General features: G+C 39.4%; 2 long non-coding RNA genes across 3 annotated transcripts; one reads left to right on the forward strand and one right to left on the reverse strand.

Annotated features, from left to right (window-relative positions):
* Positions 1–24,032: 24,032 nt before the first annotated feature.
* LOC130155222 (uncharacterized) lies at positions 24,033–36,338 on the reverse strand. 2 transcript variants are annotated; one of them, XR_008823953.1, is made up of 3 exons: positions 36,108–36,338; positions 33,739–34,102; positions 24,033–26,948 (listed from the first exon to the last, which is right to left on the reverse strand). It is a non-coding gene; the product is annotated as an uncharacterized LOC130155222 (long non-coding RNA). The 2 variants fall into 2 exon arrangements; XR_008823952.1 differs by having other exon boundaries at positions 24,033–26,951.
* A 7,920-nt stretch (positions 36,339–44,258) lies between these two features.
* Positions 44,259–60,745, forward strand: LOC130154694 (uncharacterized). The gene is made up of 3 exons (XR_008823823.1): positions 44,259–44,449; positions 51,242–51,298; positions 60,636–60,745. It is a non-coding gene; the product is annotated as an uncharacterized LOC130154694 (long non-coding RNA).
* The last annotated feature ends 9,532 nt before the right edge of the window (positions 60,746–70,277 follow it).

Genomic DNA, 70,277 nt, shown 5'->3' on the forward strand with positions numbered 1-70,277 from the left:
TACCTCATGAGAATAATGTACACAAAACAGATAAGTACCTTTGGTGGTACCTCCCTCCACATGACGTGAGGACAGAGGAAAGAAAGTAACAGTTGTAGGAAAGAAGCTATAAAAGAATTTACTTTTCTGCCTCGTTTCTTACTCTTCTGTCTCAAGTGTACATACTATCAGGTATATAATAATGTGTAACTTGCCATATGCGAACCTAAAACTCTTCCAAAAAATACACATAAATAAATAAAATGAACCAGAGATGGTATGATGTGAGAAGTGATAACATGAAGGAAGAAAGGGAAATCACTTGGGGTCTCCTCAAGGCCACTTTCATAGAAAATGAAAAGATTACCTTTGCTGGAAGATACAATAATGGTTTAAGACATCAGAGTGCCAAATCAAGCATCTTTGAGCAAGAACTGTGGGAGCCATGGTTACTGAGTTGAGCTTATGCCAGTCTGCTTCCAGGGTTGTACCTCCTCTTTTATCATCTCTTAGCCACACACTAAAACGGAAGAAACTCTTCCTTTGGGAAAGCACAAAGGAATGATTATCTGCGTGTTCTTGTGAAAAGATAGAGCCATTTGAAGTGCAGTGTATATCACCTTTCTTTGTTTCAAATAACCTTCTGAATGAAGATACCGCTTAACAGATTGAATAACGGGTACAGGGGAGGCAAAGCAATGTGGTAATCCAGCATATCCCTCTAACAAATTCAATAAATTGTCTAGGTGACATTTCTGTGAGATGGAGACATAAGAATTGGTTTAAATCCTGTACCTAGTAAAACCTTCCAGATGTTCTAGCATCTCTGCTTTTTTTTTCTTCTTTAAAACAAACAAAAAAAAAGTTAATAAAATTGTGAGGAGAGTATAGGAAATAATTTGAGAGATGAATGAGAAATCTTGCATTCAGACAGTCAATAGGAGCAGTCTATTTAGCTCATGAAATGTACAATGCAGAGGTACCTTGTTTACAATAAGCAAACAATCTTGTGAGAAGAAAATACCAGATAATAAAAAGCTCGTTGCTTTGGTGGAGAACAACTAATAGCTGAAAACATGTTCAGTGAGAATAAAGGTCTAAATATCTTACACTGATGATGGTAATATACTGGAATAAATATAAAAGAACCAGGAGGATTTCCATTTCTAGATGTGGTTGCTGCTGCCAGAGACTGTCACACACAAGTTCTGGTAGCATGGGTGAGATGTGTTAAGACTGCTGTGGTCTTACTAGATGAGCTAATGGTCCCCCCGGCTTCAGAGTCTATCAACCTATTAATTAGCAGCAAATTAGCAGATGGTAGCAATAATAGGATATTATCTTGTAGCCAGTAAAAGAACAAGTAATATGCACATTGGCACATTGTATGACTAAGTAATACTGATTTTTAACAGCCTTACTTCTGCTATTTAAAATGAAGTGACATAAATTCTCTGACATGTCAGATGAACAGATTTAGCCACATAGTAGAGTGAGCTTAACCTTAGGGGACCTCTCCCACCCCTGTTTTGTCCTTAATTTAAAACACAGACATGAAAGAAAAAAAAAGCCATACATAGTCTTTCTATTAGAAAGTTTTGGGGTTCTTTTTTGAAAGATGAATGCAAAGTCTGATTTAGTACTTTAAAATTAATAATAATCATAAGAGGATATGAACCGTGCAAAATCTACATTTGAGAAAACATTTTAATGTTATCATGTTATTTTTGGCAACCTAAAATTCTTTAAGGTTTTTTGTAACCTAAAAAACTAGGTTAAAGTTTTGAGTTCCCAAGTTTTCCTTGGAAACATTAGCAAAAACACTTTCTTCAGTTTTTGCAAAGTTCTTTGGAGGAAGAACACCATATTGTTCACCCACGTCTGATAACACTTTCTTTCTGTTTGCTTTCCTTAATTAAAGTTAGCTTCTGGATACACCCTGTCAATTGTCATCCTGGAAATCTAGGAACAGAGCCAGGCAATGAAATCTTATCTTAGGTTACTCACAGAATCTCTCCTATACACTTTCCTTTGTCAAAAGGAAGATAGAAACTCCCTAAAAGAGTCATCCTGGAAACCAGTCCTAGGTTATGCTCTGGGCAATAAAACAGATAAATACTATCCTTGTGAGAGCAGCCTTTGTTAATGCCTACATCGACAGTCACTTTTCTCATCTATGGGAAGCAGCAATAATACTTTCCTTACTGGTAAGAGTAACTCCTTACTCATTACAAAGTTTAAGGCAATTGTCCTCCAGAAGCATCAAACTAAATCCACAGTACTAACTTACATTCTTTAGTATACAGATTTTTTTTCTGCATTCTGCATTTTTGGTCTAAATATTCCTACCGGAAAAGCTGGGATTTGTACACACAATAGCTCTGAATTTTGTGTGTGGACCAAGCCAGACAGAGTGATGCAGCTTCCTCATCTATTCTATCCCTTAATGGTTTTCTGTATGAAAAGGGAAAGAAACAATGAAGAGATAAGAAACAGAAGCCATTTGTGCTGGGTCCTGGCCTATTGCTTTCTTATAGATATCACAGATAATATACCTTTGCAATCCTCCTGTTAGTATGGAAGGGAAGAGTAAAAAAAACAACAAAACAAAACAAAATCCATTACAGAGGCCACACAGAGACTTATAATGGGATTAAAAAACAATAGGAAATGTCCTGAGCAAAAGGAGGGTTGCTTCAGGTCATACAAGGTCTCTGACCTACAGCATTAGTAGTGACAAGCTGGTAAGAAAAACTCTTTGGTTGGAAGTGCTCTTGGTCTCTAATATTAGTTACCTGGAAGACGTGGCAGAAGTCTGCTGTTTTGTCCTATGTAATTTTAAATACTTCAGACAATATAAAAGAATCAGCAGACAGTTATACTTCACTGAGTGAATATTCTGCATCATTAATGTGATTTTCCTCAGAATATTTCTCTCCTCTAACTTCAAATTTGCAAGTTTACGGAGGCTTCGTCACCTCTGTGGTTAGACAAAATGCGTTTAGACATTCTAGTAATTTCTTGGCTGCTTGTGCAGTTTCCTCAACTCCTTCCAGGTTCATTAGACAGCAAAGAGAGCAGGTAGCTGCTTTACTTGTGTGATCTGTCTGTCAGGTGTTTTACTGGATTTGTCTGACTGACATACCCATAATGAAGACTTTGATTTCTTTTTTGTTGTCTGTAAAGAAGAAAAAAACAAAAACAAAACCCAAACAACCAAAACTTGCAATGCATAGTCTTTCATTAATCCACATTCTGGTTACATGTGGAAGAAAGATTCTATTTAAAGGCTCCGGGCAGTCCTGTCTCTCTCTGTATTTAGGCTCCTACCAAGCCTGACATTTTACATTTTATTGGTAGAGAGTAAAGGTGAGTTGTGGGAGGAAAAAAGGGAGGGTAGAATGAAGTGGTTTATTTCTTTTAGGTAAGGACTGAATAAAGGAGAAGATAATATTTCAAAAACAGAAGAGATGGAAGAAATGAAGAGAGACATGGAAAAATAAGGAAGTGACAGGAAAGAAGCAAAAATATTATTATTGCATGTCCATTTTTGGTATGTGTAGCTACCATCATCGTTGTGATTTAAAGAAGATGAAAGCCAGATTTCCAGCTTTGGCTAAGAAAGATTATCTTGCACTACTTTTAATACCAACAGAGTTCAGTTTCAATTGTGCTGAAAAATGGTGTGAAAGGAATATAAAGAATGAAATTCTGAAAAAAACCAACATACATTACAGCCTCCGAAAATTAATTGCTGCACAGCATGAAAATATTAGGCTAGAATACCCAGTAGATAGACTGGCGAGATACCAGATTTGTGAACACTATTACTTCAGGGTGAAAATGTCAAAGCCTATTGTACTAAAATAAAAATTCCATTGGTTATGGCAAATAATCACCAATTGAATCAGAAATATTCTGTCTATTATCCTATTGTATAAACATCACATTCTTTCCATCACTCGAATATATAATCACTGCCCTTGTTTACATAGCTTGTGTCAGGCAGAATGTGATTTTTTTTTTATAATTTTTTTTGCCAAAATATAAAGCACTACAGGCTTATTAAATCCTAGCTATAAACTCTTTCTTGAGGAATAAAAACAAGCTGCTTTGAAAGGCTAAAATGGCTGTTGGCTCACCCGAAGTGATTTGTAGGGAACAAGGGAACATGCACAGAATGTGGTATTGCACAGAGAGCAACACCTGCTTTTGCAGCTAAGCCAGGGTAGGGTGGATGATAGCTGTAGATCACACCATAGTGAGGCCTGAGCAGGACCAGGCAGATTCTCTTGCTTCCTCAGAAAATTTCAGGGTAGATTCAGTGGTGAGCTTTACCAGAGGAATAGCCTTGACGCCTGTTCATGAGTCACTATCTCCCTGAAAGTCTGAAGAGCCATTTCTATTTGTGCAAGACTTCATTCACCCTAGAAAATGCATCATTTTGGATATTTATGGTTGCAGAAGTGGTGGGTGGCTGGGAACTGAGGATGCTGCTGTTTCAAACCAGGCAACACAAACTTATACAATGAGAGAGAAGGTCTGTGCTATTTCTGCCCCTTTCCAGCTACTCAAGACAGCATACACTTTGGGTGGTATGACAGGGAATAGGCTGTTTTCTGCCTTTCAATCATATTATGATTTCATCTGGTTCTGATTAACTTTTTTTTTTTTTTTAAATGAAAAATGTAGGAAAGGAAACAAGTGCCATTCCCAAGGTCAAACTATAAATCCATGGCAAACTTTGGAATAGCAAGTAGCCTCCAGCCTGTTGGTTTGTGCTTATAAAGCAAGACTGTGCAGGACATTTATACTTCCCTTTCATCATGAGCTTCCTAGAATATTCACTTTCCTACCCATGCAGTGTTGTATATCATAATGAAGAGACCTTCTGTGGTTACTGTCAATTTTGTCAAGCATCAACAGCTGTCTAAGCACACATGGATTACCATGATTGAGTAATCCCCGTCAGGAGTGTGGTTGACGTTATGTCTCTGGCACTGAGCTACAAGCATGTTCTTTTCCCCCCAACTATGCCTTTCTGTAGATTTTGCAGTTTAAAACTTGAAATATGGAGCATGGAAAAGCAGATAATTTATCCAATTATCTTACATTCTAAAGTCTTATCATTATGTACAATATAAATAGAAACTGTTAATATAATTTAATATTCAATTGCTTTGGCCTTCAGAATATCATATATTTCCTTTGATCATGGAAAACTATGCACCTTTCACACAAACATTTGCATTAAAATAAATCACATAGTGTTATGCAAAAGCTATGTAAAATATAGATCACCACATCGAGAGGCTTTGGCAAAGCCATGTTTCCTTGTGGTTACTACTGAAGAATGGGAGGCGAGATACCCCCATTCCTAGTCCTGGCCATTCATTTATCTGCAGATGAAGTGCAGTTGCACTAAGACTTGGTGCTGTTATCTCTAAGAGGGGATAATAATGCTGGTGGATAAGGAGACTTAATGAACCTTAAAGTCCTTCAGAGCTTCTTGGATGAGAAGGACCATATAAATTCAAAGTATTATTACAAAATCCCCTAGCACCTGCTCCACTGGGAAGATGATCTGAAAAGTCTTTTTTCCCCTCCTAATCTGTTGTAAAATAAGTGACTGAGCAAGAGCCTTCAAAGGGTGGAGTCAGCAGGTGAAAGAACTAGAGAAGGCTTTTGCAGTCAGAGTGAAGAAAGGAAAGTGCCCTACTAGCTCAGCAGCCTTTGCAACCTCTTCAAAGAAGGACAGGGGTCATCTCAGGCACATGGATATGTCTCCTATCTGCCTGACTGGTGTGGTATCAAGAAAGTGGTACAAAATGATGAGCCAGGGCCTTTGGAAGAGGCAAACAGGAGCAGTAAGTCAGGACTAGAGACTGGTGGGGAAGGCAGAGTTGTTATGAAAGGGTTTGTAACACTGTCAGCCACGGCCTCTTTTTCTTCCCTAATGGGGTGTCAGAGAAAACCAAGAGGCAACCCCATCTCCCAGAATTCATGGACACCCTGCTCTAAGCCTTTCAGTCAGACTGAGGTGACCTGTCTCACTGTTTTCTTCCAGTGGGCTGATCACATTGAGTTGGTTGTGCACTTTTTCCTGGACTGAGCACAGCAATAAACTCCTGAGGAAACCTTTGCCTGGCAAGGCACAAACATTTCCTTTTCCTCCAAAGAAGCAGTGGGGGAAATGGGTCTTTCACCCTGCATACAAGAAACAACTCATTTCCCATTGGGTGGTGAAGGCAGACAGGTCACTGCTCTGGGGAATTCCTCTCTTTTAAAGCTTCAAAGTACATGTTAGACTTAAGAGCTGGTTTATGCTGTATTTGCCCTCATCATTTATTATGCTGTGGTATGCTCTTTTTAGTTACTCAACAGCTTTATTAAGAGATTCCTTGGGTCAGATAACCCTTAAATATTGTAAAATTTGACTAATTCACATGAAAGCAATGACCATAAAGCATTCATTTTGTAGCAAATTAGCTGCAATTAGAATCAGGGCTTTTCTGTTTGTTTGTTTTCTGAAGGATAGTTAAAACCGTGTGATCAGAGATAAACATTTATAACGTACCAAGAATGTGTTCCTTCCCACTTGCTCCCTGCTCCCCAGAATGCTAATGCTTTGAACCCACAGGAATCAAGCAATCTCCAACAGCGTAGTATTGCAGTCTAAAAGTAGACAGATCTTTAGGTAAAACTGCAGGGGACATTTTAGACTGACAAAGGACTTGTACTTTAATGTGCCTAGGGCCCTGGTAGTAGCACAGGCTCTTTACTGATCAGTGAGGCAAAGGGACTTACATTTTGCTCCTCTCACCTCCAGCAGCAGAGTTGTTTCTAATGATAGGTTACAGACCCAGACTAGGGCTTTCAGAAGTCTCTTTGGGTCATATTCACAAAGGAGCTTAGATTTCACAGTCCTGAGCTACCTTTTGTCACTTACTGTGAATTGCTCTGGGCTGTCTGTAATGTAAATAATGGCCTGATTAAAACCTTCACATGTGGAGGTTGTCACATATTCAGCAAAAGGCTGTGGCTTTCTTTTAATAATAGGGAAAACAGAAGCTAGAGTTGTTCTGTGTGTGCAAACCCTCCTAACAGAAAATACTCTTCACACCTCTCTCTTTCACACCCCAATGATGGAGAATTGTCTATGAGAAGGTAACTAACACTGTAGACAAGGGGAGACTCGTGAATATAGTTCATCTCAACTTGCTTCCCTGTAGCCAAACTGGGGAAATAGGGGCTGGATGGGTGGACTACAAAGTGGGTGCAAAACTGGCTGGACCGTTCAAACAACTTAACAGTCTGAAGCCTAAATGATGCCCAGCTAAGAGTGATATTGTTCCTCAGGTGTCGTGGACCAATACTGTTTAACATCTTCACTGACAACTTGCTTGTACAGAAGAGAGCACACCCTCAGACAAGTCACAAGTGACATCTCATAAGGCAGGGGAGAGGGAGCTGTTGGTAGCTTGGAGGGTAGGGTTGTTGTTCAGAGAGACCTTGGCAAGCTGGGAAAGTTTGGAAAGTTCCCATTCCAAATGGGAATTTCAGGAAGTTAAAAAATTTCAAATGCAAGTCCTGCACCCAGGAGAGAATAAGTCCATGCAACAGCATAAGCAGGGCACTGACTGCACAGGGAACAAGTTCTGCAGAAAAGCACACACAGATGCTGGTGCACAACAAATTGAACGTGTGTCAGCAGAGCATCCTTATAGCAATGAAGGCTGAGTACTGGTCTGTGTTAAAGAGAGCATAAATAGCAGATCTAAGGAATTAATTAATCCTACTACTTGGCACTTGGTTAAGTTGGCCTCTGGAGTAGTATCTGGTTTTGGGCCACCCATGCAAGTGAGACATGAACATACTGATGCAAGTCCAGGAGAGAGAAAGGGGTCTGTCAAACCTGCGCCAGGGAAGACTAACAGGAGAGCTAGCTGTTGCTTTCAGCATGAATTGGACAGTCATTCCTTTCAGCAGAAGCAGAAGCCAGACTTCAGAGTGCAGGGGAAGAACAAGAGAGAGCAGCCACAAGTTGCAGCAAAGGGAATTTCACAGAGGGAAACAGAAAATCTACCATGGCAGTAGCCCTGGACCAGACTGCCCAAGAGGCTCTGGACTATCCATTCAGGTGGGTTTTTGGAATTTAGCTAAACAATGCCCCAAGCAAGCTTTTCTAACTTTGAGTGGGAGCTTAGAACCGAGACTTCCAAAGGTCTCTTCCAAGGCAAATTATTCAGCAACTCTAAAAAAACATTGACATCTTTCCCCCCTTTTCATCCTGTTTTTTAGCTTGACCAATTAAAATCTTTCAGGGAAAAATGCTGTCATTAACAGAGACAACTGTTAAGAACTAACTGGATAATCAGAACACAAGCTCTATTTCTAAATCAAAAGATAATTAAAGCAGGTAACTACTCACGCGTATGATTGCTGGAGGAAGGACATGGAACAGGAAGTCACTTATGTGATACCATCTTGCTCAGTCCAGCATGAAGACTTCCCTATTATGCACAGAACATTAAAAGTTAAGTGTAAATATACATGGGTTCCTGATAAGCTTTACACTTACTGCTTCACGTAAGTTGGTATAAAATCCCCACTGGGACAAGGCAAGGCTTCTGAAATTTGAGAATAATGTTGCCTGTCTCTGATTTAAGCAACATTAATTTTGAACACAATGACTCATATTCTACTCCAGAGTAGTTCCAATTTTTTTGGTATTATTGTACTAGTATGAAAATTGTTTCTTCTCAAAACAAGAAATAGTTTGACAACACAGGTTTACCACAACATACGAAGTCTTACATCAATAAAAGCAATCATCTATTCTAGAGCAATTGTAAGGTGAAGAACCCCTGTAGGCTGACCTATCCTAAAATAAATGTCTAAGTTGAGAGGAACTTATTCCCATTCATTGAAAAGCGAACCTTGATAGTTAGCCCATGTTTTACACTTAAGATCTGGGTAGCTATGCAAAAGTGTTACAAAAATACATTTCACTGCAGTAGTAGTGAAGTGGTTGATGAAAAAGTGAGGTAACCTACAAATCTGTTGCTCCTAAACAAGCAATGAGAAGCTCTATCTCCTCTATGTATTGCTAAAATTAAACATGGGCAAGCTGCATTCTTCTGCATTTACCCTTGATTACACCATTGATTTGATGCTGGTTGCCAGTGAAGCTTAATAATGAACTCAAGTATTTATCACCAGAATTGAGTGAAATAAGTTCACTAGCTTTGTTCCAAACCTGGTTCATAACACAGAGGTTCTCCTCATTGTAATTTACATTATTTGCATTATTGGCAGTTCTCCCAACAATACTGTATTAGGCTGAGAATTGCAAGTCAAGCATATATTTGTTTTAGTATCACTTAGGCAATTATTCATTGCAAAGAAGGATTTGCTTTCTCAGTTTAGATATCACTGTGGTTTACAGACCCTTTCAAAAAAAAACATCTATTTCAAATTGAACTGCTAAATTTACTACTAGGCAGAAGTTCAGAGCCAGAAGCTATGGGGCTGATTCATGAATGTAAGCCAAAAATGGATGCCCTTATATTGAGCCTGTCAAATGTATTGATGCTTGTTAACACCATATAAATCTTAGTTAAAAGGTTTTCTAATTCTTGGGGGTTTGTGGGTTTTTTTGTTTGTTTGTTTTGTTTTTTATTTAATCCTACATCAGAATCTGAAGGCACCACCTATAAGGAGACAGCAAAGAAAAGAAATAAAAGTAAATCTAGGAGCTGAGAAATTAACATAAATAGAACTGTTCTTTCACTTACTTTACATGGCCTCAGCATTCAAGATGGGTTTGGATTGACAGTTTTTCATCTGGAGTCAAAAAGCAAATTCCCAGGTTAAAACAAGCATCTTCTAGAAAAATTCTAACAAGTCCATTCATCTTTGCTACAGTAAAGAAGGAACGTCCATTTGTTTCCCCACCATTGTAAGTTTTAGAGACTTAATTGTTTCCTAAGATTCAAGATTTGAAGAACATATTCTGAAGGATGTGGGAGAACTAAGGGGTGCTGTTCACAGGTGTCACCTTCTCCCACGTTAAGCCTAACTGTGGCTTCCAGCTGTCTTAGGGCCTCTGGAATGACTGGCAAGAGTTCTGTCCCACATCCAGGGCTTGATTTGGAAAACTGCCTGAAGCTGTGCACTGACAAACAATTAAAGATTCTAATTAGCTAAATCAGTAATCCTAATATTCCTGTTTGTTTCCTTTTTATTCCCCCCCTGCACCCTCCTTTCTGTGTAAAAACAATATTACTTAATCAGGAACTGGTTTACCTTGGTTCTCTTTGTGCAATAGATCAGCATTACTGAACAAAGCAGAGGTAACAGATGAGTATACTAATTGGGGATGTCAGAGCATTGGGGATTTCATTAATGACTGAGAAACATCAAACGCTTCCTCATGCCCCATCATGCTCCTTACCTGTGGAAAATGAAAAGCTGGTTAAGCCCTTTTGTAATTTAGTGGCGCTTAAAAGTTGATACCAAAGGAGGCATCTTGTCAGATCAAGTGACATGAACACTGAGTTTTATTTTGTCAAACAGACTATTAGAACAGAACCAAACCAATCTGTGAGAGTGCTTTATTCTAAGACTGAATTTTACTCAGCCAAAAATAACCAAAATCTCTCCAGAGAAAAAATTGGTCGACAGGCTCTCTATGCAAGAATATATTCTAATGCTTTACAAACCTTTCAAAAGTCTCTTGGCCACTCACACAATAGAGGAACGGAGAGAACAATATAGGGTTTCGTACAACTCTACTGATGCAACAAACTAGGAGGCAGGACTCCTGGTTTGGTCTGTGAGCTCCACTGCTGTCTGTTGGCAAGACTTCTTTCTGTTCCTAACCCACCACTCCTCCACTTCTAATAACAAAACATCGATTCCCCAATGTACTTTTTATAAAATGTTTTGATATTTGAACAGAAGCAGCATTGCACAGGCTGGATTCTGCAAACCTTCAGTGTATAAATCAGATTCTCTACAATGTGTGCTTTATTGGGAAAAAAATTTGATTCACTGAAACTGATTGCTTTTGTTGAAATGTAACAATTGGACAAAAGTTCCCTCAAGTCAGGTGGTATTTCAGACAAGTGAGAACAAAAGAGATTTTATTCACTGTTTTTCACTGCCAGAGCTGCCCCTCTTCATCTGAATAACCGACTGCAGGAGGCTGACCTGACAATCAGCTGGCTGAGACCATCAGGTGGGTGCCCAGAATAAATTTCTCCTCAATAAGGACAGAAAGGGATTAGGTCCTGCATCTCCACATTGCTAGCTGTGCACATTAACCTGAGTGTCTTGACATGGTTTGCTCTCACAGTGTTCCCAGCCTTGGGCAGGAGATAAGCTTTCACTAATATTTGTTTCAGCTGCACAGTGAAAGGTATGGTTGAGTGTATTTCTGCGTCGAGTGATCTGAAGGATCAACTGCTCATTGTGGCGATTTACTTCTCTGTCCTTTTTAACAGGATATGTATTTCTACTCTGGTACATCTAGGAGGTTCTGAGAAGAAACAATACCCTTTTCTAGTCAGCAGAAGTACTGAATGAATGTCTGCAAAGTTAGAATTTATTGCAAAATTTAGCTCTATAATGGAGCATCTATAAAGTTATTGGATAGTTTAGTTACAGACAGCTCTAGACAGCATTTCATTATTGTTGACATTTCTGTGGCATCAGTATGAGCCTAGACTATTAATTCACTATAAAACACATTGGAAAATAAGAATTTCTTTTCATAGAGGTCTGCCAAGTTCAGAGGAAGTTTAGTAATCAGGATTCAATCTTCTGATGTTCTGTTTTGATCAGATCTGGTTGAAATTACTTGTTGGATGCTCTTTTAACACAGGGCGATGTTATGAAGAACTTAGTTGCAGTGACTCAACCAGCAGATAAATTTGCTTCTAACTGTAGAATAAAATTAGATCTATTCTTGGTAAGTGACCATTCAAAAATCCTGGTCCCTGCTAAGAGCAGTATTGTTAACTTTTTAAGTATCAGTCTGCTCTCCAGAGCACTATTAAATCTTTAACTTACAAACCCTTTCCCTTCTGAGGCAACAGAATGGATTTTGTCCCAGAACTTTGCACAGATAACCCTCACAGCCCTTCATTTTTACAAAAGGAAAGTCCAGAGATTAACTAGCAATTATTTTCTCCTGTTAAATAATAAACATTTTAAAAAGAAAATGCTTTTTGACTAAAAGTAAATTTCTCTGGGGAAAACTGTTAATTTCTAACCTGAGATTTTCAGTGAAAATAAGGAAATTGCAGTAATTTTTTTACTTCCAAAATTTGTTTTTAAATCCATCTTTTAAAAAAATACCATTTTTTCTTGCTTTTTTTTTTTTTTTTTTAACTGTTTGCTGTCTAATTTAATGAGAAAAACAATATTTTTCCACTGAGGCTTTGTTACAGAGTTAATTAAGCCATATTTTCAAAACTAGCTAAAATTCCCCCAGATCTAAACTGGTACTGTGGAATCCTGTCATCAGTGAATAATACTGTTCCTTATAGTCAATTTTTTCCCCTAGAATTTTTTCTTCCTTACTTTTATTACTTTCTACTTACTTACTTTCCAACTTTTACAGTTAGTTAATAATAAGTATGTTAAGATTTACTGGAAAGATTAATAGTTATTTTGATGAGTCTTCCTCTATGAATATATTTTTCTCCTAATAATAACTGAAGTGTGTAAAATATCCAACTGGGATAAAAAGAGAAGGAAAAAAAAGGCCACACATCATCAAACAGTTTATCACCATGGAAAATATCACAAAATAGCCCATAATTATGGAAAATCAAATATAAGTGAGCCCATAAAGCAAACTTCTTTCTTTCAACATGCAGTCAGGGGAAGAAGAAAAAAAAAACCCAAACCAACCCAAAACTACATGAGCTGAAATATGCATTAATGTTGTAATTCAACAAAGCTAAACTTTGTAAAGCACACGATTAAAACTTTTTGGGAGTCTAAACAAAGCTATATTTTTTACCATACTGAATATAAGTATGTAATAAAAACTTCATAAAATAAGAAAACCGTAGTTTTCATACACTGGTGAGCACATGAGTGTATGTTCCTTTATTAACAATTCAGACTTCTTTTAGTAGCTGAACACTACATTATGGTTTCAGATGGAAATCATGATGCAAAGGCAAAACATCACTGTAGGCTACAAAATCAACAATTTCTAACACAGGTGAGGGAATAATTTTGCTTTGCACCCCTCTACACCTATACTTTTCAGGGTTAATGGTTTTGGGGACCATCTTTTCAGTATGCAGATTCAGTCAGGCCAAATATGGGATTTTGATACAAAAACACTGCCCTCCCAAATGTAGGATTTATCTGCATAGTATCAAGTGTTAAAGCACTGGGTTCTTTCCATTTTTGTCTTTTATGATGCAGATGTAAACCACAGTAAAAGGGGAGAAAGCTCTCCATTCCTCCACACACTTCAGAAAGAACTTCATTTTAACTGTGAACTTTTATTGTCTCCTGTCAAAAGGGGCTTTCTGCAGAAAAGGTGTCCCCAGCCATCTGTTCACAAGGGATGTTGTTAGTTGGCAAATTTGGTTGGGTTTTGTTGCTCTAATTCATTTTTCAAAAACCTCAGACTTCCCAAATCTGGCAGCAGATGCAGAGTAACAAATTTGTGTCTGTCAGCCCGATATTCCCCAATGTGATGCCTGTGAGCATGCTGATTATACATATGCAACTAATTAGGACCATGGCTGGGATAGGTTAATGGATTGATTTACCTCCATACCCAGTTAAGTGGCAACCTCATGAGCACACAGAGTAGCAGCCACTGTCCCATGATTTCCAGCTGCCTGAGTCTGGCCGCCCAACCTGGAGAGGCTGGTCTGCCCATGTCCTCAGTCACAGATCACCTCCTGGGAGCTGTGAGAGGGCAAAGATGCTTCAGTGAGGCAGGGGGTGGGGGATAAACAGGTAATCCTGTAAACCCCATTTTGCTGCTTTGTTTCCTTTTCACGAGGCACTAAAGGCCTCTGGCACTGTTTTAATGGCCTGTCTGGTTGAACATAAGCAACGAAGTTTTGGCAGAGTGTGGAAGCCAAGTCTGCCTTTATAAAGCCCCTTGCCTCTGTGGTGCCAAGTATCCTTCACACGTAGTCCTCCTTACTTCAGCCTAATGAGGCTGAGGTCCCCACACCGGGTAGGCAGAGGCTTGGCCAAGCTCAAGCACAGCAGCCACGTTTTCGTGAGGCAGCAAAGTTAGGATGGAGGAAATGGGATCACCAAGGAGAAAGTGTCTAGAGCTCCTGGCATTTGTTGTTAAAAGTCCAAAGTGGTACTTGCCAAACCGGAACAAGAGAAATGTTCCCTGTGTAGGACAGCAGTGCACATGAAAAACACTCTTTTATTTCTGCTGTGTTGCTTCTGTGTACTCCTCTCAGGGTTGAAATGCAGCTTCCCTGGGCTGAGATTCAACAGTTTGCAAGGGCAGTGCTTATGCGTGGGGACTTGTACACATCACCCTTGGTGGGACCCACATCAGTGCTTCAGGGGGGAAATTCCTCTTGGACTAAAGGAAATGCTAATGCAGGTAAGACCCACCCAATGCAAAGCATGTCTATTTCTCTACATTGATTGGGTTCTAGAGGGACCTTCATGGTCCCTCTGCAGCTACAGACCCCCAGGCTTCCTCCCCTCAGCTCTATGCCACAGAACCAAAGTCCCACAGATGAGGGACCACTACAAGAGTTAATTCAGGGAAATAATTTTACTGAACTCCAGATGCCTGGCAGCCAGACCCTCAAGTGTTCCCAATAAGTTTATCATGAAGAATGAATATTCTTCCTATATGGCCAAGAGCAGAAAATCCAGCTATGATATCTTCCACATGTACTCAGCCTTTCTCTCAACATACCGTTCTAGTAGGGAATTGAAGAATCAAATTTATTTTTGTACATATTGCACCACATGTACACACACACACGCACACATGTACACACATATTGCAGGGTCGTATCTTGCTTTTCCATTTCTCACCAATAACTTTCTAATACGCTGACCAACTCCATCAAATTTGACAGAAGGAAAGGGATCTCACTTGCCAATTCACAAGTAGCAAAGAAAATGTAGAAAAGCATCTCTCAGGTCTCTGTTCATACAATAAGTTAGTAAGTCAAGCGGTACAAATTTGTGGGGACACAGTCTTTCTTCTGCTTGCCATGAAAATGTTTGTTTCTCATGATCTGGCATTGCTCACTGTTTGAGAGCAGATTCAATGACCAGAGAGCCAATGGCTTTGTCTGATTTGGTATCCAGTATGGGCTTCTCAAACATTATCTCATGTAAGCTCAGTTCTCAGTTTCTCATGCTCTGAGTGGGGAAAAGCAGTGTTTGCAAATGATCCGTAGTGCTGTGCTTTCACAAATCATGTTTGGTTTGTAATGAGCAAGCGCTTTCTGCAAATGAATGAAATCTTTATCATACTGTGCAGGCCATAGAACCACATCTGCCTTTTTGCCCCCCCAGACACTGACAGTTTCCAATCAATGTTTCATCTGAGCAATGTGATGGGCAAGGCTTGTCAAGGAGCAGTATTCTGGGTCATTCAAAGCTGAGTGCTTCTGCGTGATACATTTATAAAGCTACAGCATGAGAATAGAAACACAATCTCAGAAGGTGTGGTGCACATTAAAGGCTTCAATAAATGTCTACTGAAAGAATAAACTTGCCATTTCCATCTTTACTATAGAATAGTGCTTATGTATATATTTAGCGGACACATTGTCCCACACTGCCCTACATTATCTTTTCTACTAGGGATGGAGTTGTACATGTGGTAACAATCACGTCAACGTTTAAGTATTGCACTGGAATTTCATATATTAGCAACATATTTTAAAGGATTTAAAGTACTAGAAGGACTGCAAGGTGATTAGTAGACCAGTTTGCAGAATTATTTGGAGAAGTACCTTTATCACAGAACTTCTCAACTGCAGACCTGATATACATTCTTAACGGCTTTATTCAACCAGGTCTTCCACAGACGTACTTGCCTATCTCAAAGTGTATGAGACCCAACACAGATTTAATTGAATTATTTGTAGGCTTCACATTAAATTTGCTAAAGGACATTGCTGAATCAGGGATTTAATGTGCAAACAGTTAAACAAAGGAATCGTGTGCATGGCTTGAGCCAGGAAGCAGGAGGCAAGAATCCAGAGCTTTTTTCCACAGCTTTGCCTTTGGGAAAGTGAGATTAATCTTTATACTTGTAATAGATTTTGAGCTTTCCTTATATACTATTGCACCTCAGGCATCTCAGTTATAATTAGAAATAGTAATCAAATGTCAGGCTCATGCTTATTGTACTTAGCAATTGTGAGATTTAGTTAATTAGTATGTTTCATGTGGTTTGGGGTCCTTGGACAATGAAGGTTATGTAGCTACTTAGAGAGATGTTTAGAAAAATGTAGGACATTATTATTCAAATGTACTTGAAGCCTTGTCAGTCAGTTATAGAGATATGAGGAGAACTGAGGCTGTGATAACCACTCCAGGTGTTAGCGTGGCTGCCAGTTCTTAGAGAAGATGGACTCAACCTTTCCACTGTCAAAATTACAATTAAAAAAAATATAAAAAAAGGAAAACAATTACTCAAAAGTTCTTTTTCAAAGTTAGGACAAGCTGTGCTGAAGACAGTGCAGGGAAGACAGCCAAATTGCTTGTGACGGGTCCTGGACACAGATTCTTTGATGCCTTGAGAGTGCAGACAAAAGCTTTTCCTACCATGTGGGACATACATTTGGGTTTATCTTCTCTGTTATCTCTCTAGCTTCTAAAACATGCAGGCCAACATTCCTGCCGTTAGCAGAGTGGGATACTGTGGAATAATCTGTTTCACATTTACATGGCCACTTTCTCCTTGTGACTTTTCAGTCAGATGTAGTTAATATCAATCAACATATTCAGTCCTGATGGTAAGGGGAGAGATGGGAACTGGCAGACAGACACACTGTAGAGACCTCCTTTCCCTCAAAGAAAGCAGTGAAAGAAATCTATTAACCTTTCTTGTCTTTATCCATCAGTATTTCAGATCTCTTCGTCTTTTGAGTGACTATTTAGCTTTATAAAAAATAGCATATACAGTTTTACAGACATAACATATACAGATTTTATGTCAAAGCCAACAGCAAAAATGACCAAAAAGCTAGGGAGGGGCTTGCAGGGGGACAGAAAGATTTTTAACATTTGCTTTCCCAGCTAGTAAGCAACACTGGTTGCAAAGTCAAATACTGGAACAACTCAGCAGAAAAAAATGTAGCCAGTCAGCACCATTTTCTCCTCCAGGACTAATATGTATAATGATAATCAAATGTGTGCAGGAGTTCATATTGGTCCAATCTTAATTTTGGTGAAAAAGGCAAAGATTGCAAGATGCAAAATGGATGAAAGAATGAAATATCGATGGGAAGGCAGCAGCAAATACAATTATTTGAATATTTTCTATTTTTTGCTACTTTCAGCCTTGGTCCGGAAAAGGCTTATACGTATCAGTATTCTACATAAGCTCATCAATTCCTAGATTTTAGGATTGGAATGGCCCATTATTATCACCCAGTGTGACCTGCAGAACACAAGCCAGTGAATTCCAGCCGATAATTTCTGCAGTTCAATAAGCTGCTTATTGACTTGATCCTCCAAAATGCTGAGCTTTCTGGCCTCAGTCGAGCCAAGCATTTGAAAGTGATCCACTTTAAGAGAGAGACAGGTTGACTACCCACAGCTTAAAATTACCCACAAACATGTCTTACTTGAAAGGAGTCCAAAGTAGTTTCTTAATAAAGGACTTAGTCCTTCATGGCAGTAAGAGGGTGATTTAGGCTTGCAGTGCTGGACCCACAGCCAAGGCAGTTGGGAGATTGTCCCGGTTTTGGCTGAGATAGAGTTAATTTTCTTCTTACTGGCTGGTGCAGGGCTGTGGTTTGGATTTGGTGTGAGAACCATGTTGATAACACACTGATGGTCTGGGTTGTTGCTGGGTGGTGTTTGTGCTAAGTCAAGGACCTTTCAGTTTCTCAGGCCCTGCCAGTGAGGGGACTGGATGGGCACAAGAAATTGGGAGGGGACACAGCTGGGACAGCTGACCTGACCTAGCCAAAGAGGTGTCCCATACCATGGTACATCATGCTCGGAATATAAACTAGGAGGGGGGGGTTGGCCAGGGCCTGCCGATCACTGCCGGGGGGCTGGCTGGGCATCGGTGAGCCGGTGGTGAGCAGTTGTGTTGGGCATCACTTGTGTTCTTTCCTCCCTGCCCTTTGGATTTCATTCCTCTCCCCCTTCTTTTCATTATAACCGTTATTGTTATTATTATTATTGGTTTTGTTTTATTTTATTTCAATTTTTAAATTGGTCTTATCTCAACCCTTGAGTTCTACATTCCTTTCAGATTCTTCTCCCTCGGCAGGGGGATGGAGGGGCACACACAAATCAAACCAGGTTTTGAAAATGTGTTGCTCAATGTCACTGTTGACAGAAACATTCCAAGGATTTGTAGAAGACAGCTTGGATGATTCCAAGGACCTTGAAGCTCACTAAACCCCCAACCTTCTTATTTTGGAAAGAGGAATTTTAAGAAAATTCTATTTCATTACTTTGAATTTCATTCTAATGCAGAAATAAAACCAAGGTGAAATCTCTCAAGTCATTTTAGAAGGGAACCACCAGACTCCTGAGTAAGCAGATTCCTTGTTTTCTTTGTTCTCTGCCCTTTTAAATGGGTTGTTGTACTCACTTACTGCTCTCTGGGACTGTGCCTCTTGCTTTCTTTGAGCACTTTTACAATAACAAGAAAGGAAAGAATTACTTGTTGTTCTTTAATCCTTGACTTCAACAGACAATTTGGGATTCCAGTCTGAAATGTCAAACTGCTTACGTCCACCTGCAGAACAAAGTTGAATTTCCAAATCTTTTATTTATTTATCTGTTTGTCTGGGTTAAAAGTTATCCTAGCACCTGTCATATTTCTTGTTAAAGCCCTTTGGTGAAAGGACTTTGAAGCACTGTTCTTAAATCTCATTCTTAAATAGTATTCCTTTGAGGTAAAAAGACACAAAGCTCTTTATTTCTCAGTGCTCATTAGAGTTTTCATATCTGGAATGAGCATGGGGCTTGAAAAGGAACAAAAGGAAAGTTTCAACTCCAATTGCCTGCAATATCTGAAGCATTGTCCCTACGTATGCAGTCAGTTCCCATTCTAACACACCACACTTGTGTTCAGTGCAAAAGAACACAGATAATCTCTATGAATCAGTTGTGAGTGTTGTCCGTCAGAAGTGTCATAGTGTACATATGTAATGGCCTGAATTCAGCTCCTTCCAAAGGCTAGTAGCCTCCTTTAGGAAGTCATTTGGGGTCCCTGTATAACTAAGTGTCTCCAATTTGTTTGACTTATAAAATGGGGCGTATCACCCCTTAAATATCTGGTCTTTGGACTCCAGAGGAAAGTCAAAGCCACACTCAGGACATAAATGCTCCAGAGAACTGAGGGTAGTGACTTAACTCCTGCTTCCTGTGAGAAACCTCACCATTGTGTTCAGTTTCAGTTGAAGAAAACAACAGCAAAACCCACCAAAATCTGCAATTAACCATTTCCCTTTTTCTTCATTATTTTTAGAAACAGCTGCTCACTTGATGTGAAACCCAGGTTCGGTTTATTTCTGAACATGAAATATCTCCTATAATAAAATCTGAAGAAACACTCCTATTTCAAATAATGCAAAGAAGTTTAATTTTTAAAAGGTAAAAACATTTATGTAATCTTCATACTGTAGTCACAAATTTATCTTACTAGAGTATGTAAATATTATTTAATTCTTTAAAAACGATACATTAACATTTAATTTCAACATGTAAGGGTTGAAAATTTAAAAAAAAAATGTTTAGGAAAAAAAAAAAGCAAGCCACATTTCAGTTTTTCATTTTGAACAGAATAGTAGAAATTGTTGAAAAAATACGTTTTCCAGACCAGACTGTATATGTTGTGTGTAGCACTGCTTAGATTTCAGACACCAGCATAAAAATTGATTCCTGTCATGTTAGCATCTGTGCATTTAGCAAGCATCTTTTTATTTAGACTTATAACAAGCCAGGGACAGGCTTACTCGCACAGTGGTCTGAGCATACAGCTACATTAACAGAAGCAGTTGTTAACAGTGCCATAGCATAACAAGTTATGGCTCATCAGTGAGTGTCAATAACTGTGTGTAGTCTGTGTGTCTGTATCTGTTCATAGCTCTTTGCAATCAGGATAAAAGCCTGCTTAGCAGATGGAAACCTGTCAGTTCCTTTTTTCTAAACTGCTTTCTCGTATCATTAATCCTTAAAGGCATTCCTTTTTTAAAAAATCCAACCGCTTCAATAAAATCACAGGGTGAGTCAGATAGGAACCATTTTTCAAAGTATTTGTTTGCTCCTAATGTAAATGTCAATTGTTCCTGAGAGGATGGCCTCCTGGTCAGGAGCCCGGCATCTCCTAACATCCTGCTTAACTTGAATGCCAAGAACGGAGACGAAGAAGTGATAAGTCCAGCCCTTGAGACTCCAGACCAGTGGGAGTTTAACATAGTGAGTTTTATAGTGTATTTATTTACCTGGTTGCCGTAATGGTCAGTGGGCTTGTGTAACTGTGAAAGGAAAAAAAAATCCCAGGATAAAAGGTCCCTCAGTTCTCCTCAGTTTTCAGGGCTGGTTCAGCTTTCCTCAGTCAGAGCAGGCTCTGTATTTACTGCTGCGCAGCTGAGCCAAGGAAGGCAAAGATGGAGATGGCAAGAAGCTGAAGGGAACCAGCCAGTAATGTTGTCTCCGATGTGTTTTCTGCATTAGTTAAAGTATAAAGTAACCTTCTCCACATGTCCACATTGCAGAAGGAAGACACATCAAAGATGGTTTTAAAGCAAAACTGACAGGAAAACCAAGGACCACCTGAATGCTCCCTGAGTGCCAATGTAAATGCTAAGGCAATTGCTGAGCTCTGTCCTTTTATAGCTATGCCACTAACACTACGCTCAACTAGACGGGTTAAAATTAGTTGAAATACTTCTGACTTAAACAGCAATTTCAGAAACAATTGGTTATTTGCAATATATTGCAACAGCTGCACCACAGCTGAACCCAGCTCTTGCTCTGTCACTTTACCCTCCCTCCTCACTGAAGCTTTTTTTCCTGTGACTGCTCCCTTCCACCACAGGCCCTTTCATTACTCTTGAGCCTAAGTTACCCTCTGGCATATGGAAAGCAGAAGTCCTTAAATGCTCACAATGCAGGTCTTGGTTCAGAGTTCATTTGGGATGGAGTTCTTTCCCTTTTCTATGTATCAGCCTCAGTGCTCTGGTAAGTATCATGCTTGGAAAGGTGGGGATGCATCTCAGGGTGATCCAAAGAGGGGGAACAATGAGTATAAAGTGAGACTCTTCTCTTGACCTTTTTGGATGGATAAAAAAGGGTTCCTTCATTTGGCATCCCAGGAGCAAAAATGTGAAGAAAAGGTTCAGGAAAGGTAAATACCAACAGGATAAGCTATTAGACACCACTAAGGAGTCACTTCCTCTGGTGTATTAGGAATAATAGCAGCAGACCCACCACATGCCCACCAGGCATTATCCGGATGAGTTCATTCTGCTGTATCTTTCTTATTACAGCAGTAATAACAACAGTGCTGCTCTGATGGATTCCTGGAGTTAATTTCTTGATGAGACAGAGAAGGCAGTTCTTGTGTCAGACTCTCTACAGAGCCTGGCAGACCTCTGTATACTTTGTATCTGTGGATTATGTTTCAAGAGTTTTTTTTGTTTTCCTGAAGAAGTAGTATGCATTTCTTTTTATAAACAAGTCTCACAGAATTTTACTTATTAAGAAAAAAACCAAAAAAATTCAGTGTTTTAAAAATGTAGAAAGTGAGTTACAAGACATGTCCCACATCACTGGACATGCATCAGAACAGAAAAAGGAGCGTTCCTCCTCAGCCAAGTGCTTGCCCTCTGCAGATGCCTGACCAAATCTGGGATTTTGTCATGTAATCAGTGCTCTGACTCCAGGAAATAAATCATGAATGCATAATGCCTGCAACTTTATGGAACTTTGTTGCCAAAGTTTGGTTTCATCTCAAGGCATGTTTCCAGAACATCTTCAAATCCAGCACAGTGCAGGCTGACATCAGAGGAGGTGGTTCCCCCTTGCAGCTGCTTATTCATTCCTTGTGTTGGCCACAAGTGGTACACAGCACTCCAGCTCGGGCCACTGCCACAGCACAGGTGGGAGGTGAAAAAGCTTGGACAATAGCTCTGACAGCAGCTGCTTTTGGTCTCAGGATGAACTTCATCCAAAACCACCAGTTGGGCCTTTACCACATTTAAGCCCTTTGGTCCAAAAACAGTAAAAAAAACCTCAACAAAAACACACAGAGACCTAATTCAAGTGAAGCTTTGTTAGTGGCAATGCCTTACAGGCATCCACCATAACCATGGATGTCACTGAACCATTCACAGAAAAAATGCTTTTGCACGTGCAGTAAGACTGCATAAAACTGACTGGCTGTTCCTTTCTGAGAGAGTGCACTTATCTTCACCTTGCAAAAAACCCACCCCAAACCAAAAAAACTTATACCACTGACCAGCATGGGTAATAAATCCTGTGTCCAACAGGCTTGTCATCTGGTGGTGAGTCACTACGCACCTTATAATGTATATCATTAATTTGATTTTGAAGGAACAGCACTTGCATGTTATGTCTCACGGGGTTATAAACAATAGATCTGATACATGCTGCACAGACAGCTCACGTGGGCAAATAAAGCAGATTTTATTCATGAAGGAAATCCTCAAGGGAGCTGGGAATTGGTTCTAATGCCATTTAATCTCAGGGTTTAGGAGCTAGAAAAGAACAAGGGGAAATAGTTTAAGAACCTGTACCAGCTGGTGGTAGCGTCTGTGCTTTAGGAGGATGCAAACAAACCCACCCACCCACCCACCCCCTGCCCACGCACAGACACCCCCTCCACCCCAAGGGCTGCAGGAATGCTGTACAACAGCAATTCCTATGAAGCTGGGGGAACATCTGTCCACCTGACATTCCACCAGTCAGGCCCACTGTTGGGCACAGCATGGGCACATCTGACACTTTCTCTTGTTCTACCCTCATTGCCTTCTCCATTTGGGAGCTCTCTCTCCTTCCTACTTTCCCCAGATTACAGGTGTCATTGCAGAGAAGTGGTTTGTCCTAGTCCCCTTCTTGTGGGCAAGAACAGCTAAGGCATCTTTCACTCCCTGATGTCTTTCCTGTTCTGCCTTGGCTAAGATTGTGAGTATAAGGGTTCAGTGCACATGTGTATCCATGTCTGTTACGTGACATGGTTAAACGTGTTAAGACACTGATCTCTGTCTAGGTCTACTCCTCTTGCAAATGCAAAATCAGGATGGGAAACTTTGCATCCGTGTGAGTGTGGAAAAGGACAGGTAGCTGAGGTCTCTCAAAAAAACCAAGCTATTTGTGTCTCATTGTAAAGTAGCCATTGACATACAGATGCATACACACACGTACAGAGAGCAAGCTCTTATTTTTTCTTCCTTTTTTTTTTTTTAAAAAAAATCATCTCACACTATGTCTTTGAGTTAAAAACAAACAGGAGAATGAGCACAAAGAGAGTAATTTAAAATTGAAATTTTTTTTACTGCCTATCCATCACTTCTGTTCCAAGTAGCTGTTGAACATTACCTTGTCAACTCTTCAAGTATTTAACTACAAAATAATCTTCATAAATAATGTAGGCAGATTAACTAAATGGTACATAATTACTGCAAATTTAGAGTCCCGTTGCAGAATATATTTTATCAATGATTACAGTGCTTACAGACTTTCCAAACACTCTCTTGTATATTTGACAGTAAGCCATAGGAAAATTTCAGCTGCCTATAACTGCTTTTCAGAATCTATAATAACTTAGATTAACATGTTATTAAAGGCTTTGATTTAGGAAACAACGAATACATTTTTCTATTTTTTTTCTCCTTTCACTTGAAGTTCAAAAAAGAAAAAAGCACAAGATTGGACTTGTAAAGTGGAAGTTTTCAAAGTTGATTGCAGGTTCACAACTGTGTAACAAGGTACTTTCACTACGGCAGAGACTCAAAGGAGACAATTAACAGGAGCAATGAAGCAATTCAAAGGGAGGGTTGTGGGACTTTTTAATTGGTGCTTCAGAAAGGCAAAGTTCCCTCTATACAGAAAAGACAGGAGCCAGGGAGTAATTGCCTAGCCATTTCTGTAAAAAGGGCTTGAGATCTCAGTTAAATAAGATCTTGATCTTAGCACAGGAAGGTCATGATTCTCTGGAATTGTAAAGATGTTCCTCCCTGCAGTGGTGCATTAGTGATTTGAAAGATTTTACACCGGTCATTATGAGGTGCTGAATGAAAGACAAAATAAAAGCTAAAATGTAGAGTCACTACAGTTCCTGTTGTGGAACAAGGGAAAAATCTCTACTGACTGCAAGAGCAGCTGCGCCTGTCTCTATTGGTAATGAAATAGTCATCTTATATCCGAGCACTTACAGTCTTCACTGTGTTGATGCTCACAGTACAAATGTGATTGTGGGTAAGGACAATATATCTGCTTCTGATAGTCTGAACAGAGGCTGAGTTACTGGTCCCAGAGCAGCAGATGCTTTTCAGGCTAAGAACCTAAGATTAAGTTTCCAGAGTCCTGGGCTGGCAACAGAAGCACCATTATATGACTAGGGTCCAATGCAGTATTCTGTCCTCAAAAATGTACGGGCAATTCAGTTTTGTTCTCATTTCCCAGGCCAGCTCACTTCAGCATTCACTCTGTGTGTTTTCTCCATTCTCCCCACACCTCTTGAGAAAGCAAAGGCAGCAACAGGCAGATTGCCTTTAAAATCAGCAAAGCCTTGAATGCCCGTTGCTATCTGGTGCCTTCAGTGTCCAAGTTAGCTCTGTGTGGTACTGTCCTGTCTTGTTCCCATCCTAGTTCTGTTGCTCATTAGCAACTCTGCTTATGCCTCAAGTTGACCCACCTTCTTCAGAAAAAGTTCCTGGCTTGAGTAAGGTGTAAGCCTGCTCTAAGTGACTTACAGAGCATCTCCATTTGCTCTTGAATTCAGGGGGAATTTGGTTTTCAAACTTCCTTTCTCAACTGCACATTGACCTCAGTGTTGTGCTTCACTGCCTTGCGTGTATCAACACTCATGAACTCATGAGCTATTCCTTTGGCACTGAAGATTGCAAGAGTGAAGGAGCTCAACGTCTCATAGTATTAGTCAGCATGCCATCAAGTCAATAGAGCTGTGATCAATCCTTTTGAGAACAAAACCCCCATCTCATTTTTTATTAACCTTGAGATTCTTATAACTATAACAAAAGTAATAGAAAGACCAGCTTCTGAGTATATTAGATGAACATGAGGAAAGAAACTGGGCCGTTTCTGTGAAATAAATGATTTCTAGGCAACACATCTCTTAGGAAACATCTAGGTCTCAAAGAGATTAATTTGCATTGTGGTGGAAAAAATGCTCACACCATTCCCAGGGCAATCTCTGTCATGTATAGTAGAGTAAGGAATTCAGGAATGCCATAGGAAAAAAGCTGGTCTGAAATGGAATTTCATCCTCAGTTGTTGCAACAAATAATGATAAATTTGGGGCTGTCTTATCCACAGGTAATTACCCTTGTCATCATATGTATAGATTTGGGATGTGGAACCCATACCTTGAAATTCTGTGCAAATTAATTCTAGACAGGCAAGCCTTACTTTACACAATGACAGAATTTAGTGGCATGTGGTAATTTGAAAGCCCATTCACTGTTGCCATGCAGTACGGGTAAAATTAGGTATTTAAGCTGGTGTTTAGGTAATCTGCCCCCTGAGGGCTGCTTTTCACATGTAATCTTGGAAAGTCATCTGTTCTCTCTGTGCTTTATTTTTTTTATCTGTAAAATATAGGTACTATGATTATCTTCATGTAAACCCTGTCTAGATCACAACTAGATTGGAATGAAGAGCAGATTTTTTATTCAGTGGTTGACTTACAAAATCAGGGGGAAAATGCTGTATATTAAATAAAAATGGAGATATCTTCTTTGTCTTAATTTTTCATAAAAGCCATCTGCAGGTATTGTGTTCAGTCCCAAGCAAAGTGATTCATTTCATCCAGGCTTTGACCAATTTTTTCTTCTTTTTTAAAAATACATTTCATACTACCAAGTTTACATTTTACAAAATCTCACTCGATGTTTTCTTTGAAAATTCTCAAAATGCAATACTTTTAGCATCCAGAATACTTTTTTTTCCCCCATTTTGACAGTAGTGAAGCGTTACAGTTTTAATTTTTAAACCTTTTTTTTTTGTCTTCAGTGCAGGGGAGAGCTGTTGATAGTATCTGCCAAATTTGAAACAATTTCACAAATAACTGTCTTACTTCAAGTTTTCACCTTCTATTTTTGTTTGGTTCTTTTACTTTAGACCAGCTCAATATGTAGTCCCTGGTATAATGACTACCCAGCCCCAATGGAATCACTTTTAACTTAGCTAATTGCTTCTGTTTTCTAGGGAAGGAAGGAATAACATCAATGGTAGAGTAGGCAGACCTGCTGCAGACTGACAATCCCACATACAGCAGTCAGTTTTGTATTTCTGTCAATTAATCTTCATGCTTATTAGCCGACAAAATTACGGGGTTAGGATGCAGGAGGGAGCTTATCACTTATCCCAGTCTCTGTCTTTTATCATCTTTGCTTTATGCTCTACAAAACCCCAGACCTCACCTGCAATAGGTCCCATCTCAGTTTCTTCCATTGTCATCTCAGTCATGGCAGCAAACAGGAGATCTTTTATGATTTGAGTATTTCATCTCATTTGTTTCAGTTGTGACTCTGGTTCTGCTAGAGGGAAAAAAACAACATGACAACAATTTCTCTTCTTGACATTCAAACTGCTGCATAACTCTACCCTGACTTGTATCTTATCTCTTACCCCTTCCTCCCTGCTCAAAGCTCATATCTTTCTGGGCCTTGCCAGTGATTTCTTATCTGATCATCTGCTTCTGTTGTCTGGCTCTTCCTCCTTTCACAGTTCCAGCATGCACAGTTCCAGCATGCACACAAGAGATTTTTGAGCCTTAACTCCTATGCTTACAGCAGCATTAAAAAAAATAGCTACCAGTAGTTATAAGGGAAAAATTTAATCTGTTGTTCTTCACTGCTTTCACTGAAGAGCTACTTCTGAATGTGGGCAAATAAATGGTAATGTCAAGTTTTCCCTTTGCACACACTGTTTCATTGTTTCATATAGAGTAGGAATGAGGCGAGTAAAAACTTGCACCTCTGATTCTGCATTATCTGCACTCATTTACTGTGTAAGTTTTCAAATTTTAGATTTGCACACCCTCATAAATGCCATCCACTAATGGTAGGTCTCTAATCTTACCAGTGCCACAGGGTCCACATGAAGAGGAGCCCAGACTTCAGCACATTGCAAAGTAATACTGCACTGGATTCCAGAACTAAGCTTCTCTTGAAACAGAGTGAAAGCCCTGTTGCTCTCATTAAATTTGTGCATGCAGATGAGATGGTGGGCATCTCTGTATACAGATTAGCCTCTTGCTTATGATTTTTGGGTCACCTATCTAACAGTTGCAGCTTCTGTTGTAAGATGTGATAGTGTGAGTAAAAGATGAAGAGAAAACATTTCCAGCGAAACTGTTTCTTATATATAGAATGACTTTGAAGGGTTGAGGTTCTCGCGTTTGGGTGTTCAGCTGAATGCTGCATGATGTTGTTCCAAGTCAGGTTGAATAGATATACACATCTTGTATGATATCCACATCATACAATTATTGTGCTGCCTTCGTTAAAAGGTATGACACTTTCATGGCATGCAGAGCAAATGAGAACTACTTTCTTAAGCTTAGCAATTTAGAGTTCACACAACGCCATCTTACAGAGCTTTACAGCTAAACAGTTGGGGTTGGTGTCTTTTTTTGTAGTCAGTTAATCATTTTTGTTTTCATGGATGTTTAAAAGCAAGGATATCACTTTTCTATAAATTTCCCTTGCTACATCCTCTTGCTGAGCACCTCCAAGTAAGTATTTCTTGTCACCACATACATTTGAAATACCAAGACATTATGGCACTTTGTGGAAGCTGGGGAAACCATACACAGAAATTATGTTTTCCTTAAGAGCATACAAGTTTTCTAGGAGAACAAAGAATCAAGATTTCTGCTATCTGGGAGAAAATACTAGCTACTGATCCTTATTTCTTATGTTTTCATAAACATCTGTCACAAAAATGACACAGATTGTGTTTTCTTGTTGGAAAGAGAAGCCATGGAACAAAAAGACAGAGTCTGAGCTTATCCTTCTATGGAATTGAATTGTCTCCTTTGTGTCAGAAAGAAGCCAGCTGGGTTTGAAACTTGTACTGCTGATGCCACAGGCAGTCATCATACATAAGTATCACAACAAATGGATGGCTGGAGTCAAACCTTCTGGCAAAAGGCCTGGCTGGTACTTACTTCTGCCTCCACAAAAGAAACTATTTGAAATGCGAGTTACAAACAGGCTGTATGTTCTGCACCTCCTGCTGCTCAATTAATACTTTGCATTGGCAAAGAGGAGTTGGTACACCCCCAACCCAACAAATCAGGTACAACTACAAACTCTTGTAATTACAAAAGAAAGTAGTTTTGCTCATGTTTACAGTACTTTGTACAGCTTGTCAGAAACTGGAATTTCTGCTTTGCAAGATCTGCTGATATTTCCACGCTAAGTAAAAAAAAAAATAAATTCCTTTTTTTTTCGTTCTCCTTTCAGAGAAATAGGAAAATCTGGTGCCTTAGGGCCATTTGATTTTTGTTTTCACCGAAACATTGCAGCTTGCTTTGACACTGAGCAACATCTGCCTGCACTGCTGCAGTGCCTGTTAGAACTGTCATGCAGATGGCCCATGTCTTACAGCACTGGGGCTAGACTAGCCTACATTTCCCATGATCTCTGTGGCATTTGATGCTGAGAAAGGAACCATGTGCTCAGTGAGAAAAGTAGTAAAACAGTGGTGGTTGACAGAAAAGATACTAAGAGTAGAAGGCATGCACTTCCCATACATAAGGCAATGATCTGATGCAAGTAGTTGCCAATTTAGGCAAAGCTGAGCTGAAAGAAAAAGAGAAAACCAAAATACTTTATTTTTGTTTTGGCCCAGCCAATCATGCCAAGTCAGAAATCTTGCCTCCTCTGCAAAGGAATTTTTTCATTTGGGAGATGTTAACTTCTGCACTTCCCTTCTGCACTGAGCACTGCCACTATTTTTCAGGGGAAGAGCTACAGCTACGTGCACATCCTTTGAGACACCTTGATTTTTCCTCCTGATCCACAGTCTCAGTAGCTCAGCTCTCCCCAGGGTTCAGCGAGTCCCTCCAGCAAAAGTGAGAATCACAGAGGTACCTTATTCCATTTCTTACACCATTCTTGTTCTTTCCTAAAACTTGTCCGGATAAACCCTGTTGCTATCCTGGTAGAACAAAATCTTATTCTTTTTAACAATATTGACAGTAATGCAGGCTGGCACTAGGACCTCCTTTTCTTCGAAAACTTTGAACATCATGGGATGCCAGTCAAACAGATTGTGCAACAGCTCAGTGGTCATTCATTCACTTGCCTACAGCACTGGCAGCAAGTGGCTCTGAATTCCCCCATCTGATACAGGCACACTAAGGGAAAAGGCTGCCTGTGGGGAAAATAAAAAGAACAGCAACAGCTTATAGTGATTAAGTCACTTAGTGCCGTGGCTATTAAGCTGGAATGAAAAAAAGGGCAAATGCTCTTTTCCTTTCCTGTCTTTTCTCCTGCACTCTTTATTTCAAAGCAGCAAGTCGCATAATCTTTCTATTAAGGATCACTTCAACAACAATCTAGCTTTTGTTTCTCATATGGCCCCTTGCTATTATGGCTCAACCCTTTGGAAACTGTTTTAACAAGGTTATTGCTTAACAAAAAAAAATAATTTGAAAACTCTCCCACAAACACAGAAAACTTCTTTGTGTTATTCAGAGAGAAGCCATCTGCAGCCAGCCTGCCTTGGGCTAGGATCTCTCAGATCAGACTGAGACGCGCTGCCCATGAAATAACACCTGATTCTCTCTGTAAATGCAAAACAACACAGGCATCCTCCTCAAATTCTGATGGTGTATTTGCATTGGAAGTGGCTAATGCTTCCCTTCCCGGTGTGATCAGATATTTCTTGGGAAACTTGCCATGTACTGTCCCAAGATCCATCTGTCTTAAGAAATCTCGGCTTTTCTGCCTGTGACAGTTGCTGGAATGCCTTTGTGAGCCAGTTTTTGCAAGATCTTAAATACCCACTTTTTCCTGAAAAGTCAAAGTAAGACATTTGTGGGCTCGACATTAAACCTCTGTGTTGTTTGTTTTATCCCTCCACATCAGTCCAGGTTATTAACCTGATGCTAGATTTGGGGGCCCTAATTATTATTCCCTACAACAGTACCTAGTCTGTACAGACACCAGTTGTGTCCCATCACAAAGGGATTAAGTAAGAGAGGTCTCTCCTCCTGGTATCTGGCCACCCAAGGAATCTCAGAATTCCTGAGAAAAAGAAGGTTGAAAATCCAGAGCACAGGTAAATAAAGCTGACAGGCAGGGTGGGAGAAATAACAAAAGCTCAAGTCAGGTACTTTTTAAAAAAAAAAAACAAAACCAACAACCTCTTCCTGAATAACCCCTTACTTTCAGAGTATAAGCCATAATGCCTTCTACTTACCAATATCAATCACCCTCCACTTTTGTGGTATCTATGGAAAAAGCAGAGCAACTCCCAAAACTAAAAAAGAAAAAGCTATGAATACTGAAATCAATAGGAAAGCCCTCATCCTAGCCATTAGAGTTCTAGCAGGTAATGATCTAACAATTAAAAAACCACTATCATTACTCCTTGCTTATGTCCCTACTGTCATCTTCAAGCTCTTGAAGGCCTAATAGGCATGTTTTTATATCCAGAGATAAAATGTAATGGTACCACAGAGCGTCACTCTGCCCAGCACTACAATTGCATTGGATGTAGCTCTCATTATATGTGAATGAACAACAATGGCTGAGATTATTTTCCCCACTGAACTGCCACTGCTGACATTTACGACTCCAATGGGTAGCAGTAACTTTTCTTTCAGTGTTGTTAGGTAAACTAAAACTTCAGTGTTCACAAGACAACAATATTTTTTGTCAGGAGAGATTACATTCAACTCTTATGTCCTCCATGTCCAGTCAACATCAAGCAGGGTTGAGCTGGCTTGAAGGTGGAATTGCTGATGAATGATAATCACTGAAAAATGTCTGTGACTGACTCTGTAGAGGGATATGTTCCCTCCCTTGCAAGAGCATTAGTTTTCCTGTGCTCTGCCAGGACTAACAATGGATAATTCTGGTTCTACCTGTACAGGCTGTTTAAAATCTTGGCGATTGCCTTGGGATGTAAATCTTTGGAAGGGGAAAATCCTTCCCTGTAAGAAGTCAGAACTGCTGGTTGGATTGAAATTTCTGAGGCACTCTGGTATCTTCCATTAATAGTAGAGCTGAATATCACATGTTTGTTTTTTTTTTTAAGTATTTATCTTCATAATACACCTTAAAAGCAATGTTTTAAAAGAGGAGAGGAAGAAAGGACCAGGTCTTCTGGTAAAACTTGTGGGTATTTCAGACATTATCTTCTTCAGCAGTTCTACCTGGAGTTTCTGTATCACTAGCAGTTTACTACAATTTCCCCTCCTCTTTTGCTGCAGCTCACAGGCTGATGTATACACTAAAATGCCAAGCAGGCATGCATTTCCTTCTGTTGATGTTATGACAGAGACCATAACTCCTGACAGGGACCTGTTCCTTCCCTGCTTCATTGAAATGGAAGAATCATCCATGTAGGTTTAAACAATGGCTGGCCTTAGTAACTTGCCTGAAAGTATATGAAAGAGCTGCAGCAAAATTACACATTTCAATAGGGTCTCTTAAATTTCAGGTAAGTCCACAGGGCATGTCTGTAGTTAGTGGGTGATGGAGACAGCAAAACTACATGTCACAGAGGTGGTGGCAGAAGCAACCCCGACCCTTTCAGTTCCCTGGTAACTCTGTGCTGCTCACCTGTAAGATGACCTTTCTTTACCTTCAGGAGCATATCTGAATTTAAATATTATATCTATGGTTGAATATCATAACTGTACCTGTCTTGCCAAACCTCTTCTCCTTCCATGTTTACAGGAACACCTGTGTGTGTGCGCATATATACATATTTTAGCTTCAAATTAAATCTATGCTTTTCTGGGCTTTTTTTTTTCAAGTAAGTAGACAAGCAGATTTTTCTTTCTGACTGTTCAATATTAAAGTGGGGCTTTTTTGTTGTTGAGGTTTTTTAAACAGGACCTGTCTCTGTGTTTGTGAGTGACAGAATGAATACTTCTGTCTGGAGGGGTTTATAAAGTTTAGAATTTATATACTTCAAGAAGCAGAGAAAAAAAAGAGCAGGACTGGATTTAACTAGAACCATTGTTGATTTGCATCCTAAAAGGTATCTGACAAGTATAGTAGTGACACAGCCAAATCTCACTAAAGGGTTCCTCCTTTCTTTACCCACTCGAAATGACAAAACCATCACAAAGAGAGGCCTTCAGAGACCTCCCAGCTGAAGCTGTAACCAAAGGCAGAAAAATCTTTAGAAGGACAAGTATTCTTTCTCCTGTCACCTTTAGCACTCAGTACACCAGCCTAGTGTCACAAGCCACATACAAAGTCAGTGCACCGGAGCTTCTTCAAGGCAAGAGGCTTGAAAAGATATCTGCCATGAATGCCACTGATCTTTTTTTGATTGTGTTGTACTGAATCTCTGTACAGATTGCTTGTCTGCAAAACAGGTCCTGTTCTCATTGGCATGAATCCCCTGGCTGCAGGTTTTCACTCCCCTTTGAAAACAGGCAATATTTCAGTGCTGGAAATTAGCATAAGAACAGAAGGAGCAAGAGAGTCCACTCTCAATCAATTTTGGTCACATTGAAAAATTTTTGTATGACTTTCGACCAGAAACAGTCAGGTTTCAATGAAAGGTGCATGAATCAGGTGGTCCATAAGGCAGGCAAAGTTACCTGTGCAGAGGAGCTCCAGGGACAGAAAGGAAGAGCCTCACTCTATCTTGAAAGCTCTGTAATGTTAGTCACAAGATGGATTGTGCAACATATGTATGTAGAAGCATACATGTATATAAAATACAATATTTCAGTTGGAAGGGACCTAGAAGGATCACCTAGTCCAGCCGCCTGACCACTTCAGGGCTGGTCAAAATTAAAGCAAATTATTAAGGACTTTGTCTAAATACCTCTTAAACACTGACAGACTTCAGGCATCAACCACCTCTCTAGAAATCCTGTTCCAGTGTTACTACTTTCTCAGTAAAAAGATGTTTCCTAATACCACATCTGAACCTCCCCTGATGCAGCTTCGAACCATTCCCATGTGTCCTGTCACTGGACATCAGGGAGATGAGATCCACACCTCCCTCTCTACTTCCCCTCCTTAGGAAACTGTAGAGTAGATAAACACAGCATCCTCAGCACGTACATACAAGCAATATAATGGAAGGAAAAAAAGAGAAGATGCAGCAATATGATTCACTTACGAAAATTCTGCTGAATACCCAGGAGACAGTTGAGCGTATTCACCTTACACTCCTTGCAGAGGTAATGAAGAGAGATAGGTACCTCCAGAGGCTAATTTAGTCCATTACTCTCTTATAAAGTAATTAGGCTTCATCAGGTGAGGAGAAATCTGGGCCCTCAAGTTGCCAATAATCTTTAAACGAGCACCTGAACTCCCTCTGTAGCTTGACAACTAGAAAATGTTTCTTCAGCTCCTATCCAAAATGTTTGCATGTTGTGTTACACAGCTTCCTGGGAGAATATGCTTGCCGCTGCTTCTGGCAAAAAGAATCAGGTGAAAATACTCTTCAGGCTGTTAACTTGCTTCAGGCATTTGTCATGGTTCTGGGGGGAAAAAAAACATGGCAGGTCCTACATTCAGAATTCTGGTGAGCTTTGAAATATACCTGACCCACAAACAAAGTAAAATATAGATATCTAAAGACAAAAATAACCCCAAAAACCCAATATATCTCCCCCATTTTTAATATAGTTTAAATGCCATGTGTTCTTTTACCTCATAAGTTGTTTTCCTCTCCTTTCCTTTTTAATTTAAACAGAAATCCCCGTCTTCCACCTCAAAACTGCTGCTTGGTTAATCTGTGGTGTTCACATCATAGCTTATTCTGCAGCAGAAGGAAATACCTATGCTCCCAAACCAGCACAATATGTGTAGGAAGTTGGAAATGGCTTGCCAATGACATTCCAAGTACAGCATTTCTACTTTGAAAAATCCCTCATTCCCACACCTGGCATAGTTTCACCTGGAAGATGATGAGTGAAAACCTGGCTCTGCTGCAGCATCTAGACATTAAGGACCTAATCTGCTTAGGTGCTTTAGAAAATCTCTAGACATCTACCTGCATCATTACATAGCTAAATAGCTCTAAAAATCTGGGCTGTGGAGACTATTGAAGCAACTGTGCAAGGTCCAGTGCTATTAGCTGTTCTTTGATCAGTCAGGACTATAGGATTTGGCTTGCAGGTAACAGGTAATTGCCCATGATGTGTATCATTGCATAAAAGGATTCCAAAAGCAGAGAAATGCTGCTTCTCTTCTGGCCACCAAGACCTTCTTTTACCAGTTTGACTGTGCAATATACGTTGAAAATATTGTTTCACCAAAACATATGTCTTCAGTAGCTATGAAGTATAAATCACCTCTTTTAACTGAAAAGTTTTACAGACTAGCAGTAGGAGAAGAAAGCATGAGACTGTGACACTACAGCCATTGTTCCATTAGAAGAGAAGGAAACGCATTACATTTTGTAGGCTTACAAGTATTTGGACATTCATTGATTAACAAATGAACTGAAGCTGCACTTAGATGCCCATGGAGATAAGTGCAGCATAAATGGGAATGCAGTGGGAATGAAAAGAGAGCTCTACGCTCTATGAAGTCAGGCTTTTGCCTTGCTTCTTACTGCAGATATATGTATATCTGTGCATGTCTGAAGGTTCTGCTGGACATTGCTGAGGACAAATAAATGTTAAAGGAATATAAACAATTTCCTAAGCAAGCCCAGGACAAGGGTAGTGAGCAAGTCGCTGGTTTTTGTAGCTATTGCTCAAAAAATAAAAGACCCTTTATAATTAAAGTGCATGTAAGAAACCTTCCTAGGACTAGTAAAGATAAGACAGTCTAAGTGGGCACCATTTTTAGAACAATTTCCTGCCCCCCCCCCCGCCCCCCGCAAATTCAGATTGAAATAAAAAGTATAGGTTAGGCAATTCACATTAATTTCAGTGAATTGTTTCATTTAAAATGTGAATACTTCAAAAGGGACATTTGAAAGAAGTCAAAACATTTCAGTGATCATTTAACAACATTTTCTTTCTTTTTTTTTCTGTTTACACTGGCATTTTTTTACATTATACTTTCATTTTGGTTCCTTTGATTTTAATATCAAAAAGAAAAAGGAGATGGAAAACTTGCCTCCAATCTAAGAAAGCACTTATGCCAACTCTGTATGAATGTATGTGTGTGTATATATATATATACACACAGCCTTTTCATTCAAGGTAAATTTTAAAAAAACCCACAGAAACAGTGTTTCCAGTTGACAAACAAAAATAAATCTTTCTTTTCTTAAATTTTATTCCACTTCTCAATCTGAAAGTCAGTTATTTGTAAAGGTAGCATTTTCACTGTGACGATGGGAATCTGTTCTGTAAAACCTGAGTCCATTGTGAGAAATTAAGGCTAAGAGACATGTGAACTTATTTAACTGGAAACTAAATTAAACACTTTCCCTGCAACAATAATGGCTATAAAATTTGTCCATCCCGTTGTTACATCTGCTTTACCTCTTTAAACTACTGACAATGAGCATTGGAATCAAATCCTTACATGATTTAGGAGGACTGAACTGAACCAGCTGGTAATTTTCCTCTATTTCCAAGCATGCTGATCATACCCAGTGTAATGTTCTGAGCAGCAGCTTGACCTTCTTGTTAGGATGAGATCCTATGTAATTCAGTACCACAGCAGTATTTCAGGTACCTGGTGACCTGATTCCAGCTCTTCATCTGTTAAAGTCAATATATTTACTTAATACTGAGGTCAGGTCCAGGACCTCAGTCCCTGTGTTAGTTGTTTGTCTTGCTAGTGAGAGAATTAGATATTACTTTCTACATTCTGAGCACACCAGCTCTAGTCCTGTGAATAGGAACACATTTGACTCTGTCCCCTCTGGTATAAAACACCATCATTACGCTGCAGCAGGCACAATGAAGCATAATTTGAAAGTAATGGTCAAAAGCAACAAACCCCCGTCAAAACACATAACTGCATGCTGCTTCCTAAGTAGCACAATCCTCTAAAATGAACAAAGGCAAGCTCCTTAATGCTTTCTTTTCCTAGGCTCACATGGTAAAGATCAGCTAAAATAACCATAATAGTTGAAATTCAAATAATGATTGAAAGTTTGTATTTTTAATATATTTATTCAGTTAAAAAAAGTAGCTTTGTTACAATTCATTAGTACCATAATCTAGATTGTGCTAGTTTTGACATGAGAAATATCAAGATGGGAAATCATAAATGGATATAATTTTTTTCCTGTGAAGTTCAGAATGTTAATTTATATCCAAGCAAGCTGACTTAGGAACAGATATTCCTTCTTTCAGGAAATTTGCTACAGGTATATTAATAAAAAAAGATTAACTTCCTTAGTTAGTTGATTCAAAGCAAATACTTCATGGCAAGAGCAAAAACACTTCTGTGGCAAAAGCAAATACCTAGGAGACTTGGGGGGGGGGGGGGGGGGGGTTGGGGGGCTTTCTGGAGGCACATTCACATCCTTAATAAGTCGCATAAGAGTTGCAACCTGCAGTGGCCATATACATAGAGCAGTGAAATAATCATGCCTGTTTCAAAAAGGAGCACACAGATGTGCTGCACTTTATAAAGTCAAAGGAATAAAATATGTTACAACATACAGGCAGGAGACTGAATATCAAAAGCAGGTTACAATGTCTTTCGCTGGTTAAGTTCTGACCAGAAATGAAGGACATGGTGAAGCTAACCTATGAAATTACAATGGCTTCCTGTCAAGCCAAGTTTCTCCACAATGTAGACACTTCAAAGAGATCATCTATCCAGGGTCGACAACTTGGTGGCAAGCTCTAAAATCTTCCTGTCTTTTTTTTCATATCTATAAACAGGAATACTCAGAGGTATAAACAGGTGTACAGAGGAAAAGAGACATCTCATCTTACGTCTTATCAGTTCAATCTAGGAGAAGCCAGTACTTCCACTGGAAAAAGTAGTTCCCACATTTGTCCCAGCTCTGGCTTCTCATTCCTGCTCCATACATGGTCCTTGTCCCTACACCTTTACAAGCATTTGGGTGACTGTGCTGTGAATCAGTGAGGCACTGATCAGGTGAAAAATTATTTTAGAAAAGGCTAATTTCCCTGTCCTTAGCTTAGTTTTCTGCAATTTCTGAAGCTGCATTTATTCACAAGGGGTTAGAGTCTGTGTTAATCATACAGTAGGAAGTTTGGTGAAAGAAAAAGAGAAAAAATTGAAGAAGCATCACATCTTAAGAAAGTTAAGCTCCCTCTCAATATTCTTATATTTCAGATTTGTAATTCAGCCATCCTAGTTAAGGAGTTTGATGAATCTAGATTTCAATATCTATACAAAGATATTTTCTTCTTGAACATCTGTGAAGGCTACAAAAGCCAGCATCTATGACTAAGGATGGGCAGTGTGTATAGGTAGAACATAGTTTATATGTACACATACAGAGAGATATATATGCAAGGAACAACACTGAACATGTTCTCTTCAGCTCCCAGTTTGTCCCAAGCAACAATTATTTGTTTTCTGCCAGATCCACCTTGCAAAATAATGCACATCCTTATGAACTGGTACGAGAGGCTGTGACAGACGCAGTATGAATGACACAAATCTACTGCATGACTTATGCTTAGACATCAGATTGCACAATGCTGATGGGTAGAAGGGGCTACCACTTCCATGCTTCCCTAATTAATTAAATTCACTGGCCTACTTGGAGCCTAAAATGGGTCAGACTTGTAATTTTCATTCTGTCTGAAGATTTATTTGAGAGGACAAAAATACTTACAGGCAACCCTTCCTCCTAAGCATTTCATATATTGTCTGTGTATGCAGAAGCAAGGGGGAAAAAAAATATCTCACTGCTTCCTAGGGAATATTTGTGTTCTTTGACTTTGCTTTTACTTCATGTCTGCCTTTATTTTCCTTTTTTTCTTGAACATCTAAAAATGTTTCACACATATATTTTCCCATTTACATGCTAGAGAGGCATGGAACTCAGTGTAAAGTAAGACCTTACCTTTGGTTTTGAGAGAGATGATCAGTGGATGATACACTTAAGCATGTAAAACCTGTCATGTCACCTATTTATGATTTTAACACATGCATGCTACTAATGCAATATAAGCTTAGTATGCCTTCAGGAATACAGGATATGCTATGCATCCTGCTTCCATCACTTTCCCAACCAAAGGGAAGTAACTTATACTTTCATACCCACATTTCTACCTAATTAGTGAATGAACAGTGATAGATTCTTTCCTTTCTGATTTATGCATCAATCATCTAATACTCTGAAGCATGAGATTTGATTCACCAGGCCTCTGCGTGCAGACAAAGACCTGTCGGCACTATACAAGTCTATTTCAGTAAAATCCCCTTACTCTCTCTCCAAGCTCGTAACTTCATTGCTGCCTTTTCCCAGCAAGAAATCTCTGGTTCACAGTTTGTACAAACCAACATTTCTAAAAAGGCAATAAACTGGTTCCCTACTCTGAGAAGTGTCCATGTGGCATATCAACACACACGCTTTTCACTGTTAGGTTGGAAAGTGTGCTAGAAGCATGACACCATGGGATGGGGATAGAGAATAATCCTGGCTATGGAAGAAGGTCAGGTTCTTTGAAGGAATGAGATACCATTCTGGGAGGAAGCTAGTACTTTTTCTAGTCTACCTATAAAAATACTGATTGATACTGTACCCAGTTAGACAGTTTACACATGCAACAAAAATTGTTACTTCTCCAGTCATGGAGACTTTATCCTTCCATTAACATCTTTTGCATTCAGGATCTTGTGCTATAATGTGAATATGTCCTTTCACGTCATAATTGCATCCAGACCCATCCTCACCTTGAAGCTTTTGCAGTTAGAAGTGATAATGAAGGCTGAGGAAAAGAAGTGTCTTTGTTCCCATTTTACAGAGAGAGAAGAAAGTAAACCCACCTCATCAGCAGTGCCTGAAGTCAGCCTTGCAGTCAATGTGTGGTTAGATTTCAGTCCTGAAACATTAAAAGACTTTACTAAGTCTTACTATACTCCATCTTCTACACCCTCTCATGGCGCTCCAGTGAAAGATCACTCTTCCTTTCCCCTGCTGAGATTATTGTTCACTGGCCTAAACAATCTTCAGACAAATCACGATGTCCTCTTTGCATCACCAAGACTTGTAAGTGTGTGCTGACCCAGACCTAGCTCACAGCAGCACAAAAAGAACACCTAGTAGTTTTTTCCACTTCCTCAGCATTGGTATGTCAGGGCAGTGATACAAATTCATTGCTGCTTGTCAGCTGTCTGGCATCTGCTGACAATGTCTGCAGGAAAAGTGAGTGGTTATATTTAAATATCTGTCAGCAAATATGACAAAAGACATGAATACTTCTCTGGGATTTGCAGTGACCTTTTCATTTGCCTTGAAGAGTTGTCTTCCTCTGATCAAGAAACTAATTAGATTGTTGGAACTTGCTGTACATCTCTATCACCGCACTGAGGAAATCCATTTCTCCATTTGACAGTGACTCTGCAGGATATCTCCATTCTTCCTAGAAGCCTGTGGCTACAAATAGTTAGACTTTCTCCATAGTTGAGGCCTAGGCTTCATACTGTGAAGGTGACAGCCCACTGACAACCTTGGTTGTAAGCAATTGCATTGTTTGGCAAAGCCAAATTACCTTGGAAGCTGATCTTGACTTTCCACAGTCCATTGGTACAGTCCTGTGATGGACCCCAAGGTGATAGCGCTAGGAAGTAGGCTGAAGGAGTTAAAAGCAGTCACCGCTTTCCATATGCCAAGAAGGTACTGTCTTCTGACACAGGGCATACATGCATCTGAATTTTCATAACATGGGAAGGGCATATCTATAAACAAGCTGGTAAAATGGATCTTTCAGTAACCCCAGCATCCAGCAGTGGTGGCAAGGATGAGTCTTTGCAGTGTCACATAGATGAACAATGGGACTGTGGCATGGTCTATTTTATCAGTGGATTAATTGCTATTTAATTTCATGATTTGCTGAAGACAATTGGGAAATTAAGGGAGTGCCAGGACCATACTCACAGAAGCTTCAGGTGGAGTAATCTCACTTAGACCGGAAAACAGTTGTAGATTCAAACTCTATCTGTTCACCACAGCATGGACATGGGAGGAACTCTTTCTGGTGGAGTACACTGCCTCTAGTGATAGCCAGACATCTCACAACAGATACACTAGATAAATATGCCCCCAGATCAGAGGCAGATTCTTTCTGGAAGTTCTTCTTTGCTGCAGATTTCACAGTCAAGGAAGTCCACCAAGGTCTTCAGTCTGTGTTCCTCCATAACACAGGACCTTGAACTTCACTCCGTTACTCTCTCCTCCAGTAGCTGTGGCCAGTTAAACTCTGCCAGGACAGGGATGCTGCACGGCAAGCAGCTACTTCCAGGGCAGATGAAGTGTGAGCCTGTTCCCTTCTTCCAGGCCAAGTGACATTGCTCCTTCTGAAGCAAGATGAGAAAAGACTCAAAAATCTCAGTTTTGAAAGATTTTATTTTCTACCCTATTTAGAGGACTCTCCACCTAGAGAAGAGGACTGCTTTTACCAGCTCACACAGGAGACTCAGGAGGCCTGTTTGTGTACAGCTTATCTGTGTGCCTGGCAGGGCTGCCCTTGGAAGAAAGGAATCAAGTTTCCTATATTCTGTGTCAGTAATATGGATCCCAGTGCATATTCAGCTGGGTCATAAAACCTCTCTTTGCTTACGATAACTATGAAAACACTAGCTGAATTGAATTGAAATACTGCTAAAGTGGTTTGTGGGGGCTCCTTATAAATAATCACCAAGATCCAGCTCCTGCAAGGCCACCGTATTTCATACAGTTTTGCTCCTTGCAATCTAGGGAGAAGGCAAGTTTCATAAACATGCACCGTCTTTATTAACAGCTAAAATTCTTGACTTTCTTTGAAACTTTTTTCCCTTTTTGCATGCTTCCCACTTCCCAAAGATAAGTACACAACTCAGTAGGTTACACTGTCCCAAACCCTGCCGCAATTCCAGGCAGGAAGTAATTCAGAAACCAATGTCAAATGCAGCTTAGATTGCTTTAGCTTTAAATTCTTAAATGAAATCCCTTGCCTGAATGCCACTTTGTTAGCAATATCACTCTGTCTCCAGTGATGCTACTGGTGGACATCCATGCACCCCATTAGTCCACGTGACCTCTTCTTATGACCAGGGGTTTGGGGTCCCCACAATATAGTGAGGGAATGAAGGTGTCTCCCCACACCTCGTGCTCAGTGTCTGTCTGCTAGCCCTCCTCCCCTTGCTTCACACCCAAGTGTGAGCGTCATGGAGACTTACATAGGCAGATCAATAGATTGACAGACAGACAATCAAAAACTGATGCATAGATACTCTCTCCCATGTTTCAAAAACCTTCACCTTCTCAGATGAGAAAGTATTCTTCGCTGTCTAAAAGGAGGGTAAAAAGTACTTTGTGAAAGACTTTATAAGGAGATCTGTGTTTCATGAATGCCTTCATCTAATCCTTGAGAGTTTCACCACTTATCCCTAGATTTAAAGGACTAAAAATTATCATTCCATGGGAAATTAGACCTAAATTACATGCCAGTGGAAATCATTATGCAACCAGCTTTAACTATAATGCTTCTTACATGCTCCCATACTGTTTATACTGCATATAGATGCTTAATTTAGTCTTTATCCTCTTTTAATGGTGACACTGTCCCCACCGTTAGCTGATATTTTAAACAGAAACTGAAACTTCTCATTAAAAGGTTTTGGGTTTGGCTTAGTTTAATTTTGTATGGTTTGGGTTTTTTTTCCCCTTTCTCTGTAAATTCTGTTCTGGTTTATTGAGAAAAAAGTTAACTTTCTGAAGTTGAGGTATTCTTTATATGCCTAAATGTTAGTAATACCCTAAATTTCTCCTTTTGTTTCTGCAATTCCCTTTACTTGGCAGATGGAAGGCAGGGAAATGAAGGGGAAGGAGATGTAAAAATACCCCAAAATATCCCCAGGAAACAAACATGTTATTCTCTTAAACTTTAAATCCTTCAAAAACACTTTTTGGTAATAATTTCTAATGCACTGAAGCTATTTACATTATCACCTATCAAACCTCCTTATCAATTTCAGAAGTTATTGACTATTTTCCAGGACAGCTCTGATTCAGAAGTCCCCAGGCCATGGATTCTAAGGGCTGTGGGATGTTTTCATGCCATTATATAACACAGAGCTCTCACATTTTCAGAGGTCATTACAGTGTCTTGTAAACACAAAAACATCATCACACTGGCATTCCTAATCTGGATCTGCCCAATGGCCCAGTCCTTTCCCACCAACCATGAACAGAACCAGATGCTTGCAATAGCAGAAGCAAAAACTCAGCCTCTGAAATAACCTGCCTGGGATGACTGTTCCTTCCTAGCCACCATTAGTTAGTTAATCTACTATAACAATTTAAAAAAGCACATCATGAAGAATGAACCAAACGACTTTAAGAATACTACATCACTAAAAGGTCTCATTTAGACAGCTGCAGCTGAGCTATACAGGCGATCAGTGAAAGCATCACAAATGAATGAATCTGCAGTACAACACAACACTGTAGTTAATTTCCTTTCCTATAAATTCTTGCTGGATCACTCACTTTGACAAGCAATATGTGTAGGACCAGAAAATAGTCATGGTATCGGTATTGTTGCCCAAAGGAGCAGGCATGTCTATTTGCTTATAATCACATTCTAATCATTTCCCAATAGTCATAAACCTAAGCATAGGGATCTCTGAGAGATGGGTTTAATGGACTGATGCTGATCAAAGAAAGAATGTGAGTTATGTATTATGAGCATGGGTCTAACCGAGATTCATTAGAGGATGCTCTCACATCTCACAAGTTAGACACCTCATCAAACAAGTCACTTAAAACCAGGCTGGAGGGAAGCACTGAACTGTTCGAATACTCTACTGGTGAATGAATAGATGCACAGGAATGGCTGGAAATATCCAGGTTATTCAATCCATCCAGCACTTTGGTTGCAGGCAACACACATTTAAGATTTAAGAATCAACTCCAGATCAAAGCATTTAAGTAGAGATATCTACAACTGGGTGGCCACACTGGGGCTGGGTGTCTAAATAGCTACTGCAGTCAGTGGAGACTCAGGTCTCCTTAAAGCAGACCGTGGCTGGTAAGCAGAAAGAACAGCTCTTCCACCTCCATGACAAGTTCTTTATTGATTATTCTGGCAGATCAGACATCCGCTCACCTCTAGATATGCAGGATAAAGTTCTTTATCCTCAGCTGAATTCCAGCTCTTTCCTAAGAGGAACGGTCATTCTGTCAACATCATTGAACACTCAGTAAAACAAACACCATGTGCTCCCAAAACCTGCACTGTAAAAGGCATGTGCAGGGAGAGTAATGGTTCAATTTAGTGTTCTGAATGAATGCATGTAGAGCCATTTGGGATGTCCCGGACTATCCAATGCATGCATACAGTTTTGGCAGACATAACACAGGACAGAAGAGCAATGACATAAAGCAATAGCTAGGGACCCAGCATATCTCAGCTGTGGCAGGTGGATTGGATGCATATAATATAATGCTATAGGGAAGCTTCTTGATCAGGTCTTAAAAAGAATGAATCATTGTGTCCTGATTTTGGCTGATATAGCATTAACTTTCTTCTTAGCAGCTGGTACAGCGCTGTGTTTTGGATTAGTATGAGAATAATGTTGATAACACACTGACGTTTTAGTTGTTGCTAAGTAGGGCTTACCCTAAGTCAAGGACTTTTCAGTTTCCCGTGGTCTGCCAGCGAGCAGGTGCACAAGAAGCTGGGAGGGAGCAGAGCCGGGACAGCTGACCCCAACTGGCCAAAGGGGTATTCCATACCATAGAATGTCATGCTTGGTGTATAAACTGGGGAGGGGGGTTAGCTGGGGGTGGACGATTGCTTCTCAGGACTGTCTGGGCATTGGTCAGTGGGTGGTGAGCTATTGCACCACAATAAACATCACTTGTTTATTTTCTTTTTTTCCCCTTGCATTTATTTCCTCTCTTTCTCCCTCCTTTTCTTTACAATCGTTGTTGTTGTTGTTGTTTTAATTATATTTAACTTTATTTCAATTATTTAATTGTTCTTATTTCAGCCCACGAGTTTTACCTTTTTCTGGTTCTCCTCCTCATACCAAACTACCGGGGGGGGAGGGGGGGGACGTGGGGAGAGTGAGTGGGTGAGTAGTGGCTCTTTGATATTTAGTTGTTGGCTGGAGTTAGACCGCAACACATTGCTTGAGGGATACAAGAAAAATAATGTAAAATTTACCTTTGCCTTAGAAAGCTACATCACTCTGCCAGCAACTATGTTTCTGTTTCAACATTTATTTCAAATTGCAACAAAGGATAAGAAGCAAGTTAAATAAAATTACATCCGTTCAGCTTAGATGCATCTTTTGTTTCTGGGAGAAGTGAAGAAATCAGAACTATTTGATTATTCAGCTCAGAGTTTGAGTAGCGCCTACCTGGTGCACAGCTACAGCTTGCAGATTCAGAAACAGGATCTAATTTTTGAGAAATGAAAGCTAGTAAAAACCAAACAAGCAAAAAGCAACAACAACAAAAAAAGCAAACATACAGAAAAAAACAAACCCTCCTGTGACAGATAACAGGCTGCAGCTAAAACCTGCTAAGCTCATTTTCAGTTTTGCTTCACAGACCTTGATTCAGCTCTTTAGGCACCTTAGGAGGTATTGATTGGGGAAATTTTTGGAAGCCACTAAGTTTGGCTGTGGCTCCTGAGAGGAGGAGAACTGATTCAATAAAGACTCTTCACTGGAGTAACAGAATAAAGCACGCTGAGTTAGCATGAGTAGCTGTTGCCTTGCTGCAGCCAGTAACTGTGTGACAAGATGTATAGTAAATAAAGGAAAGTATCAGAAGAAAGAACTGATGATGCAGATTATCAAAAATATTATGCTGAATTCTTGGTAAGAAGGATGTGATTGTACCAGCTGCAGAGTGGTGAGACCTAGTTTCAAAGACCCTGTCTTCGAAAAAAGACCCCTTGGCATTCTGGTGGGAACAGGGGTTTCCAAACCAGAAACTTTCCATATTTTTTGTCACATCCATTGCAAACAATGAAACCAACTTCTTTCATTATTTGGAAAGTCTTATTTTTCAAAGGGAGAACCAGGATATGAAAAGTAGAGTAAATTAGGACACAAATGTTTTCTTCTGATTCTTTCAGATTTTGGCAGTAGTCACATCAGTTGTTACTTCATGACAAGGCTTGAACCAGAACTTGGTTCTAACACAGTCTTCTCCCTCCTGCATCAGACCTTTGGAAACTGAAGTTGTGGGGCTATACCTGAAAGTTCAGAGGTTTAGGCATTAGTGAACTATATATCTATACAGGGACATAATGCTGGAGAAGGGAGCTGTGATAGATTCCTCGTAAACTTCCAGGTCTCTGCCTTCTTACTACATCTTCATAGCTTGCTTCAATAAAGCTACAAAGCACCACTCCCAGTAGCTTCACTCTTTGTCCCTACACTTGGTGCACCCTTGGTGCATTGACTGTCTCTAACTAGATACTTTAAAAAGTAAATGCAATATTCATGTTTGGTGACTCTCAGAAAGAACGTACGCTAATGGACGTGGTGGTCAAGCGCAGCCCCCAGAAGAACATTGTCTCATGAGTTTGTGTCTGATCTCTTTCTAATTAATGCAACTCAAAAATCTACATGTGTTAGATTAATACTTTCAAATTACATTTGGAGATGCCTCAGTGCATTCTAGCAGAAAAAATGCAAATAAATGTAGATTTCTGTTATTATCAGCTTCATCAAAGCAAACAAGCAGCAGCCGGGCCATTATTAGACTTTGATAAGAGTGCATATTGAATGATTTCCCTAAGGGATTCGGTAAAACTCATCTCATTCCATTTCCTTTTGTATAATAATACCAATTGTTTCATACAGCAACACCTGCACACAGTGTTGTCTGACCTCTTTATTTATTTATTTTATTTCTTGAAGGGGAAAAATACAAAACCTGTTCTTTTTCAGTTCTATATTGTAATTTCAAAATGTGCAGAGACTTGAATAAAGATATTCAGTCAGAAGCTGAAGAAAGTAGTGTTGCAAATGCATAATCATGCATTAATAAAATAATAGCTCTAAAAAGCAAGCACCAGAGATAAAGACGAGACTGAAAAGAAAGAGAAGCAGGAAAAGGAGAGTTCCTAAAAACATGAATTTCTTTTCTGAAAGCCAATAAAATGAGGAAATTTGCTACAAAGAAATAACTTCCATGTCTTGTAATACTCCAGTAGCATTTGTCAAGTAATCAATGTTAATTTTCTTTCCATTCAAAGCTATCATCAGAATTATTATTTTTGTAATACCTACATATATATAAAACTCAGACATGTTTATAACTCTATTTCAGTGCCAAAAAAACTTGTCTTGAATAATACTGTACAAGGTCACCCATGAAAAATAATCATTCCTAGAAACAATCATATCCTTGTCTGTAAAAGGAATTCTGTGTGCATTTTATGACTGATATTAAAAGACTTCTCTGCTTTGTAGAAAGTATCCTTGCAAAACAATCTATTGTCACAGTAAGTGTTTATCTCCTCAAAGGGTTTGTGAGGAATTCCAGGGGACTTACTACTCTGAGTAACAGTGATCCCCTCCAGCCCTCTGGATACTGATTTACCTTTATAGTCCAGTGTAACCCTGGCAGACCCATGGTTTAGTTGGTTGCTGGGACTTCTAACAAACAGTATTTGGCTGCAGGGGTTTCTGAGAAACAGTATTTGGACTGTGTTAAAATTACTGATAATAACTGGCAATATAACCATTTCCTGTTGCACCTAATGGGCAAAGTGCAAACATTTACAAAGTCCTTGCTCTATTAGATAGGGAAAATAAGAGGGGAAACTTGTGACAGCAGAACAGAGAGCTGGACAGACATCACAAAATCCAAGGCTCTTCTGCATCTTAACCAAGAGGTAATTGATTCCCACTCAGGAATTTATTAAAACTTTGCCTTAAATTTGACTGAATGTCTTACCTTCCTCTGATCTCCAGTCTCCCTGACCAAAATCTGCTCCAGAACCCCACTCTAGTAACACAGAAAAAGTTTCTTTAATTTTGAGGACAATTTTTTCAAGAAAGATCTATATCCATCTGTTTAGGACCACATCTTCCTTGGGAGAAATATTTCTTCTTTTTCTGAGACAGAGGTGATCCATAAATGCTCTTGGTGCTGCGGGAGAACATAACAAAGGGAAATGGTCACAAACTGCAGCTGGAGGGCTTCAGGCTGGACATTAGGAAAGTATTTTCCTGAGTGTATTGGCAGTAACCACCAGATAAGGTGTGGCATCTCCGTCCTAAAAGTTTTTTTAAGACTTGTTTGTCCAAAGCCGTAGTTGACCTGAGCTGCTGCTGGTGACAGTACTGACTTAAGCTGGAGCTGGACAACAGGATCCCCAGCGATGCCTTCCAACAAATGAGTCTGTGACTGTTCCAAGATGTTTATCTCAGAGGAATCATTCTACCTCTTCTTGAACTTTGTTCCACCAGATGAAGCAAAATGAACATATTTTCTCTGCTGTCTTTATAACCTGCTCTCTTACAACTGCTTCTGCGTACCTCTGCTCATTCCCACCTCCCTTCTGTATCTGTAGTCCAGTGTGAATGAGGTTTTTGGGATCCAGCTGACATAACTCTGTGTAGTTTTTCTAATGTCTTTTCCAGAGACATTAAATGCTTCCCTGTGTTTCTTCTGGAGGTATCTCACTTTACCTATTCAATCTAATACTTGCCTTTTTCTTGGTCACATCACCCCAGTGGCTCTTGGTCATCCTGTTGTTGACTCATTTACCTAAATATTACTTTTCCTCTGTAATTTCCTAATGAGGATTCAAGAATAATATAATTTATATTCTATAATGAACACTGACTATAGTTTCTGGGAATATGTCCTTGAACTTTACTTACCTGATTTCAATTAATCTAGACCTTAATGTCATCTAATTCATACTATGTAATATTCAGATTTTCTTTAATTTTATTTGGTACCTCTAACCCTGTGTCATATCAAATTTCATTAGCACAGTCTTTTTATGTTAAATTTCTGAAGAAGTATCACCCTGATGCCTGTTCTAGGGAATTCCACAAATAATTTCCCTTCAGCTAAATATTTCTCATTTTAGCACATGCTGTTGTAATCTCTCCTGTAATCATGACTTGCCTTGCAGTTATTTTACTAATAATGATTTTCTGCAATGTAACTACCATATTCCCATGCTGCACCATATCAAACACACTTCTGAAGTCTGAATAGATTAAACTTATTATATTTCCCTTACCTGAAATATAAAGAACGATTTTTTACCAACAGATGAATTAAGCACTAATAAAAGACAGCAGCATCCCACATTAGGAAATGGAACTAAAAGATCAGGTGGGGATCTCCCTTTCTGATTCTGCACCTTACTTTCTTCTGGCTTCCCTGACTTTACAAATGAACCTCTACTTTTTTTTTTTTTCTTTTTTTTTTTTTCTCTTTTTTTTTTTCCTGGATTGGAAAGGATGGGTTTTTTTCATCTATCAGTAAAAGTTTTAATTAAACATGTCTGCTGACATCCAGAATGAAACTAGGTAATATTCCTTTATTCAAGAAACCTGAAAGTGGAGTAAGATAATTCAGCCATGTGCACTTTTGTTTCCCTTTTGATAGTCCTCTTTGCCTTTTCGATTTTCACCTAAACAAGAATTGGTATAAGTTTACTTAAACCATATTTTAAAGACCAAAAAGCAACACTGAAGAGATTAGCTATCCACACTTTATAGATGTTAATGAGATCAGTTGTAGAAATCATGGATCCTCATCCTTACCAGCTTGGACATGATATACCCATGGGGAGGATATGGTCCCACATGTGGAAACCAGAAGAGGCACTTCTGCCAGTAACTGCAAAACAGGTTACAGTGCTCAGAGCACACTGCTGTGCTAGACACAATATGAAGAAATTTGGAGCTCAGTTCTTGCTTAGGAGGTCATTAAGAGCTGGATTTTGTTGTCCAGGCCAAGGAATCTGATGCCACTTAAGATGACAAAATCAATTAGATATTTTTAAAGATAAAACAGTTTCCAATCAGAAAAGCCACTCAGCTAGTATTCATTTTTATTAACACAAGTACAATTTGAGAATGTATTCACAATGGAATTTGGGTTTTTTTATTTATTTCTACACATGTAGTTAAGAGAAGACCACTGGGCTCATGAACATTCATGCTCAATATTATTTGGTGAGATAACCATATTTATATTTTGGCATTGCTTTGGTCCCTGGGAAATGCATTTTGAGTATTGCTGAACTGTCTCTGGAGCACACGAAGAACCACTGGGTGATTCTCCTGTGTTATCTCTAAAGTTTGCCTTTATTCCCTTGGTATATGTAAGTCATTGTGCATTATCAGATGGGAGATGGCAGAATGCTGTTTCCTCTCTGTCTCATGCAGATTGTTTTGCATAAAATAAATTACGTAGTCCGTACATGTAATTGTTCACAGACATAAAAGAAAACAAGAAGTGATGCTTTCTGCCTTATGTATACTATAAACAGCCAGAGCAGAATACAAGGAGACCCTCACATCCCTTACTTTGAAATATGAGTTCTGTGGCTTTACTGGGAAAGGAGTCATGGACATTTAGCTAAGGCTTAATATATGTTTCCATCTCCTTTGAGAGCTAGGAAAGAATAATATAGTCAATATTTTCTTTTCTTGAAAAATCTCAATTAAGTGACAATTGAATTTTTCAAAGTGAAAAGCCATTTGAACAGTCATTCAAGGAATGTTATGAAGTTAGATCTTGCTATTTTTATGTTTCAGAAATGAGAATTTCTAGATATTCTTCTGTTCAAAGCTATTTTTATTTTGATAATTACTTGCATTTTTGCAGTGCAATAAGTTTTGAAAATATTTTCAGACACTGAAATAATTAGAACAAAGATTTTTATGAACAGTTGTGGGTTTTTTTTTAAATTGATGTATTAAGAAAAAAAAGAAGATGCCACTTTTGTGGTCCAGTCCAGTACCAGGTCAGGATATAAACATGGTTTTGAGTAAAAAAAATTGTCACCTGGCTCACACAAATTAGAAAGCTTTTTCTCTCTTCTACCCCTGTTCTTCAGAATATAATTAAACATGATGGAAAAATCTAAAGAAACTTGCAAAATTATTACGGGGTACTGGTGATAACTAAATCTAAAACTTGACCAGCCATGACTTTGGTGTTTTGTTGTTGTTGTTGTTGTTGTCGTTTTGGGGGTGGGGGTTGGTTTATTTTTGTTTGTTTAGTTGGTTGTTGTTTTTTTTTTAATGGGACAGTTTCTGAAGTCAGACTGTTTCTGGAAACTTTCCTTTCTGAATCAGCATTCAAACATAAAAACCAAAATCTTGGTTTAAATTCATCAAAGTAACAAGAAGGAGTGTTTATAAGAAGTGATACTACTGCTGTCAGTAGGGCTTAAACAAAACTGAATGAAAGTGGTACCCATCTTCCTCTCCTATGAATAATTTTAATGGAAAAAAAATCAAGTTCAGATTTGTATGTGCTTCTTCTTGTGTGGTAACTGTATTTTGTACATCTGTAGGTGTCACTCGAAAATGCTAATTGATGTGCTGTCTACCTGAAACCTACTGTAACAAGTGTAAGTATACTGAAACAAATGTTACGACTGTAATATAAATCCTGGTTGATGGGTTTTAGTAATAGAAAAACAGAACAGGGAGGATGTTGCCGGCTGCAAGCCCAGCTTCTGATAACTTCAATGGCTGGCCTTATTCATGTTCAAAGTGAAGAGATTTAACAGCAACTACAATCAGCTACATAGAATTCATCTTCAGATTCAGTCTAGATAAAATATTAAGGAAGATGCACACTGAGTCTAGTTCTAGTGATGTGGGACAGCAGGACCTATCGTGATACCTAAGGTGTTACCCCAGACAGAAGATCAGGGAATGTAAAGAGTGGGTTTCATCACCAACTCATATTCCAGTGCCCTCCCAGATGTCCCAGCGTCTTTTTCCCCTTTTTTCTCCCCCTTCCCCATGTAGACATCTCATGAAAGCTTTTAAGAGGTATTTATAAGCACTCGTCTTATTAGAGGCACAATTGTGAACCTAATGAAACCATTCCTTTGGAACATCAGCTAATACATCTGCACGGATTTAATGGCGAAGGTCTGTGAAAAGGAGTGTTCTTTTTTGTAAATGCACAGTGAGGGCAACACTTCTTCAGCACAGAAAGCTAGGGAGATGGATGTGGAAGGAGCCACAGCAATCAAATAGGCTCTGACTTTTATTCAAGTCCGTAACTCACAATCCAGAAGGATGTGATAATAGCTAAAAAATACTGGCACTTTATAGGCTGGACCCATCCTTAGTACTAAAGCAGATAATATTTCGTTGCCTCTGTTATGGATTACAAAAGCCGAGCTGAGGATTCCTATTCTCACCCCAGACACTTGAAATCAAAGCTGCCTATTTCTCACTAAAATCAGCCTGTAGCAGAAGGACTGCCGGGGGATGTTTTTCCTTGCTTGCCTGACTGCCGGGGGATGTTTTTCCTTGCTTGCCTGACTGCTGAGGCACCAAACATTAGTCTCAAGTTGAGAACATATATCCAAGTCCCAAGTTGCTTTCACTGGCCATATACTGGAAACATGTGTAAGGAGAGTAGGGATGGTAGGGTGGACTGCAAAGGATTTTCCACTGGAGGACCACTGCCTGCCCCAGTACCTAGTATGAGAAAGGACAAGAGGTCAACCAACTGCTAGTGCCTATCTTTTGTCCCTCCCATTTTGGGGCCAAGTTCTGCAGCTCCCTCACCTTAGAGGCTCTTATTTCCCACGGATTTTTGATAGCTATCCCTTGGCTGCAATGAATAATGAAACTGTGGATTGTAGGTATGCACAGGGAATTTTTTTATACTTGTTTCTACACAGTATAGGTGTGTTTCATTTCACTTAGCCTGAAGTTAGATGCTTAAGCTGCTCTGTTATCCATGGCAAAACACATGCATCTCCAGAAGGCTGTCTCTCCCATTCGTTTTAAATATCTGTTGTAGGGTAGAATCAACCTCTTGCTGGTGGTGCCAGTCACTTTACTGTGTATCACAGTACATACAAGACTTCTCTAACCTTGATGTCTAACTTTTAGGCAGACAGCTCCAACTCACTGTCATTGTTATTTTTCTAAATGCACCAATAAAGATTGTAAAGCAGTTTCACAAATCTATCACCTCATCAGATTTATAGAAAAGGGCAGTCTTGCATTTTCAAGAGAATTCCTTCCTCATTTCCCAAGAATGGCAAAAGGTCACCTTAAGGTAGCCAATAAAAAACTGCAGATAAAGTAAAGAGAAAGTGTGTGGACTGATTCAGTGGAAAATAGAAACATATTTCATCTAGTGTTTCCAAGCTCCCTATAGGATTTTCTGTTCATAATTTCTTTGGTGAAGGCTTAGAAATCTATTTAGCCACTGTCAGATACCATGGACTAAAAAAGATACATACTTGTGGTTATGATTAATTCCTCCCATATAATCAACCATCTTCCCTTGTTGGCGGAGAGGAATGGACTATCGTATGTTGACTGAAAAGGCACATTGTAATTTTTTTGTAGTTTCTGCTTTGATTTGTGTTGATTTCTCTTCTCTAAGCCTGGCATATATATTGTATATGAGTATGCATAACTCGACAGCCTTTGTCTGACTTGGAAACAAATGTTTGATTGCTGCTCCAGCCGTTTGTGGGACAGAAATTCAAGTGGCATAAATCAGTTTAGTTTCACAGACTGCAAAAAAACCCCAAACAGTTCTGGTATATAGAATTAAAATATATGAAGTTATACATTTTGGACCTTGAGTCTTTCTCTTTTTTTGGTCTTTCTGAAGAAAAGCAACACAATTCAGCACAGGCAGAGTTACTCTTCTGAATACCTGTTTACAAGGACACACTTGACAGCAGCAACTGACTTGTTCCAACTGAATCACTGGCTGGAGCAGATAAGATATATTGAATTTTTAATTGTATTTCATCATGAATACAGCTGTTTCAAATCAGTCACTACAGAAGCCCCATTTAACTATTCTCTGCTGGTTTCCAGACAAGAGGAACCTCAAATTTAATTAGAAGAGTGAGATGCAGCCAAGAATTTGATAATTAACAGCAATTCTGATGGAACTAAGAACCCAAAAAGGATGAACAGCAAGAGATAAGATTGTTTTTAAGTAGAGGTAGTAAATGCATTTTTGCTTTTGTGGCTGAGAGATGCAAAGGCAAATGCCATCTCCACATACAAATCCCATGTTAGTCTGCATGGTGGCAATGAAATTTCAGTCATCTTGAGGCACTTTCTCTTCAAACCATGAAGCGAGATAGAAGCTGCTTTGGATAGCTAATAAAATATTAAGGATCTGATCTCACTTGATATGGTGACTCCTTGATCATGGCATTCAAATCTTAAATTTCCAACATGCTACGGAAACATGCAAAAGGAAGATTTTAGCTGTTTACCAGCTCTTAAATTTAGGTAGAGGCTGGCAGAGTAGAAGATGATCGTATGGGAAAGTGAGACTGTCAAAACTTGATGAAGAACTAACTTTTCCAGGAAAAGTAAACTTCATAAATAAATTTTAAATAATTATTTCTGGCAAGCATCATAAAGATAAGTGATAACAGCTAGCTGAAATAGTGATCCTAATCTTAGAGATTATTTTGCTTTGCGCACACATGTACCTGACCTTGCTGTATACCATCCAGCTTGGGAGTTGATGGACACCGAGTCACACTACCAGCACCCCATCAGATACCGTATAAACGCTTTGGGGCTCCTTGATGTGAAGTTGGAAGTCTGGTCCACCCCATGTTGTCATGCTTACTAGTACCTTGGTAGTGAGATTACAATTAACTTGGGTATGTAAAGGTTTGAACCACTGTAAAATTAAGGTTTTCATAACAGGCACAGTCTGCAAAGTCCCCAAAATAAAACCTCCCTCTTTCTTGGAAATTAGCTTTTTTGGGGGACATCCAAATCCAGGGGAGTGTCTAGAATCCACTCACCCTCCCTTTAAGAAAGGCTTCATGCTGTTGATGAAATTAGCAGTGCTATCCCTGCTGTTGGAGTGGGGGAACAAAAGGAAAAGATTGCCTCTGATTCAATATGTGGTTTCTAAATAAACACTAACACCATTGGCATTAGGAAACCCATCTGTTTCTTTATTTCTTTACCACTACAAAAGCTATGATATGTGATTGTAACAGATGTTTCATGTCTACAAATGATGATATGCTACATTATTAAACCAAGAGGGTCATTAAATTGAGTTGTACTCGTTTTTTCAGTCTATAGCTGCAAGATCATCAACATATAACCTTAGGGTTATAGAAACCCCTCTCATCCCTCTCCTGACTCAGCATGTAACTTACACAGCAAATACTGAGCAAATACCATGAACATCTCCATTAAAGCTTGGTTATGCAGAAGTGCCTGCAGGCATCTGTACAACTGTCAGAGCTAACATGTCTTAATGTTTTTTTTGCCAGAAGCACTTTTTATGTTTAGCTGCAAGTTGAAATAGTCAAATTCCAGTTGCCTGCCTAGATAAGAATGTGGATTCTCCACTGTTTTAGGTAATAATATTGGTCTAGTCTGTGGCAACTGAGAAATAAACAGCAGTTTCCATTTGAGCAAGGTGTCTTCATTAGTAGCAGCAGTAGTAATAGTAGTATTTCTATATTCTTTTTCTCTTTACCTTTAATCAACACCTCAGAACAAAGGGCTTTTCACATGCAGCTCTCTTCATTGTGCTTCTATTCATGGGGTATTCTTTCACACTGGAACTGCATGGAAACACATTATAGTAACATATTTTTGGCTCAATTTGAGTTGAAAGATGTCTATTTTCCATTTCCAAATACCATGTAAAAAGCTCAATGTTTTACTTTGCCTCTGGAGAATAACTGACAGAGTAGTATAAGCCCCAGAGCGAAGCAGGTTTTATTGAAAGATAATATTTCTTTATTGAAAATTAAAACAAAAAAAGAAAGAGAAAAGGAAAAAGAAAAAGAAAAAAAAGGATGACAGAACAGCTTGAGTATTTCAGAGATCTATTTAAAGTCTTTAATTAAAATCTAACTCCTTATTTAGCAAGATCCTTGGGATGACAGATACCCACAAATTTTCATTTTAAATTTTCGCAATGCACCAATATTATGGGCAGGATTGTTGGAAAGTTTAAGGAGAGTAGAAAAACAATATTTAAGGACACTATATTCAGGCCAAGCAAGTGGTGCAAGTGTGTGAACACTGTGAGTTAAAGACAGGTCCCAGACAAATAATTTAATAAAACATTCACTTGTAAGTACATTAGTATGTCTGTGTGCATTTTTGTACTGGACATGGCAGCCTTGCTAAAATAGACAGAGAAGAAATAATTGTCCTTTTGTCTCCAGCTGCTCAAAACTATTCCTTCCATATTTGAATCCTGTGCTGGAAAAAAACCCCAACAATATTTTTGGATCCACCTTGAAATAGTACCTTGGTTTACTAACATCTTAAGAAAGCTTGATTGATTTTTGTAAAATATTCATGGTTTTAATTTATGTGAGGTTGCACTGACTTTCATGGGGATGGATAACAGTATAGAAATGCCTAATAATTTTAAGCCTGAATATGAATTGCCCTTTGAGCCTAAGTCCGTAATTAATTTCTGCGCCCCCCCCCCCCCCCCCCCCAGGAAAGAACAGGTATAAACACTGGGAGCTTCTGGAGAAGGATGAGACAGTAAAATTATGCATTATGCATTTCAAAAATATAGTGATAACCTGTACAATCAGCTGCAAGACTCTTATGTACATTCCTGATTAATCCAGCAAACATGTAATTCCTAAAGGTGTTTTCTTTACTAATTTAAGAACTCAAAATGCTCATAATACCAGTGAGAGAAAGGAAGAGAAGAAAAACAGTGTTAGGGAAGAAAGAGTTTTGGAAAGATCCTAGAAAAAGTTGTTAGAATTACTATTTGTCTACTGATTTCACATGGGTCAAAGACATCTGCCCAGCCAAGTGGGCATTTTGGGCTAACAGCTAGCTAGCAGATTATGTAGCCAAAGCAGCAAACATTGCATTTGCTTGTCTTTAATTCCCCACTGTAAAAAAAGCCATGTTCCATCAACAGCACAGCAACAGCATGCAGCTTTAAACATAGTTGTATGCACACACCATACAAAGGCAGTTAGACACTTTTCCCATCTTCTCCCCTATAGAGGAGGAACGAGCAGCAGAGACAGTGTGTGATGGACTGACCGCAGCCCCATTCCCCATCCCCCTGCACCACTGGTGGGGGAAGGAGGTAGAGAAAATGGGAGTGAAGGAGAGCCCAGGAAGAAGAGAAGGGTGGGGGAAGGTGGTTTGGAGTTTTGATTTTTATTTCTCATTATCCTGCTTTGATTTGAATGGTAATAAATTCAACTAATTTCCCCATGTTGACTCTGTTTTGCCCAGACAGTAAGAGCTGAGATCTCCCTGTCCTTATCTCCACCCACGAGCCTTTCCTTACGTTTCCTCTCTCCTGTCTGGTTGAGGAGGAAAATGATAAAGCAGCTTTGGTGGGCACCTGGCATCCAGCCAGGGTCAAACCACCAGACCAGCTGATATTGAGACAAATAAATACATATTTTCAATTCAATAGAGCATTCAGTCCTGTACTCCAGTATTTTCTTGACTCAGAGCACACAACCTAATACTTCTTCAAGGCTTTGCTATATACAAAATGAGTTGCTGTTTTCTAGCCAGCAATTGCCTGGGTCACAATGTCATCCTTTCCTCCACAGATACATCTTTTTGCATATATTTCCTTTCCAGATATCCAGATAATTCACTCCAGGTAGTAACCTGTTTTGTCAGAATGGCCAGAGCAAGCAAGGATTGAATCAAACTGATCTTTGCTCTATAGTAGCTCCTCCTTCAGAAGACAGGAAAAGATAGGTCATTGAACAAGCATGGGGAAAGCACCATTTATGTCTTGATTGTGTTGATCTGAAAGTGGCTCAGGCCTGGCTATGAAGAAGGGTGTCTAACTAGCAGATCTGAAAACTGTTTGTCAAAAACGGGCAGTACCCTGGAGGGAAATTAAGACATTGCAACAAAAAGAGGGATGCTGAGATGGGAAGAGCAGGGAGATTTCCAAAATGCTCACCTAGTGTATTGTCTTCTAGATTACACTGTCCCCCCAAAATGACAACAAGCAGATGATCCTGTCATCGTGATCAATGGGCAGAGATAGATAAGCAGTGCTATTGTTTCACTGTGAATTATTTTTGAATAATTATTTCGATTTCCCCATCTGCACTCCTTTGTTAAGCACAGAAGCAAATGTCTCTTAGTGGGCCTATTCCTGGATGACTCCTTGGTCTCCACTGTCTTTCTTGATATCTTCTCCTACTTCTAGCAGGTCTCTTTGGAAGGGTCCCTTCACTGTTGTAAACATAGCGCTTTCAGGTGGCCTAAACACAAGTACCATTTTCTCATCCTGATGCACAAATTTCTCCATATTCATGTGTGCTATAGCCATACAGTCACTTTTAATGAAAAAATAAATAAAGCAGTGACAACGGAAACCGCCTAGTCAATATATAATGTTGAAGCTCTACCAGAAATGTTTTACCTACCAGTACCAAGTATGCTATTCTGGACTACTAAAACAGCTGCTTGTATCTTTCCCACCTTCTTCCATAAGGAAAAATACTGCTATCTCTGATCATGAAAGCATGGCCAAGGCATTGCCTATAATTAATTTGCCTAAAATAATTTGAACTCACATTCAAAAAGTATGTGAGTTCGAAGTTACACAGGCCTAGTGTTTAAAAGACTTCTCTATGGAGGATGAACTTGTAAAGAAGAATTTCTTATAGCCTTGGAATTTCAGTGAGTATGTGGGTAGTAAGCCTCTGACTTCAAAGACTCAGTTTCATCTTTACCTGATCTCAGTAGGAGAGTAAAATTCATCTTATTGAGAATTTTCTGGAGCTGTAGAGTGAAGGCAGATGCAATTTTAAAATACACTGTCTAATAAATACCTTATTATGTGCACCACTGTGTATTACTACAGCTGACCAGATTGGAAGCATTTCTATTTGGACTTTTTAAAAGATACTGTTTAGCTGGCTAATGAAAAACTTAGATTCAAAATGTATTTAGATGCAAAATCATGGGCAGCGTTTCTCTTGTGTCTCTTGGAGGAACTGAAATAAGATGTTTCCATTTTCTTTACAATTGTCATGTTGTGATTTGCTTTTGAGTGTGATTTTTTTTATTGTTATTTTTCTTTTTGAAGTTGCTGTCTGTCTAAGCAGAGATTGTATTTAAGATCAATAGCATTGGACTAAATGAGCCCCTCTGCTTTGATATTGAAGCTAATCAGCTCTTGTTTGGCTTTTGAAACCTTTCAGGAATCTTCTCAGAAACATTATAATGACAGACTCCTTAATATAAAACTTCTAATCTGTTAGAAAGTGGATTTCTAACACTTTGTGTGACTAACTGGAAAGTTTGTTTGTATATTGCACCAAACATAGGTACTATCCATTCTTTCTCTGGATATTCTAGCTACAGAAAACAATTTCATTTTTCCAGACACCTGTACAAACACTGCAGATTCTCCAGGACAGAGGCACCCAGCGTCTTCCTTGTCATTCCCAGAACTTTCTTTTGCTGGTCACGTGCTGTAGCTCCCCAGGTAGTGCCACAACCCCATAACCAAGCCTGCCTGTCCTCTAACCCAGAGTGCAGAAAAATATAGCACTGCATACCACTGCAGTTTTCAAACAGAAAGATGGTTATAACCTGGGCACTTCCCACTGGGCATCATTTTTTTCTGTAAGAACTCTCAGTCAGACTTGCCCAATATCATGCTGTGAGTCTACAGCAAAGCGAGCCACAGACCTCAAGAGACCCGACTTCTGTTCTGTCCATCTTAACACATCCTTCTGTCTTTCTAGCCAGGCACCTCTTGAGGAGCTCAGGAGACATTCACAGGATGACTGCTTTTCCCTTTTTCCATTCGCTTCCTTTCCCTAGACAGAACCTTTTACAGGCCCTAGGTTCCCTAGGTTCCTCTCCAAAGTGTTTCCTGTTATCAGGAGTTTTTCCTGGGTTACCAGGGTAAAGCCCTTCATTTTTCAGCACTACATATAGCTTCCATCTACAGAGATGTCCCTGGAGTTGCAGGTCAGAAGGAGCAGCCTCTGGCACAGATTCTCACAATCCCATGCCCAAAAAGCAGGGGTTTGGGGTCAGTTTTCAGTTGGTGGAGATATACCAAATCTGATTTCTATGCTATAAGCACGACTTGCAATTTAGGTCTTGTTTTTCAGCAGAAAAAGGAAATAAGACTGGGCTGACTTTTGTTAGGAGAGAGCAACACAGTGATAACATGGCCTTTCAGGGACTGTGAAGGTTGCTTCATCAGCTTTACTTTTGCTCTCCACCCTTTGTCCTGACAAAAGTTTTGCCCTTTGCCAGCCAAGGCAAAAAACAGCACAGAAAGGTGGTTGAAGAAAAATTGATTCTGCAGGGCGAGAGTTAAATTATGGTACCTGGAATTTATTCAAACATCAAGGTCATATACTCCTTGGAATACCATATCTAAATTTGGAGAGGAAATCACTGAGCTGATGAAAGATCAGACCTGTGCTTTCCATGTCTACTTTTAGAGACGATAACCCTACTTCTTGTAGAAGAGAGCAGCGCAGTGTTTCATTAGAGACCCCTGAAATCTCAGCCAGTCACCTTGTCACCACCAGCCAGGCGCCACCAGAGGAGTTGTGGGTGAATTTGAGTCCCCTTTCCAAAAGGGCATAAACTTCCAATCAAATTTGGAAGATAGTCTTCAAATGGCCTAGAAATATAATTATCCAATGAAAATTAAATTGTGAATGCTTAAGGACAAGAACTGGACAGCAGTGACTGGCATTTCTCTTTTAGCTCAGCTGTAACTGGATCTGTTTGGAACTAGTGTAAGCTTGGGCCCTGAGACTTCCAAGACTGCAAGATTGAAACGTGGAGCTGTGGCTGGATCCAAAGGCCTGGAAGCTTCACTTGACTCCTAATCTTCAGTTATGGAGGTAAAGTATTCCCTAGCATGGGTTTTGCAAAGATTTCTCAGAGACGACATCACTGCTTATACTTGTTTATCAAGTTGGCATGCAGCCATGAACAGATTTGTATTATATATGTATATTTCTATAATTACCTGTTATAATGACAATGCAGTCATACATCCTAGAGTAGTATGAGACTAGAAGTCAGATTCTTATCCAGCTGAAAAAAAAGAAAGATTTATTTGCATCTAGCTATGCAATGGGTTTTGCCCAGCTGTCACAGCACAGGCAAAACTAGCAGGCTACAACAAGGCTTTACCATGGGTCAGATTCTCCTGTCTATGCTATTTTCCCATCCTCCTGAGGCCAGACCACTCTGCTCCTAGTCTCACCTATGTCCAGGTTCTTGGTTCTTCCTTCTCCAGGCTCCTCCCCCATCCAGGCTCCCCTCCTACTCGCCTCAGGGCTATTTAACTACTTAGCTGGAATGAGCTACAGCTGCACATCATCCATGTCAATCAAGCCACTGCCTTCCAGGCAAGGCCACAGCTGCACATTATCAATGCTAATCAACCCACTGCCTTCGTTTCATTCCTCTACACCCAGTGCACGATAAAGTTCAAAAATTAGGGGTTTTTTTGAGAAGCAAAAAACCAAATAAAATGGTAGTAGTTTCTAAGTTGTCACAGTTACTTGGCATACCATATAAAACAGCTGCTAGGAGTTAATCCCTGAGAAAATCTGAGCTATCTTTGACAAACACCATTTAATTCTTTCAAGGGTCATTCCTTTGGCCTCTACCGCAGGATTTGTCTTTGCTTCTGAAATGCGGATGCCAAGGATTATTCTTCAATTGAGCTGTCAGTCCAAAGTGGTGCTGCGCTATTAACCTGACACCAGAAAGCTGCTGACAGCAGTGACCATGTGTCAGGCAATTCTGCCTGATGTGAGAAGCAGTTGATATGTTCAGAATGAGGGGCAGATAAACTGCCACGAGCTTCTTTGGCTTCTGGGGTTGGAAGATGCTGCTTTGCTCTGACTTTGGTGCCAAGGAAAAGCAGAAGACTGAAGAGGTTGGGGTGTCTTGCTTCATCTTTAGGCACTGTGTAATGTTAAAAAAGTCACACAACTTCCCTGTGGCTTTGACTGTTAAATCAGGCTTATGCTGTCAAATTTTGTGGACAATTTCTCTCTGTACAATCACACAACATTTTAACCCAAATGACACTGAACATCTTGTCAAGTGATGTTGCCCCATCGACAGTGGCAAAGATCACTGATGTATCTAACTGTCCCTTCTTCATTTGGGATGTCAGGGCTGGCCCATAACTACAGGTGAGGCCACGTCAGTGAATACTTTGGAAGTCATCTTAATTTCTAAGGTAGTTAAACTCTTCTTGGTTCTTGAGGGTCAATAACGAAGAACTAAGTCACCTTAGGATGCTACTCTGTCATCTTAGGAAGGCCTTTTTAATACTAAATTTTATTTTACTTAGAATTTTGGAGGAATCCTGCCTTACTTTTGAAATACCTGTGTAGCTCCTTGCCCAAGGATTTCGCTGGGAAGCCTTGTTTGTGCCTGCCATTCTCCACTGCTTACATATGGTTACTGTGTGTCTTTTGCAAAGAATGCATTGTTGCTGCTGCTTTAATATTTTTTTTCCTGAGAGTCTTTTTAGGAAAAAATATAATATTAATATTTCCAGTAACACATATTTCCTATTTTCCATTTTATTTCCTGTTTTTCTCCTTAGTAACAAGGAATAACTAGATAATTTGGTTCCTCCTGATTTGTGTTGATTCTTGAGAACAAGGTTCAGGCCAAGTTTTTTGACAACTGCACCAACTAGTCAGAACAAAGCTACAACACACGCTGACAACATCTTAGCGAATAAACTAAATCTCTTCCTTTCTGAGTTGAGTTTTGTCCTGTTGCTCTGTTATTTCACATGAATCATAAAATCACTAATGAAAAGGGTATTAATAGGCACAGGCACTTCTTTACAGGATGGTAGAGTAACTGGACAGTAAATGGAATGAGTTTGGGTTAGTGTCACTGAGAATTAGCCTAACCAACAGCAGCAGTGACAATTAATATTGAAGCCATGACATTTACAGATACTTTCAAACAAAGCTTCTGGGAAAGGTGCTTATTGCATTTAAAAAGACCTTGCTTAATCTTTATGTGGGTGATGTTTTCTTAAGCCAGAGGCTAATGCACATCTGAAGCCTGAAAGGACTGTTAGATTATTTACTATAACTCCCTGATGGCTAGGCAGACTTCCTAAATGGACTTTGCTATAGGCTTGAGACAAAAGTCTTATTGCAGACTATCGGGTAAGAGCACACTAAATGCTGGAATAGGGTGGTATGACTCTGATACCCTGTATTGTCAGCCAGCATATCCTAACCTTCAGAAATATTCCTAGACTCACTCTCCACATAGCCAGGGCTGGCAATGCTGGATTTATCATGCAATCAGAACTGTTATGCTCATCGAGGCACCAGAAATATATATAAAAAAAAATAATAATAGAAGAAGCAGCTGGCATCTCTTTACGCTCCTCTTTACTGTGCTCCTGGCCAGAATCTTCAACGTGTAAAACATCTCACAGAAATACAGAGGTATTTGGTGATATTATACCTACACTCCAATTAACATCAATGCTTTCTCTTTTTGCTAGCTAACTGTCCAAGAAATTGATTTCATTACTTTCAAAACTTTCAACAAACTCAGATGATCTGTCAAAGAGATGTATGAGCCATTGAAATCCACAACTACATTACTTCAAGCCATAATTAAAAAGTTGGGTCCCTACTCCAGCCCTCCGCCATTGATTTCTAAGGAAAGAACATTTCAGCGGTGATGTAAACCCCAATGAATCACCAAACTTCAAGCAGAAAAAAATATATAGCTCCTCCCAAACAATCTCATATAATGAGCTTTACTGAGAAAAAAAAGGTGGGGGGAGGGTTAGGGAAGAAAGTTTAAATGATTGTAAATTTGGATTGTGTATAACCATTTAGGATTAAAGTCAAGTAAAATTTGACATTTTATTGATACTTGCAGTATTTAAAGCTGACAAGTACTACATTAAATTTTACCATGTAAATCTGATATGAGAATGAAAAACCTCTTGCACTTTACTTAGGAGCTGTTGTAACGCAATGGAAGTAGAAATGCCATGCAAAAAAATATTTGTCTACTGTCCACTAATCCTTCCAAGTTTTCTAAAGCTTTTTTCAGTTACCTGAACAGGCTTTGCTCCTTTGTTTTTCCAATTTCATCTCCGTGACAGGAATCTTATTTAAAAAAAAAACAACACAACAATGATGAAGCCAGCCAATGTTTGTTGTTTGTTTTGTTTTTTCTTTTCAGCAGTAGCTGTTATATTTGTCCTGATGAAACTGAAGCTGTAAGACTCTGCTTCCTGCTTTGTGGCTCTCCCTGAGACAACTGCAAAGGTATCACCCTTGTTTGAGTGCTAATTGTGTCTTCCTGTATCTTTATCACATGCTGACTCTTCTGAACAGGAGCAGCAAACCAGTATAGCAACGACAGTACACTTGCCACTTGTATTATGCTTCTGTGCCACCTTGTAAAGTTCTTCATGGTTTTTGTTTGGTTTTTTTTTCTGAAGAAGAATGTTTCTGCTTTTCCTTACTACAGAAAAACCAAGTCTCCAAGAGGTCAGAAGAACAGATCTCTCTTAACAGATTTCCCTTCCACAGGATGAAAAAAAGTAATGAATAAATAAATAATGCATCAGACTTCTGACAATCCAGATGTTTCCTTAAGAAACAAATTTCAGTTGAAGGTATAAACTTGCTAGAAGTCTAAACACACAGGAGATCAAAAGGTTAAGTACAATACAGAACTGAATGGGTTAAAAGACTACATCTGTTAAATGAATATATTTCCTCACTGATATCCCACCAAGTGGTATTTCATTAAATGCCTTTCAAAAGAAAAACCTCTTAAAAAATATAGAGAAATAAACCTGACAAGAGGACTGATGTGCCTAGGGAAAGACCGATTTTTGTTATTGTTTATCTAAAAAGAACCCTTGCACGAATATCTGGAATAAACCTCTAGAGAGCAGGGTTCACAAACAGAGAGCAAAAGAACGTATGAGGTTCAGCAAAGGCCACCTCTGTCCTTAAACCACTATTTATCTGTGTTATAGGGCTGTTAAGAAAATGACATTTCCATACACCACTGCAATCTGTTTAACAAGCTTCTACTGCATTGGAAAATCTTTTCTGTTGTTCATTAAATTTGCTGTAAGGCATCTAGCTAATAGATCGATGGATCACTTTGTCCATCATTTTCCAGTCTAGGTTCTCACTGCTGATGTGGCTGGAAAGATAGCAAACTTTTAATACTGGTCTTAAAGCACTAGGGTGGGATTATGAAGGTTTTTAAGATATTTGGGCATCTGAAAGTCAGGATTCTTAAGGCTCATTCCACTCTCTCTTTCCTGCTCATTTTACCACCATCAGTTTACAGGCACCCTGCCAAGGGGCAATAAAGAAATGTCTAAAGAATAATTGCTCTCAGTGGGTGCAGTAGAAGTATCTTCTCTAGCAGAGTACCTTCTCTAAGACTCACTGCAGTGTTCACTACTGTGCTATGGCTTCCCTACCTGTGCTTGGTTCAAGAGGGAAAAGGTAAGGTCTCCTTAAGGAAGCTGGAGACTGCTGGTTTAACTCAAAAGGGATTGGCAAGGCCCAGAGTGCTCGATAGGGAAACACCCCCTACAGCTGATAAGAAATGTTGAGCAGAAGGATGAATGAGATTGTGGACCCTAGTCTTCTCAAGATATTTGGGGATTTAAACCCGGGAAAGGATGAGATACTTCTTCCTAATGCTTTAAGTTTCAGTGATTAAACCATGGCATTTCAATTTTGATTGGGGAATGGAAATCCAGGCATTCTAGAACCTCCACCACTGCACTTTTTCATACCCAAAAGAGCTGCATTTCATGGACAGAGGATGCTGCAGGAGTTATAAGAACTGTCATTTCAAAAGTGGCTGTAAGAACTTGATTTTCAGTCATCCCTACCTAAGTATCTTTTGCAATGAAAGTTACAATAAAAAATGAAATCTAAATTTCACAGAATTTAGCTACCTCTCTTCACCCAAGTGTGAAAATAATAGTGATTCTTTTGGCTTTGGGGTGTTTTTTAGCAATCCATAGAAAATGCCTGGAGAGAAAATTCAGATATACGATAGGACAGCTGAAAGTATAAAGAAAATGCAAATAACATGCAAATACCAGCATGACTGTAAAACAGCCCACTTAAATGAACACCATGATATCTATAGTATAAATACAATGCATATCCATTCCTCATTTTAATACACTTTTAACATCAACAGAGTTTCTCCAGAAATGGTGACATATGTGAAGGTACCTTCAGTCAGTTAGGGGGAAAACTAAAGTTTATTTGTTTCTGAGTTCTGTTACCTCTGCTTATTCCTCTTTCTAGAAAGAATTATATAAAAACAGTGTGTTACTCTTCAGTTCACCATCAGGCATTGAAATATTCAAATCAGCTTTGGCAGGGTGAATTTTCCTGATCACAGGAGCTGACAGAACATGGTACACAGACTGACAAATTGATCTGGAGATGTTTTTCACTGTTCATAATAAAGTTACACAGAAAGGGCAGATGCAGAAAGTGCATGAAGCAACTCTCCCTTAGACATTGAAAAGATGGGATTCAGAAACTGTAATACTTTTCATTACATGATTGTTGTGTATCTGACTTGCATTCAACAAATCAAGGCAAATCCTACTGAGGCATACATAATGCTTTCAGCAACAGATGCTGACAGGTGCATTAATAAATCATGATCATCATTAGAATTCTTAAACCAATATTTTACTGCCAGACATGCTGTTTATTACAATCTCTTACTTTCATTTAATCTGTTTATTTATTCAGATTGTACTAATCTTCGCATAAGACATTAATTACTCAAATGGCTGTAGCAGATTAGTTTACAAAGGTCATGATCAACACAATCAGGGTCTGGAACAGACAGTTGATGCTTTGACATGGAAAATGGGAGTCAGGACTCTAGAGACAGTAGTAATAAGACTTAATTGTGAAATAGTGTGTGTTGGCAGTTGAGAGTCAAGTTCAAGCAAACCTGATTTCTGGATTGCAGTACGGTTGGGTCTTGGGTAACAGAAATTGAAAGAATAGACTTCAGAGTAAATGTGTTTGCAATAAGACTGTTGTAGTGGGTTGCACAACTATTCCTCTGTCTTTAGTTAGAAATTCTCCTTTCCTCTGTGTATGATGGACAGAAGACCTTAGCAGTAGCCTCCCTCAGCACAGCATCCCTCATTGATTTTTACCTGAAGATGCTTGCAGTAATTTGGCAATAAGCAGCTATTCAATTAATGCTCTTACTGCTGGCTAGGTCACAGTGGGTCCCCAATGCTCAGGCCACCTTCATAGTGGCCTGAGTTAGTGCAGGTTTCTTCTCATTTCACCTTTCCACAGATTCTCCTAAACCAAGAAATTGGTCAGGCTGGAATGACCGTCTCTGAGATAACATTATTATAACATTATTCCCTGAAATTTAAGAACAGCTTTGGCTTTATCTGTTTTAAACTCAAAAAAAGCTGCAGGCGTGTGTGTGTGTTCCACATTGTATACCTAATAACTATGGATAAAGAAGAGACAAGGTCCTATGTCCGCACCATCCCAGTTACCAACAGAAAAGACTGGAAAAAGAAATCTTCTGAATAGGTTCACCACTGAGACCAGACCACTTCGTACCACAACAGTAATGAATTTCATTTCAGCATCCACCATGTAGCTTCCTCAGAGAAAGTTCAGTCACTGGTACCTCCTATTCTGTATCAATGGCTCGACTGATAAAACCAGCTGCCTCCTCCAACTTGCGTGCCCAGCCAGAGGAGGAAGGCTGACATATCTCAGGATACATTGGAGAGCTGATGTATCTCAGAGCCCACAGGGGAAAGGAATACTAATTTGCAATTCTTGTTCAATTGCATAAGCTATCTATATTTTGTCTTTGTATATTCTGGTCCTGGAAAAGCATCCTCAGGCGTTCCTATTGTCCTTAACAGATGCAGGCCCCAGAGCAAGTAGACCAGTATCTCAGAGTTTTCTCTTTCTTCTACAACAAACGACATAATTCTAATGCCTGAAATGATACTGAGTGGACAGGTTGGATCCTTTGAAAACCTTCCATGTTCTGCAGAAGTCATGCCCAAAATGAGTGAAGCTCAGACACTGATTTCAGCTTACTCAGTTGTGTGCAAGTACCTCTGCTGTTGAGGGATCTGGGAGCTCCAGAAAAAAAGCAACACAACAGGGAAGGTTCATTCCATGTAAGTGCTATATATGGACAGCAATGCTCTTTTACATCTAATAATTATTTTAAAACTTACCTAAATACTGATTTATATGTCAAAGCTGTAAGCACTCCATTGATCCATTAAATGTACAGCTAAGGATTGCTTAGCACAACAGACTTGGTGGCTGTTATGGTCTATCAGACAAATGTATATTTAGCCCAAAGTTGAAGCATGCATTATTTACTTGGTTGACATTAGCAGCTTGATGAAGGTGCTCTGGGAGCTTTTACAAGACACCAATGCAATCCAGAGTGGCAGAAATGCTGGCAGATGAAGCCCTGACATAATGCCTCATAGCAGCTGTGTAGCATCAGCTCGTGGCTTGGTTCAGAGATGAGTGTGGATGCGCAGGCAGAAAGCAGGTGCAGGTTTTCCTAGGAGAGCTCACAAGCCATTTTGCCGTACGGCATTCTTTCTTCTGTCTTGAAGACTAAGTCAAGCTGCCGTACGATTGTAAAGCTAAATACCTTGTGATGGAGAAAAAAGGTCTTTTCCAAAAACGAAGCTGTGTTTGTTTTGTAATTGATCTAGGAGCCAGCTTCTCAGAAAAGCTCAACGCAAAAGAAAAAGGGTGACTGTCAGGCAGTTAGATATGAATAGGGACTGCTTCCGACAGTGTCTCCTTAATTAAGGTTTAGCAAGCAACGAAAAAAACCAACAAACCAACTGTATGAGGGAAAACAATCCCAATACAAAAAAAACTTTGGCTCTGTAGTTAATGTGATGCATTATTTACTCCACAGATTCACTGTTTATCCCTTCCTGATACCCACTTCACAATTTTCCATTTTGCCCATACCTGAGTACAAGATCCCTTTCGCTTTTTCCCTTCTCTCTGTCCCTGCTGTGATAGAGGATATTCAGGACAAAGCTATTTAGCATGCCTCATCTATTTAGATAAACCTGCAGGCAACGCACTTTTCCTAGTGAATCCAATGGTGACCTGTCTGTATCAGTCATGTACACTAGGAAAAAATGGGACTTTGTGCAAAGGAAAGGTCCTGGTTCTGAGTCGTTATTGTTAATCAGACTCAGAGCCCGTGGCTTTTCATGCATAACCTCCAGGGTAAGTCACTCTGCAGGGCTTTCTGGTTTTCTTATTACTACCCACAAAAATACCCTTTAAGGAAGTGCAGTCACTTCCATGGGGTTCTGACTGCACTGAAAGCCTGATGATATCCATCTTTTACTTCTCTCCCATGAGCAGCAGCACTGCCAGCAGCATCCAGCTCCACAACACACTGACTTTGGCATTTCTCTCTCCCAGCCTTGGTGAAGCATTAACCTATTTAGGTAGAAATACAGGAAACTAAGTGCTCTGAGGATCATACAACCGCTGTAATAAGTAGGCCAGCACGTGCACTGCCAAGCTCAGTCAAGGATAAATCCTGAGTCAAACCTTTGCCAGACAGTTTGTGATACTAGCTCAGTAGTCAGAAGGCTGTAAAAAGTCACATGGTGATATTTTCACTTTTTTTCTGTTGCTGTTCATGGGAAGATGAAGGTGTGGAGAGGAAGATCAGAATTTTTCAAAGTTTTTCCTGAAATGTTGAAACTAGAGAAAGAGTGTGTGTAGGAAAGTCTGAAAGTATTGCAAAATCAGGTATCTCCAGGACCCTGAGCTTTCAGGGGGAAAAAAGAAAAGGCTTGCAAACATCTTACATTGCACATGTGGCAATAATATTCAGTATTCCCTTGCCTATATAAAAGATGGAGCATAAATAAACACTGTAAACTACAAGTCCAATTTTACAGCTTTATGAAAGATCAAAGAGAACTAATAGCTAAAAAACAAGTCTGATCCTTCGGAACTTTGTGTGGAAGGTATTTAGGACCCTTTTGATTACTTGAAAGGGGTCAGTACCAGTCTGTTTTATTTTAGATCTCCTGTGTTGGCTCAAGTAAATCACCAGCCGTATTCTGATCAGTATGGTGGCACTTCAAACACTAAAATAGACTCCCTTTTATTTCAAGTCTACACACTGTAGAGAAAAAAGAAGTTGTACTTGGATCTAATAGGGGTATGCACGCTTGGCATCATGCATTTCCTAATCAACAGTACAGGGAGCCATGGTCAGTGCTATGCACTGTAAGACATGATTTTGGGTAAAGGACATTGAGCT

Source organism: Falco biarmicus, chromosome 9 (genome assembly GCF_023638135.1).
Source record: "Falco biarmicus isolate bFalBia1 chromosome 9, bFalBia1.pri, whole genome shotgun sequence".
Lineage (NCBI taxonomy): Eukaryota > Metazoa > Chordata > Aves > Falconiformes > Falconidae > Falco > Falco biarmicus.